At 37.0% G+C, this 57312-nt stretch overlaps 2 protein-coding genes across 3 annotated transcripts; one reads left to right on the top strand and one right to left on the bottom strand.

Annotated features, from left to right (window-relative positions):
- Positions 1–11231: 11231 nt before the first annotated feature.
- On the bottom strand, positions 11232–37480 carry LOC126974721 (nitrilase and fragile histidine triad fusion protein NitFhit). 2 transcript variants are annotated; one of them, XM_050822321.1, is made up of 11 exons: positions 37329–37480; positions 36957–37130; positions 35855–36013; positions 30993–31188; positions 29835–29967; positions 26778–26987; positions 22522–22719; positions 17939–18053; positions 16417–16494; positions 15369–15454; positions 11232–11490 (listed from the first exon to the last, which is right to left on the bottom strand). In XM_050822321.1, the coding sequence occupies exons 1-11, from the start codon at positions 37332–37334 to the stop codon at positions 11382–11384; spliced, it is 1464 nt and encodes a 487-aa protein (XP_050678278.1). In that variant the 5' UTR covers positions 37335–37480; the 3' UTR covers positions 11232–11381. The 2 variants fall into 2 exon arrangements, with proteins under 2 accessions (XP_050678278.1, XP_050678279.1); XM_050822322.1 differs by lacking the exon at positions 37329–37480 and having other exon boundaries at positions 35855–35997; positions 36957–37106.
- Positions 37481–39956: 2476 nt separating this feature from the next.
- LOC126974744 (protein SGT1 homolog) lies at positions 39957–49514 on the top strand. Its single transcript, XM_050822356.1, has 7 exons — positions 39957–40150; positions 40337–40453; positions 42272–42473; positions 43887–43972; positions 44906–45010; positions 46679–46789; positions 48608–49514. Exons 1-6 carry the CDS (start codon positions 40121–40123, stop codon positions 46784–46786), a joined length of 648 nt encoding a protein of 215 aa, XP_050678313.1. The 5' UTR covers positions 39957–40120; the 3' UTR covers positions 46787–46789; positions 48608–49514.
- Positions 49515–57312: the final 7798 nt, after the last annotated feature.

The raw sequence follows: 57312 nt of genomic DNA, 5'->3' as shown, positions 1-57312 counted from the left end.
TTCGGAAGTTGGGGTCTCCAAAATAGCCGTTTTGTAGGCGTCCACACTTCTTCAGGTGATGAAAATCTCTGACCACGCAATTAATTCTTTATTTTAGGGAAAGTATAGAAATTATTAGAGCTTAGGTCGGGGCTGTACGGCGGATGGTCTAATAATTCTATGTTTTCTTGCTCTAGAAACTCTTTTGTTCTGTGCGCGGTGTGAGAACTCGCATTGTCGTGATGGAGGATGATGCGGCGGTTGCAGTTCTCTTTACGGAGTTCAGAAACGACCTGTGGCAAACAAATGCTAGCATACCATTCTGCATTAACCGTTTTTCAAGAGGAATATGGCCGGTTTTGGAGACAAACGTGGCCACCATTTTTTTTGGAACACTCCGTGAACGAACAATTTTTGTTGGCTTTAACTCATTTTCGAACACCCAAACTCGTGACTGGTTTTTTTTGTTTCGGGTTCATACGCGTATATCCAGGATCCTGATACGATGTTGTATACAGCATTTGAGGCTCATGCGTGGAATCTTTCGAGAGTTCTGACGCACCATGTAACGCGAGCCGCTTTTTGCTCTTCACAGAGCAAATGCGGTATCCATCGGGAAAACAACTTTTTTACACCTAATTGTTCATGCAAGATTATTTGTATTTGACTCATGCCAATGTCTAAAGTTGCCTGAATTTCGCGGTATGTCACATGTCGATCTTCCTCAATCAGCTTACGCACAACATCAACGTTTTCTTTGGTGACTGCAGTTTTTGGACGACCTTGACGGGGTTCATCACTGAGCTTGACACGTCCACGTTGAAATTCAGCAAACCAGCGATAAATTGTCGTTTTGGATGGGGCTTCATCACCAAATGCAGAAATCATCCGGTCAACACACTGTTTTTGTGTTAAACCACTTGGAAAGTCATAATAAATCATCGCTCTAGAATTTTCTCGAGTCAATACCATTTTCTCAACGACTAAACAAGTTTAAAAAGACCTTGTGACAAGACCGAGAATCTTTTTTTAAATAAATAAATGGTATTCGATTTTTAAAACCAAGGAGTTTTCAATTAAAAATATTTTAATATGACAGGAACAGTGGAAATATTCCATTCCCGACACTTTTAGTGCAGCCTATGTATAATTCCGATCGGTTCAATAATATTCGCAGCATAATCGAACAAAAAACCAGGTCTCCATTTTTAAGTATAGATATTATATAGCTTCATAACGATAAAATATCATAGAGTTAGGCCTTATTATGAGGGAGTCCATTGCTATTTAGAAAGAAAGAAAATTGATTGTCAAGATATAGTAAAATACATCTAAATAGAAAAGACTTAAAAGTTAAAACTTAGAAAGTTAAACGTAAACAAAATTGAGGGATAGTATTTCCCAACTCAGCATATTTGCTGATATGGAAACCAGCGCTGGTCTTCCCTTTGGCCATTTGGTGACGTCGCGCGTCGCCTTAAAGATAATATAAATTTAGATTGCTATAAATGAGTATTTGATGCTATTTCCGCAAAATTTCACAAAATCATTTTGACCCGTGTTTCGCCTTTAAAAGAAACATGCTTATGAAATTTCAATAACGATATTTAGTTACCCGCTAAAATGATATTAGATTTCATTGAGAGTTGTCGGTTTAATCAAATTCCATCAATCGCCGTTTAAATTAAATCTCATATTAATTATCAAGGCTCTTTGGATATTCTAGTAAAATTATTTGTGCGTATATTTTCAATTTACTCTGACAATCCTACTGTTAAGTGTGTTTGGAATCCCGCTAACGCAGCGAAAATAGCTCGCAATATCAATGCTGTGATTGGAGAAGAAACGGCTAATAAACGCACCATACGTTTTCGGTGATTCGCTTCCGCTGAGTAATGTATATACATAATAAGTACATTAGCAAATTATCTAGAAACCATGATAATCACAATGTTAACTCTAGGAAGAAACATAAACTTATTATGCCTACTACTCGGTTATGTCTTGTGATGGGCGATGTATATTATGCTTTTATAACATGATTCCAGTACAAATGTGTGCAAAAAAAGTTGTGAAGATGTTTTATTTAAAATACAATAGTTTAGTGTAAAAAAGATTTATCGATGGAATGTAATATTTTGGCGTTGTTGCAGGTTTTGGAAGAGTTTCCGCAATTCCATATACCTCTTAATTTTTACGATTGTTTTATTTCGCCGTTCCAATTAATACTAAATCACTACTTACGATGCGGCTACGTCCCTTCTACACCTTCTTATTTACATTTCTATGGTTCAAACAATAGAAACCTTATATTGTCAGCTATCAGTTATCTTGACTTCTTACGGCCATTCCCAATATACTATCTACAGATAGAGATAAATTACTACCTATTACTGTCAATAATCTGAAGCTGTCCCAATATACCCGATAAGTCATTCTTATCGCCTTATGTTGGGACGCGTGAATTGCAATTTCCATACAAACCTCTATCGCTGGTAAGCTATACGTCGTCCCATTGACAGACAGCGTGTGCGGAAAAGGTTAGTTACAGTCGATAAGTTTATTGGCACAGAAAAGTCAACGATGGTTAGGATTTTTATCTCAAGTAGGAGATAGACTGAATATTGGGAACGATCGTTCTAAAGTAGCTTTATAGAAATCCATTTAAGAGCGGCAGAATACTTTAACTTCAACATTTAATGTAACTTTGTAAGCACAGGCCGAGTCCCAAGCGGTCCTTCGCTGACATAATAAGTCTATTGAAGGTTCTATATTCGTCCTGCCAAAAAGGTTAAACCTTTTTAAGAAAGCTTTACTTTCTGACAAGCTTATTTAGTTACTCTATTTAGATTTCACAGCTGAGTTATAACAATGTTGATGTGTGATAAACGAAGAAACAAGTGATCTACTCGTATGTGTGAAAGAAATCATTCACATAATATTGTTAGAACGCCAGAGTTCAAATTCAAATTCAAATATTTTTATACAAAATAGGATGTGACATCACTTATTGAAAGACAAAAACTACCACCCATTCCAAAAAGAATGCCTCAGACCTGAGAAGAATGGGCGCAACAAACTCAACGGGCTTTTTTCTTAAAAATATATGTCTACAAAATATTAGTGTACAATTTAACTAATTGTTTAATAATAGCCTTTGGGCGGTCGCTCTATTCCCAATCAGTGGTATCATTAAGAAAGTCATTTATGTTATAGTAACCTTTACCACACTTTTTAACAATTCTTTGAATATCGTAATACTTTTGAACATATTCTGGGGAAGTCCTCATATACTGGACCTGATGTATATTTTAAGAAGATATTATTCATATAATGTAGCACGTCATAATTCTAGAACCTTCCCCATTTAATAAACCACAAATATGACGCAGTGCATATTTTAAGAAGGTATTACTCAGACTAAGTTGGGTATTATACTTTAATACTTTCTTCGCATTCTGTATGATAACTAAAGACATTGGTTTTTTGTCTCAAACTTTTTCGTCTGTGTGTTGAATGTCGCGTGACGGTCGGACGGCGCCTATAATTCGCAGCAGCTGACTGTGTAGTGTAGACTATTACTCATTTGTGCCAGTGCTCCACGCTATTTGGTTTGTTTATTGATCATAATATATTGTATATAATTTCGATACATATGCTTATATTAGTAATTATGTGGAAAGAAGTTTCACTTTCATCGTGGTCACATAAAACCAAACAATAGCTTTGTTTTTTTTTTAGAGAGGAAGAAATAATAGTCCTTATATTGGCGCTTGTTTTCAAGGGACCGTTAGTGATTGATATTGTTAAATCTAAAAATCTTTAGATCATTGAGAGAAAAAAGAATTTCAAATTAGTAGTACTAACGAAGGGGGGATGTAAGTAACGAAAGGTGGAGCAGCATAGCAATAACATGTACCCGTTAGATGCCAAAAGAAGAAGAGCTAAACCAGGTACTAGAATCTAGATGGAGAGACGAGCCAGTAAATTACGAGGGAGTGATGTGGTCAGTGGTACAGCAAACAATAAGGACGAATGAAAGAAGAAGAGGGAGGCCTTTACTCAGCAGTGGGATGATATATAAGATATTGTAAATTAATTAGTAATAGTTTTATATTGTAATAGTTGTTTTATATAATATAATAATTATTGTAATAAATAAATGCGTTCTAACGAAAAAAGCCCGTTGACAACCTTATTCCTATTTTAATCTCAGATGTCAGTTAAGACAACTGGCTCACTCAGATAAGGGTACAATTGAATAAAGGAATATTTTGTTGAAGAGCCATTTCACAAAATTCCACTCCGAAAATTTAGCTAAATAGTTTCACGCAACTGTCACTACTGCCTGTGTATAGAGTGACTATGAACTAAACGTTCTTGATCCTTTTACCGAGTTTTTTTTATGGAGGAGAAAATTTCATACAATAGGGCACGGACTAGTAAAAAAAGAAGGACTCCGCGCCGTGATATTAGCAAGTGAAGCACCTTTATGCTAGTGTGTGTGCGGTTACGGGATATACCAGACACACAATTTTTTCTCCCTTAAATAATCATATATCCACAAATACTTTTATAGTATTGTTTTTACACTTTTACACAACGCACGACGGCATTTTTAAAATATTTTATTGCGACGCAAACTGATCTATCACAGACGATGGCAGATCTCATAATGGCGGTCTATTGGCTTGTATTAGTGTAAGTGTATGAGTGGAGCTATGTATTTACACGTTTACCGGCTTGTTTTGGTGCGTCACTGTTATGTAAGGTGACACGGAGTCCTTCTTATTTTACTCGTCCGTGAAATAGGGCCGTTATGTTACCCGACTGAGAGGGTTAGGGGAACCTGTTGTACCAGGGCCAGTATTTTAGATATCTTTTTTTTACTTGTCGAACTCTACTGAAAGCATTTTTGCATTTATTGAAAGGTTAACTATTTGACTATTCACCACCAAAATATCAAAAATGTATATTTCATTAACTCAGTGATCGAGCACGTGTCGCTAGCTGAGAACGATGTCTATTAGACTGAACACTACACACTACTCACAGGATATCACTCGGGGTAACCACGGTTTACAAATGTGGTGCTAGCGACCACGCCCGAGTAATACTCAACAGCCTCTGTCCGCTTGTCAACCCAAGCGGGTCTTGTGTTGTCAGCTAACGGAGCACGTACAACTACCCTCATGATTCCTAATAAAATCAGTAAGTACCGTACAAACATTGTTTAACTTATACGAATATGATTAATTACACGGTAATTTAACATTACATATTTGAAATTTTATTCAAAATAGGATTTATAATCACTTATTGAACGTCAAAAACTACCACCCATTCAAAATAGTATGCCAGACCTGAGAATAACGAGCGCAAGAAACTATGTAACAAATATAGGTAATATTACTTTATTACTAATTATATTACAGTAAAGTACAGTAAATTTATAATTAAACTAGCTGATCCAGCAAACGTGTATTTATTATATAAAGTAAAAAAAAGAATTTAACTGTTCTTACATAACCTAACCTAACCAATTTTAATTAATTGTAGTTGATAGAGCTTTGGTCCGCGATTATAGTGCTACCACTCTTATTAAAACGTAATACATGGTTTTCAAGAAAAAACGAAAACAAATTCTACTCTCCCCCTCCCTAATTTTAAAGGGGGGGGGGACCAACAATTCGGTTCTGGCACTCACCGGCCGCTGCCGCGGCACGCTACGCTTGGCTCGTGCGTTGTTTTAACGGTTGTAACATAACCTAACCTAGCCAATTTTAATAAATTGTAGTTGATAGAGCTTTGGAGATTGATGAAGCCGTCTAATCTGTCACAGACTATTTCTTACATTTCATTTCACTGTTTTTCATAAAATGTATGGCTGTATGGGCTTGAACCCTTTGCCTGTCCTAATATTTTACGAAGAAACCATAATCATTTCATGACAGTTTTTAGGCAATTTTTAGCCTCCCGCCGCGATGTCATCGCTCATGTAGTGTTTATGTGTATGATTTACCTGTTTTAGGTTAGGATTTGTTTTCGTTATTTTCTTGAAAACGGTGCATTACCTTGTAATAACAGTGATATCATTATAATCGTGGACTAAAGCTCTATCGACTACAATATTTTTACCTCCAAATTCGTACTAGGGGATACTAAGTCCAACCCGAGTTTGGTAACAGACACTGCGACACGAGAATTTTGTATATTAGATAACCTGAGGGCGTTCGCTCCATTCCCAGTCATATCCATATGATACCACACATTAGGAAATTCATTTATGTTATAGTAATCTTACAATCTTACACACGTTATCAATTCTTTTCAATTTAGTAACACGTTTGTATCGTATCATCATTTTCTGGGATCATATTGTATATACATCGGCCAATAAAAGACTTACTAACTCGACTTGACTCGCGTAGAAAACTTACACCAGCCCATTTCGCGTTCACAAAGGCATTTTTATTCAATTCACTTCGACTTTAACCTTGAGACTCAACTAAGTTATACCCGGAATACATTCCATTACTTCCGACCCTTCGTTGAGAAGTTCGCGTCATAAAAATCGAATAGTAGATTCGTGTGAGTTGTGGCGACTATATTATCGCTATGAAATGAATCAAAATCTATTTTCTATATCTAACATAGAAATGCTGCCAGTATTTTTGGTACACTTCCCCGTAACTATAGTTTCCATTTAATGTAATCATAGTATTGTGAATATAGTTATAAGATTTAATAAAAAAACTGAAATTTAAATTAAGCCAATATTTTCTCTCAAAACTCAATTAATGTTTTAATTCATATAAAAAAAAAATTTCACCCTCCTCGTCGTTCTTGTGATGTTATATTGTTTGTTAATAAAATAATCACTCTGTATAAAAAGCAACAATACTATTAGTGTTAATATTGAGGGTATTAAAATTTAATTAAAATTTAAATTATTTAGTTTGTAATGTTGTTCATGTAATAATAATTTTGAAGTCCCATATTATAAGTATACTCCGGAGCCAGTTCTGCAAAACAGCCGTGCCAAGCTCTACTGGGACCGATCTATCATCACGGACAGAGCTATCATTGCTAATAAGCCTGATATTGTGTTGGTAGATCGGTTAGAGCGTCGGGCATTTATTGTTGATATCACCATCCCGTGTGATGATAACCTTGTGAAAGCTGAAATAGACAAATTTGTCGAAGTACCTAGACTTAGCACACGAGGTTACTGACATGTGGGATGTTGATTCAACAGTAATTGTCCCAATAGTTGTTTCCGTTAACGGTCGTATAGCAAAGAGCCTCGACCATCATCTCAAGAGGCTCTCACTTAATAACTGGATAAACGGTCAGTTACAGAAAGCAGCTGTTTTGGGAACGGCACGCATCGTGCGGAAGTTCCTCAGTCTGTCGCCCTAACCACCGGCGGAATTGTCGTAAACCAACGCCAGAGGTACTCTATTTTTTATATTTATATTTGTAATATTGTTTTTTATAAATATGTTATTTATATAAATGTAGAAAACAAATAATTTTATAAAATGAAATTGTAATAAAGAGAATAATAATAATATTGACACACTTTTACACAAATTATCTTGCCCCAAACTAGGCATAGCCTGTGCTATGGGTACAAGACAACTTCCTAGTTTATGATTTTGTTTTGCTTTGTTTTTTTCTACATAATTAATTATTACACTTCAAATTTAAATACAAGTACAAGAATTTTGATATTTATAATATGTAATTTGTTAATAAGAAATAAAATAAAAATTAATTCAAATTACGAATAAATTCATGTGTATTTTTATGATATACATATTATAATAACATCCTAGACACAGGGAAACTTAGTTAGGAGTTAGAGCTCAGCCATGTACTAGTAGATTGTTGTCGTAATGTAGACTCACGGACGAGTAAAAAAATAAGGACTCCGTCTCACCTTACATAACACAACAACCCGGTAAACATGTAAATACGCACACACTTAGGTACACTAATACAAACCGATCGGCCGCCATTATGACATTTGACATCGTCTGTGACAGATCAGTTTGCGTCGCAACAAAATATTTTAAAAATGCCGTCGTGCGATGTGAAAAAGTGTAAAAACAATAATATAAAAGATTTGTGGATATATGATTATGTAAGTTCTCAATTTATATGATGAACATGTCACCGGTTACTGTCCCTTGAATAAGCATAATATATTTATCATAGGTGTAATAGATAGCCCTTTGTGCAGAGGATGCATGGGTTCAGAAAAAACGCCAGAACACGTGGTTACGCAGTGAAGGATTGGCTACAAATCCTCCAATCTCCAGCATCGCTCCTGGATGCCTGCAGTAATCATTTTAAAAGACTGCTAGACTTCTGAAGAAGAAGAGAATAAGACGAACGGACACGCACAATGGCCCAATCAGGAGGCTCAGTGTGTAAATATAACTCAGCTAAAGTAAGTTAATATGATGAATATGTTTATTTTCGAGTCATGGATGTTTATATAATATTATAGTAGTGTATGCTTAAGTACCTACCTAAGTTTATTGTATTAAATATATTGTTGTCTTGCACCCATTGTGCAGGGTGTGCCTAGTTCGGGGCAAGATAATTCGTGTAAAAATGTGTCAATATTATTGTAACGAGTCAAGTGAAGTGAGCAGCGGATGTCTGAGAGTTGACGCTACTGTAGCGGTGTGAAGTATGAGGCGAGTAGAAGAGGGGCTATGTGAGGAGAGGCGAGGGGGCGAGGATAGGAGAGGGTTGGCGAAGGGTATATAATTCCTTGCTCGAGATTAAATTAATTATTCTGCAGTTTGACAGTGTTGTTTTATTATTCCGAGAGTGTATATTTGAAAGTTATAATTGTAAAATCTGTACATAATACAGTGGCTGGTGTTGGATTTTTGTTTTAATTTTCCCTGACTGCTTTACATGATTATTGTCATATTATATTATTTCCAATTTAATTTAAAAAAATCCTCATAGAATTATTGGGGTTAAGCAGGTTGGGCTTGGTTGGGTTTTTGGATCATAAGCTACCTATTCGGACGTTTAGCTGAGCGGCAAAAGCAAAAATGTATAGTTCATAGTTTTTTAATATTCTAATATCACTCATGTACAGATATAGACCATGTTAGACATTAAGAAAACTATATATCACAACCTCAAAACATACATAAATGAACTTAAATTCGCTGCAAATCCGGTCAGGTATATTTCCGGGGAGATTGCCAGAGCTATTACATCCTTTCATTGAACGAAACATTAAGTTTATGGCAGTTTCCAGCTTATACTAAAAGGCTTTAGAGACCAACTTATGTCTAAGTCGTTGTCGTGATATATTTTGAGCGAAAACATCTTTAAGAGCGCGGGGCACTAACCTTATTTTGTGAGTTATGATTTTTTTTATGACAGTAAGGGACGAGACGAGCTGGACGTTCAGCTGATGGTAATTGATACTGCCCATTACAATGCAGTGCCGCTCAGGAGTCTTGAAAAACCCAATAATTCTGAGCGGCACTACAATTGCGCTCGTCACCTTTAGACATATGATGTTAAGTCTCATTTGCCCAGTAATTATTCTAGCTACGGCGCCCTCAGACCGAAACACAATAATGCTTACACATTACTGCGGTAGCACCAGTGGGAGGCCCCTTTGCACAGGATGATACTGCCCATTACAATGCAGTGCCGCTCAGGAGTCATGAAAAACCCAATAATTCTGAGCGCCACTACAATTGCGCTCGTCACCTTTAGACATATGATGTTAAGTCTCATTTTCCCAGTAATTATACTAGCTACGGCGCCCTCAGACCGAAACACAATAATGCTTACACATTACTGCGGTAGCACCAGTGGGAGGCCCATTTGCACAGGATGCCGGCAAGATTATGGGTACCACAACGGCGCCTATTTCTGCCGTGAAGCAGTAATGTGTAAATATATATCAGCTGAAAATCCTGCTCGTCTCGTCCCTTATTTTCATAAAAAAAATACTCATAGTCAAGCCGGCATCCTGTGCAAAGGGGCCTCCCAAGCTATTTCGCTCGCGTATACACACTCGTTCATTTAAAAATATTGAGTATAATTATCGACATCTCCGTTATTTCTTTAGCAAACCCACGCATTTTGAAGTGTAAACTTATTTTAGCGCACCACACACACATTTTTTCGTGGGTAAGTAGGTTAGGCTGATCCGTCACATTGATGGGAAAGGCTCGATCGGGTTAGCTCGAAAGATACAGTCAGCTGCTCTACGCTGTTATGTCGGTGTGTTTAATATATTTAAATTATTCGTATTAATTGTCATTATTAATTTATTAGTTATTGTTTTTTTTAATAATTGTGCTAGTTACATTAAGCCTAGCGAACCTCTCTAACGGCCGTTCCCAATATTCAGTCTATCTCTTAACTTGAGATAAAAATCGTAACTATCGTTGACTTTTCTGTCCCAATAAACTTATTGACGGTAAATCACCTTATCCGTACACGCTATTTGTCAATGGGACGATGTATAGCTTACTAGCAAGGTTGTATGGAAATTTCTATTCACGCGTCCCAATATAAGGTGATAAGAATGACTTATCGGGTCTATTGGGACAGCTTCAGATTATGGCCCGCTAATTACTGACAGTATAAGTAATTTATCTCTATCTGTAGATAGTATATTGGGAACGGCCGTAAGAAAAAAGCGATTCACTCGATTGTATGAAACGTGATACCCACGTCATTGATAGATTGACAGATGACGGCTATACGGCCGTTTTCAATAACGTATCTGTAGTTACGGATAGATTGCTATAAGATATCCTTACCTACCCCGTTATGTCCAATATAGTTTGTTATTAGTTATAGTCCAATGTTTTGTGTCGATTCGGGTTATTGTAATGTAAGTAAGCGTAAAAGGATAAATTTAACTATCTCTAAACTAAGGATAGATAGGTTATTTCAAACGGCCGATAATCTCGGTTAAAACCGAAGATAGCCGAAATCCATTACGTTTTCAGCAATTTTTCCTTTTCAAACTTAGCCGGATTATATCGCCGCCCAATTATAATTCCTATTTCAAACGTATGTAAAATCTCACAGCACGTTTCATACTAAAATAAATCTCCATTTCTATATAGGCCTCTTGTTACATAGTATTTACATCCTCTTTGGTTACACCTGTCCAGTGTAATTAAAATCAAAATAAATAGGAAAAAAGCACACTTAAAGAACAATAACATAAATGAAAAATAAATCAATTCATTTCGCTTTAAGACGATTTATTTATTTATTGTTAATATACCATACTAACAAGCTTAAAAATTATAACCTAAAAATCCAACAAAACAGGTTAACCTTATCAAAATATATACAATAGTTAAATTTGAAGTATTCTTATTTTTCTATTCTCATCTCTCCTCTTCCTCCATCTTCTTCAACTCTTCTCTTAACATCTTGGCTTCTCGTTGCATTTCTTCTAATGTTCTAGCCGGTTTCCCTGGATGTTTTGCGGTGAACCTAAAGCACAAAATAAATTAATTGAACTGATCAAATTGTGTTAAACTTAAATATAATACTAGCTGATACCCCGCGACGTCTTTCGCGTACATATTTTTACATCATGGGTTACATTATTGGACATTTTGTAGGGATTCATAATTTTTTTGAAAATGTATTGTACCCTATAGTACTCGGGGATAATGTAGCTTCCCAACAGTGAAAGAATTATTCAAATCGGTTCAGTAGTTGCGGAGCGTATTCAATACAAACAAACAAAGAAACAATCAAATCTTTCCTCTTTATTATATTAGTATAGAAGTAAAGATTAACTAGCTGACCCGGCAAACGTTGTTTTGCCATAAATTGTATTGATCTTTTGCTTGTTAGTTGATAAGAGATGGCGCTAGTTGTATTCATTAGTAACAATCACACTTCTTTTATATTTTGTATAATTCACACTATAGTTTTATAAATAATAGCCTATATGTTATTCTGTTGTTTAAGCTATATTATTGTAAAGTTTCTTCAAAATATATTCAGTAGATTTTGCGTTAAAGAAGTTCAAACATACATCCAGACATACAAACTTTCACATTTTTAATATTAGTAGGATGTATGACATAGAAGGCCGAAAGAACTCCTAATTCCTTTAGAGGAAGAGATTGTTAAAAGAGTATGACAGCCTTATATCATTTATACGTCTAGATAGACTATGACAGCTGCGAAAACGTCGAAAAAATAAAGTTTAGAACTAACCTCTATTTTGAGCAATTCACGCACACTAACACAAAGGCTCATACAAATTGCGAGTGTTAGACGTAGCTTGTCACGCATACTAAATTAATATTCCTGGCCTGTTTTTATCGGTTGTCTAACAGCAAGAGACTCTAGAGTCTAGAGCTATAAATTATCTAAGAGACAAAGCCATCGTGGTAAAATATTTGAAAAAAATTGTACGGATAGTGTGCTAGAGATAGGAACTCACATACTGATTTACGGCCGTTCCCAATATTCAGTCTATCCCTAACTTGAGATAAAAATCGTAACTATCGTTGACTTTTCTGTCCCTAATAAACTTATCGACGGTAACTCACCTTATCCGTACACGCTGTCTGTCAATGGGACGACGTATAGCTTACCAGCGATAGAAGTTTGTATGGAAATTGCAATTCACGTGTCCCAATATAAGGCGATAAGAATGACTTATCGAGTATATTGGGACATCTTCAGATTATTGACAGCTTATTACTGCCAGTAGAAGGTAGTAATTTATCTCTATCTGTAGATAGTGTATTGGGAACGGCCGTTATCTTACTTACATTTCAATAAAAGTTTCAACACACTGTCCGATAGACAAAGCTAACTCTGGTAACGTCATTTGTTTATCTGTCAACATCGGTCGGTTACGCGGCGCGTGGCCATTTAGCCTTTCGAAAATAAGTATATATCTAATAAATATTTAATACCTAGGTAATAGAATATTTTAGCAGAGGTGGTATATGGAAATATTAAAAATTAAAATAATAATATTGTGAGTCAAGCAGTGACCTTGATACCGATAACAAACCGTTAAAGAAGGAATATAAACCACGTGTGAATTATAATATGACTAAACTAAATGGCTACGAATTAGAATAGGATTCGGATTTAGACTGAATATGACTCTGTGAACGGCCGGATCACTTGACGTTGCGTAGAGACATCGCTTCATTGTGTGTCCTCTACCGCATTTATCATGGGGAGTGTTCCGAAGAGCTGTGTCACCTGATTCCTGCCGCCGAATTCCACCTTCGCACGACACGCCACAAGTTAGGATAATAATATCCTAACCACACATCCAGATGGACCAGACGGTGTGTTTATCCCCACCATCTGGATGTGTGATGTCCTCCACAGTTCGGTTTTCAAGGAGCTTTCTTCCACGTACCACAAAGCTGTGCAATGAGCTTCCTTATGCGGTGTTTCCGCGACGATACGACATGGGTACATTCAAAAAAAGCGCATACTCCTTCCTTAAAGGCCGGCAACGCTCCTGTGATTCCTCTGGTGTTGCAAGAGATTGTGGGCGGCGGTGATCACTTAACACCAGGTGACCCGTACGCTCGTTTGTCCTCCTATTCCATAAAAAAAAATCACTGTTTCACGGCAGAAATAGGCCCCGTTGCGTTACCCATAATCTATTGGCATCCTGTGCAAAGGAGCTGGCATGGATTTAAATTCGAAACGCATTTATATTATATTTTAGAAATTTCGATTATTTCCCGCCAGTTCACATATTTTATTCGAAATTATTATTAAATCATTAAGGAGCTGTCAAGATCCCTTCCATAAAATATGGCGAGTTAAGCGATGGCTTCTCATGCGTTCTTCTCGCGAACGGGCGCGTGGTAACTGATCCAACTTGACATCCCCAATTCTGCTTTTATTGGTAAATAAATGTTTATATTTGCAATTTTCTTTTTAATTATTTAATGATAATTTGTTATGTTTTAAAGTGATAGTGAGGGTTATCTGGGATTAACTACACAAATAAAACAGAAAACAATATTTGCAAATATTGGGGTAGAGCAGGTTGTCAACTGCAAAGTAGATCCTGTAGAATATAGCCACAACCTGAGAGTTGAACAAAGCATACAAGATTCTACTACCGATACGTCACTCGAACGATTGGCTTAGTTGGAAAGAGCGGGTTCGAGTCCCGCATCGTTCATAAAATCTTGTTTTCATTTTCATTTGTGTATTTTATGATACTAAGCATGGTTTTAATAATTTTTTTATAACTTGTGTGGGTTACTTGAGTTTTTATGATTCATTTACTTTTTGTTTTAACTTACTTAACTCGAAGCGTTATAGTATTTCTGTTGCATTAGGCTAGGGCTACTATGGATGCGAATTCTGACGAAAATTTGTTCTGACGAGTTCTGACGGATTCGTCAGAAGAAACAAACGCCTGGTATCCAATGACAGTGTTACCACTGGCAACGACGAATGCGTCAGAACATGCACGACGTCGTCAGAACCACTCGAGCGTACAAACGAGTTTGATTTTTTTGCACGACCTGAGTCTGCGAATTTCGAGTGATTTGGTTTCCACCATGGATAACGATAAATTCATCAGTCTCGTGCACGAAAACAGGTGTTAATGGGATATGAGAGACAAAAATTATCACAAGAGAGATATTTATTACAAAAGCAAAAGTGGGAGAAAGTTGCTACAGAACTCAACACTAGCAGTAAGTACAATTTTTTATTTTGATGTGGAGTTTACATTAATTACGTACATGAGCATTTAGAATTAATGTTTACATTTTATCTATCAAAAACATGACTTGTAGAGCTATAGATTATTACAGTAGGTTGTATTGAAACGGAATTTCACCTGCTGGACTAACAAAATAATTTTTCAAGGTTTCTCTAGTCTCATTCGCGCTTCTTCCGTAGTGATTATATCTCCGTGAAACTGTCACATTGTGTAGGGACTCAAAGTCCACCTCGGGAATATCAACGGAAGTAAGACCTTCTTTATCGATGTCAAATCAAATTCGTCCATCTTCGCTGGACGGCAGAAACGAACTGACTATCAGAATAACAGAAAACGCGCACAGTGTAAACGCCTTGTTCTGACGAGGATTTCGGACGTACTCGTCAGAACAAATTTTCGTCAGAACTCGCATCCATAGTAACCCTAGCCTTACCCTGCAGGGCTTGCAAAGATAATAATATTCATATTGTATACTAATGATAAGGCTGTGTAAATTTATTTAAAAAAGTAGCAATGAATTTCTTGCCACTTCATCTTACTCAAGCTCAACCTTTTCGATGTTGGTAAATGTAAAATATATATATCGATGATCATAAGTTTGAGGATTTTTCAATTTAATTTGATTTTTACTTACTGGTCGTGTTTTGCAAGTTCCAAATAAATATGATCGTTTTCTATGAAGTCCCCTTTTTTCCTCGGCATTATATGACAGTGTAAATGCTAAAAAAAAGTATTTAGAAAAGTATTTTAAATTTAATAATTTGCCGGATATTGAGCAGTCTCGTTGAATCTTAGAAGTTAAAAATAGGCGAAAGCACAGACCGAATCCAGCACACTTATTAGCTATAGGTTTCTTTACAATAAGGGAGATGACTATCAGGACGTTCAGCTAATGGTAATTAATACGCCCTGCCTATAACACAATGCAGTGCCGCTCAGGATTCTTGTAAAACCGAAAAATTGCGAGCGGCAGTACAATTGCGCTCGTCACCTTGAGACATATATGTAAAATCTCATTTGCCTACTAATTTCACTAGCCCTTCAGACCGAAACACAATAATGCTTACACATTACTGCTTCACGGCAGAAATCTGTGGCAAAAGAACCTCCCACTGGTAACTGGTGATTTCGATATTCTTTGTTTTCGGTGAAATCTAGTTTCCTAAAATCCATGTTACACAGTTACACAAAATAAATTATGGTGTATGGATAATGCGTTTCTGCCTTTAGCTCAGAACATTGACCTCTACTATATATCACTGGACTGGTGGCTGTCAAAGTGCTTTTGTGCCTGTTTGATATTCGCCATTTTGGCGCTGTTGGCCATGTAGCGAGAGTCTGCGGTACTAATACTAGTGATGGCGACCTCAGCTAAATAAACATCGATAGATGGTGGGAAACTAATTACAAAAATAAATTGTGTAATTTATTACGTTGATTCCTGAAGTATAAATAACACGGAAAACGAACGAAATAATTCAAATACAAAAATACTTCAGAGTATTGTACGTTCCTTCGCAGCCATTTGTATTATACGTCAAAATTAATTCTCTGGACGCACGCGAGTGGCGCTTCAATTAGGCACAAAAAAATTGCTGTCAAACATATGGAACAGTCCGTCCAGTGGTATTTATACAGTTCAGTGGCTCAGAATCTCTTTATCGTAGAATCGTGTATCTCACCTTGACCGTCTGACCTGCGTCGGGTCCGTCCTGTATAGTCACGGTGCAAGAATCAGTTTCCTGTACTCTCTCCATCAACTGAAAGAAACAAGAACACAATATTTAATAGTCGTACTTGCGTTAAACATTTAAAAATGTAGTGCCTATTATATTACTTAAATAAGTTCACTTGCTAAAAATTTTCTGCCGTTTTCTTCAGGCTGTAATTTATTTATGATTATTTATGGCTGAAGTGGCAGTGGGCAGGGCACATAGTTCGACGGACAGATGGCCGTTGGGGCAGTAAAGTCCTCCAATGCCGACCACGTACCGGAAGACGCAGTGTTGGTAGGCCCCCCACAAGATGGATCGACGATCTGGTCGAAATCGCCGGAATACGTTGGATGAGGGCAGCGCAGGACCGATCGTCGTGGAAATCTTTGGGGGAGGCCTTTGTCCAGCAGTGGACGTCTTCCGGCTGATGATGATGATTATTATTTATGATTAAAATAAAATGTAACATTACACATTAAATTTAAAGCGTAACAAAGATATCATACTAAAGAAAGAAAACAATCAAAATTATAAAACTAGGTATCTTATTTTAAAGAGCTTACAGGCATCATACTCTCAAATCTTTTCTTACATTCTTTATAACTATTTATTTTCGAATCCTGTATAACTTCTGGGAGATCATTAATTAGTAGAACAAAAAGTAAAGGTCCCAAATTCGATCCCTGACTAATTCCAGAAATGTTTCTATAACAATTAAATACAAACTCACCATATTTAACAAACTGTTCTCTTCGAGAAAGGTAACTTGCTAAAAGCTTTAATAGTTTCGGCGAGAAACCCATGATCATCAATTTATCAATCATGATGTCGTTGTCAACCCGATCGAATGCCTACTGGAATTCTAAGTAGATGACGTCCACTTGGTTGCCTTGTTCTAATTCCCATGATACAAAATCCACTACACTACATGACCCTACTGATCGTCGTGGGAGGAACCAATCAGGAGGAGGTAAGTAATGTTATGTGAACTTGCTAATTGTCGCCGTGTGTAATATTATATGTTAATTTGTCGGATTAGTTGCGTTTCTTAGCAAGATTTGTCAAATTATTCAAATTATCGTAACCAGTATCACCAGAATATGCAATTCGGGAGGCTGCCTACCGAAGTTTTTAATATTTCAAGTAACGATAAAATTACTGGCTGGGTGTTCAATAGAAGTTTGGTTATAGAATTAAAAAAAAACAATATAAGCGAATCAACTTGAAATCTAGTATATATTTTAATACAGTATATTTATTTTGGCTCGTAATGCGGTAGGCATTGCCTATATAGCATATATTTGTTATTTTAAGTGACATCCCTCACTTCTGGGATAAAATATACAAATTTTATTTGAACCATTATTTATGGACAATGCGGGACGCGTCATAACCTGAGAGTTTAACAAGACAATTTTGGTGCAAATTAAATATGTAAAGAGAATTCTAACAATACCGAGATGTCGGTCATAATGCACGTTCACTTTACCTTTTGCACCAATCGTATCGTCCTGTAGAAATCATTTGCTTCTTCGTCACTTAAGTCTTTATTCCTCTCAACCAATCGTAGCGGCGCAATCAACACGTGTCCGGGTATGACACATCTGTTCAAATATAACTGTTAAAATTAGGTATAGAAATAGATCTCAGCCTAAGAACGGCTATTGGTGTGTATATATATATATAGTTATATCAATCCGTCAATTGTTGATCATGCGTGGTATATCGCGAGCACTTTGTTGATCCGAAAACCTATGTTGATCCGGGTGGTTTTTGTTGATCCAATATAATATTTTTCATACAAATGTGGTTCCGGCCGGATCAACGATTTACTCCGTTGAAGTTTAGGAAACGCAACCGAAATGTTGATCCAATATACAAATCCACTCCGATAGTTGTTGATCCGATTCAAATGGGCCAATCAGAAGGCAGCAAGTCCTCCTAATGGACATACCTAAAGTATTGCAATACCACCTAATCATTAACTTTTCTTTATTTATGAAGTTTTTTGTTTATAGGTATGATATACAGGTTGTCCCAAAGTTATGGGACATGAAGGGAAAGTACCTTAAATATCGAAGTTAGGCTATTTTACTGAAAGAAGACTTTATGTTATTTTTAAAAGTTAGTACTTCTGCATTCAAAGATTTTCCAAAAATTACTTGCCTCGTCTAGGAATCGAACCGACTGAAATGTAAAAAAAACACCCCTACTTTTATAATGCCAATCGAAAGAAAAGCCAAAAACTAATAACTCTTCTTGAGCATTTAATTAATTAATTTAAAAATAATACCCACTTAATTGACTTCTTTCTTTTAAAATACTATGTTACTTAAGAAGAGTTATTAGTTTTTGGCCATTCTTTCGACTGGCATCATAAGAGTGTGTTTTTTTTACATTTAAGTCGGTTCGAGAGTTCGTTGCCAGACGAGGCAAGTAATTTTTAGAAAATATTTGAATGCAGAAGTACTTACTTTTAAAAATAACATAAAACCTATCTTCAATATTTAAGGTACTTTCCCTTCATGTCCCATAACTTTGGGACACCTGTATATATGGTAAGGAAATTTGTTGACGACACGAGCTTGTCGCTTACCCCATGTTAAGCTTCGTGCCCAGCTGCATGCATGCCAGCAGCTCAATATCATACAGAGTATGTGATATTGTATCGCACTCAGTACCCTGAGATATAAGATCTAGAGCCTTGAAGCTCCGTTATATGACTCGCTTTAGCTACGTCACCTGATCGTTTCGGTCCAACTTAATATGAGCTATTGTTACCATGCACAATAATTCATAATTTATAAAACATCTATCTTTTCTCAATCTGCTCGCATATTTAATTTCTAATTTATGGATTTTTTGCATAACGGTATTAATGTCACTGTCCAGCGGCATGACTTTTTCTTTGGTTAAGTGATTTCGTTTTCTACTTTTCTCTACGTTTAACAAAATCTCCCACTCCCAATTGATTTCAATTAAATATTTAAAGTCATCTAGTTTTTTTTATATGCTTCCTTATAAGCTGTGGATTCATTGTGCATAATAGACTGTGTGTATAGTATTTCAACACATCCCAAGACAGCGGGACGCATACGTGCGGGTATGCTTATAATTTTGACCATGCCTGTTTGTTCATTAAAGCCACACATTTCTTTTATGGCACTTACAAATGTTACAAATTTTTCAGAATCAAGCGCGTCAGTGATATTTTCAATAGTTGTGTCTTTTTTCCGCAATAAAATTAAAACCGCGCGGGCGTCGACGGGTTCAAGGTCAAATGCCCTCGGATCAACGTTAGTGGGTAAGATTGCGCATGAGCATGAATATAAAACGGATGCACATTTGACTCGTCGGTATAATTTTTGCGACAGTTACGGATCAACAAAAACATTTTGTTAATGTATTTTTTGATGGCAAGTATGTTGCAAAGCGACCGATGCAGATCCCCAAACAACTCTTCGATTTCAAATTCGGATCAAAGTATATCAGTTATATTTATAAACAACCAATTATACACTGCAAAAAGGTGGATCAACATTTCTTTTAATATCTTACTGGATCAACCTTTACATAGAACGGTTAATTATATATATATATATATATATATGAGATATCTGACCAGACCGCTTAAATGTTATAGCTTGAGGCGGCGACATATATATATAGTCGCTTATAAAATGCTCACAGAATGCCTTTATTTATTTACGGTGTTTGAGGATGCAGCTACTGTACTCAATAACTTTTGTTTTGAATTAATTTACATTTACTTTTTTAACTTACTCGTGTAAGGCATTGACTATTTGACGTTTGAGTATGTTTGTTGCATCGCTTTACATATTATATTGTAATTGAAATGATTTGTAAAACGACGAAAATGTAAATTATGACTTAAAAGAGTGGCAACCCTTTACGAAGTAGCAGTAGATTCAATATGAAAAAATTTTTTTTTTTGATTTTCATGTATAATTAGTAAAGTGATTTGACCGTAAGAAATAATAAGTTTAGGCTATGCGTCTAAATTTTTAAACACAGACAAACTCGCCGACATTTTATTTTACTGGCGATTGACGATTCCATCTATCACGTTGCAATGGTTGTCTCTGTGGTTAGAGATGCCTATCTAACGATATTTGTATATATTTCATTGAATCAAGCAAAGTCAATGCGAAATTCCAAACGCAACATATTGTCGTCTGGCATTCACCAACCGCGAAACCGCGTCTTACGAGGAACTTTCTGCATCGCACAGCCACACTTTTTTTTAATGATAATACGGGACGAGATGAGCAGGACGTTCAGTTGATGGTAATTGATACGTCCTGCCCATTATAATGCAGTGCCGCTCAGGATTCTCGAAAAACCCAAAAATTCTGATCGGCACTACAATTGCGATCGTCACCTTGAGACAAGATGTTAAGTCTCATTTGCCCAGTAATTTCACTAGCTACGGCGCCCTTCAGACCGAAACACAGTAATGCTTACACATTACTGCTTCACGGCAGAAATAATGTGAAATATTCCACATTGTGGAATCAGTTAGCAGCTGCAGTTTTCCTAAACCGACACAACTTAGAGATCTTTAAACTTCGAGGAAACTCCCAGCTTAAAGCCCGGCAACGCAACTCTTGGCCTCTGGTTTTGCGGATGTCCATGGGCGGTTGCGTCACCACTACCTAGCACGTGGGTTTCTTGCCCGTTTGCAGCCTATTATATTTTTTACTAACGCGAATGCTTAGGATTAAAACGCTTGTAATTGTAACTGTGTTTTTACAATAGATTTTGCGTAAAATTTATATTTTTAATATTGTCGCGTAGCAACGCTTCGACGTATATGACGAGAGTTGTCAAACGTCATCTCGTACAGCAACGTACATGACATTGTCAAACTTCAACACAATGATAATTTCAACACCTCCGTCAGCAATACTTGTAGCTTTAGCGTGAAAGTGTTTACTTTATACACTGTAGACCCGGGTTCGATACACCTACCAGTGCATGGGATTTTTTGGGTTTTGTAAAGTTAATGGAAATTTCAGGATCAAATCGAACAGAAAAAAAGCCTATAAGCGGAGTATTATTTCCAATCCCTGACCCACTCTGGTGTCAATATTATTGTAGCTACCCCGACCTTTAGTAACTTTTTCAGAGCACGTGCAGTTTTTAGAATACCCTCACTCCCAGCTATGTCAAATCTTGGCGCGATTCGTACACAAACTGGGATGATGTTATTGTCTCGGCATCTTTGTAGGAAATTTAGAGATTATGCAAGCGAGATATCATTGTTTTGATGTATTCCAAATTTATTTTTTGGTTGGAATTATGTATCCAGCCCATACCGTTGCAAATTGTATATTTTTGAAGTTATACGTATATTACGTATACGAATATAGTTTAAAATGCGCGCGCATCACTGTAACACAAAAGTAACAGGGTGAAGTTGGTTCCTGAAATTTTGTGAGGTTTGCAACATTCGTTATTATTTTTTTGGTTTCTTCGTCCATTATTAGAATAGGCAATGGGTTCAAGCCCGTACAGCCGTATTCGTTATTTAATAATTAATTGTCAAAGCCATCGTTGCAAATAATTTTAAGTATAACTTCTTGCGTGCATACGTACAAACACACTTTTTTTATTAACACGAGTGTTACACATTTAAATAAAATACTTTTAAACAATTTGTTATTTTTTAAAAGTGATAACCCTCACTTCTGGGATTAATAACACAAATAAAATTTGAAAACAAAAATTATGAACGACGCGGGACATTTATCGTCACACGAATTTTTGGCTCAGTGGAAGAGCGTTCGCTAGGAACGCAAGAGGTCACGGGATCTTGTCCCGTATCGTTCATAAGAAGTGTTTACAAATTTAATTTGTATAAAATACTTTTTAAAGGATTCACTGTGTTTTTTACATTAGTTTTTGCATACAAGTTATATTTTTATCATTATTTCAGCTAACCAGACGTTTTGTGACCTTTGCAGAGCACGTTTTCAGGGGGCCTCTGCTATGTGAGTGTGTGTTATGAATACGCAATGCTTATACAGTAGAATGAAGAAAACCATTTACCTTAAATTAACAAAAGCATAAGTCAAGTCAGACTTATAGAAGACACACGATTCAGGGACTCGGACATGACCGAACACATACGTCGGTCCGACATCTGAGGGTAGTGCAGTTTGATTCTCGCTCGAGGTGGAAACCTCCGAATGTTCTGGCAACAGGTTTTTGCGAAGACTCAGAGCATATAGCGAGTAGACATCCGGCCTGAAATATCAATAAAACTCTATTATGTATTTTATGTATTAAAACGAGCAGTATGTGAACCTTTCGACAAAATTTTATCGTGTCCCACCTTAATTAATTTTCTTAAATTAAATAAAATAATTCGTAATTTTCCTACTCTTAGAAACACAACAAAATTTTCAAGACGTGACGTCACCTCTCCCCACTTGCAGCCGACAGACCGCTATATAAGCGGTAGCAGAACAGTTGGTGACACTTATCTTCACAAACGTACCTTTCGTTTCAGACACGAAGGTGTCCTCTCCTCCCCTCGCCTGCTCACGGCTGGGGTACCACAGGGCTCAGTGCTCTCACCACTTCTATACATATCGTATACCAACGATATTCCCATCCCTAGAAATGGAGTCCAACTCTCTCTTTTCGCTGACGATACCGCTCTCTACGTCCAGTCCCAACAGATATCTTCAGTCCTCTCCAGGCTCCAACGCTCAGTTAATGAGCTAGGTGACTGGTTTAGGAAATGGCGTATTGAGGTCAACCCGGATAAAAGCTCCGCAGTCCGTTTTGATTTTAAGCGCAGACGCTTCTGCCGGGATCGACCCATTCATCTATTAGGCTCCCCTATCCCCTTCAGGTCCACAACCAAGTACTTGGGTGTGACCCTCGACTCCCAACTCACCTTCAGGCCTCACGTCAAGAAGGTGACCGGAACCGCCCGCTTCTATCTGTACCGCCTAAACAGTATGTTAGGTAGGCACAGTAAAATGTCTTTTAGGAACAAGCGAACACTCTTCAAGGTTTGCATTCGACCGGTTATGACTTACGCCGCTCCAGTTTTCGCTCATGCGAAACCCAATATTATAGACAAACTACAAACAGTTCAATCCATTTTCTGCCGTAAGGCTGTCAATGCCCACTGGTGTGTTAGAAACGCAGACCTTCACCGGGACTTAGAGCTCCCCACCATCCAACAACACCTTAAGTGCTTGTCTGAAACTTTCTTTAAGTCCTCAGACAATCACCCAAATCCCCTGATTAAGGAGGCAGCGGATTATACCGCCTCCCCTCCTTCACGTTATCAAGTCAGGAGGCCCAGACACGCCCTCTCCGATCCCCCTAACAAACTCTCGTCTGACCTGGAACGCCTCTTGGCATCCGGGGACAATCACCTCTATTTATCATTTAGATTCACCTCTATTTTGTGATCATCCTTCTGATGTGACTAGTCCCAATTAGATAGCACCCTCTGTGCAATATCCCAGCGGAAACTCCATAGGGAGTGCCGCTTGCGCCTCTCTCTCCCCATGAGAAGGTCGCCTTCGATGTAGGCTTAGAGGGCACCTGCCCAAAGCCAACTGCAGGTGGTGTTTAGTGGGTAGGCACCTAGGTTTTCACGTGAGTCCCACATAACCAACGCAGACTTAGGCTGCGTTGGTATGCATGAGCATTCACCACCTCCCTCCCGTCGTTATCCCGGAGGGTAGCACATTCCCTTGCTTGGGCGCAAAAAAAAAAAAAAGTTGGTGACAATTACTTCGTTTGTCGTCGGACTGTGAACATCTCACCGAAACTCTGTCCGCTTTCGTATTGATTGTTTGTACTGAGTAATTATTTAAATTGAACACAATTTGAAAAAAAAAATTGATGTCAAAATGTGTTCATTAGTGTCATTTAATAAAGTAAAGAGAACTGCAACCGCCGCATCATCCTCCATCACGACAATGCGAGTTCTCACACCGCGCACAGAACAAAAGAGTTTTTCGAGCAAGAAAACATAGAATTATTAGACCATCCGCCGTAGAGCCCCGACCTAAGCCCGAATGATTTCTATACTTTCCCTAAAATAAGGAATAAATTGCGTGGTCAGAGATTTTCATCACCTGAAGAAGCTGTGGACGCCTACAAAACGGCCATTTTGGAGACCCCAACTTCCGAATGGAATGGTTGCTTCAATGATTGGTTCCATCGTATGTCAACAGACAGTGACAGGTGGACAGGGCGAAGACGTCTCCCTAGCGTGGACACATTTTCGCTGCAACCGTTGACTAGTTAGGACGTTAGTCTGTCCGATTTCTATTCGAATATTAGTCTTTGTGTTGTTTGAAATTTATTCTTAGAAGCTTAAACAAAATGATCTATTTCATTTAAAAGTTAATTATTTCGATGTTAGCTTGTTTGTGAATTTTTAGTAAGTGATATTAAAATTTGTCACTTGTTATAAAAAAACCATTTTTGATCTTATTTCCTAATTCTACAGTCATAATAAACAAGTTGGTCAGAATTCGCTTGTAAATCCATTTCCTAAATAACTGTTATCATTTAATTAGACACTGACAGTCTACTAATTGTCATACAATCTTTTTCGTGCAAATATTATCCTATTTTTATGATTTTAAAATAATTATCAGCAAAGTGAAAAAAAAAATGATTCATGACCCATGAATCATTTTTGTCGATAGCATTTAATATAACAGTGTGATTTACAATTCCATATGGACCGTTTACTGGCGAGTTTTATAATTTTATAAAATATTTTTATATTTATAGAGCTAATGAGCATTACAATAATTTAAATCATTTGAATTTTACCAAAATTCATAATTTAATTTCGCCCTATTAAATACACAGGTGCGATGAGAGGAATAACCTTACATCACTAGCGGAATTCTATCAAATTTTCAGTACAGTATATTTTTTATGGAAGACAGGGCAAACGAGCATAGCTAATGTTAAGTGATCATCGACGCCCAGATTGCAACAGCAAAGTTTATAGTGAAAAAATAAATCATTGTTTATTTACTAATACTTATATCCTAGTGATTCTTGTTTTGCACACCGTACTCTAACAAGGAGTTCTTAGCCGCATATAAGAACTCATTGTTCTATGGTTGGCCGTCAAGCTAAAGAATTTGATAATATTTTAAATTCAAATATCGACGCGGATGAGAAGACAATCGAATAGTAACAGAATAGAAATGATGAGAAGTGAAAACGGTCAGCCTTTAGTCTTATATTTAATATTTATAATTAATATGTTTAATAGAATGTAAATGTGAATATAGAAATACCAGAGATATATCATTGTTTGATTCTATAACGATCTCGCGCGTGAGGGAGCGCGCTACAGTACCAAGGCAACGATGTGACGTCATTGACGTCAAGTCCAGGGGGCCTAGTCCTAAAATCGATATTCGATAAATCGTGGCATTAGTCGTGTCGAATCCTACTTTTAGTTACATCGTAATCAATGTCGAATCGATGATTGAACGAACGAAACATTATTCGATATTATCGGTCCTAACCCTACTCTTAGTTGAAAATGTCAGAGACGAATATTCGAATTTCACAAATAATCAAACGTCACTTTTACGATAATCTCAACGACACCTTCTAGGCTGTCGATGCTATTATCGTTTCAAGTTGTATAGATATATTTGCCATACAATATACATACTTAATAAATATTATTGAAATAATTATATGTGATTTACTATTCAAGAGGATTTTTTTACTACTAAGTCATTTAAGTCATTTTGTTGATCGTTTATACGTAGAAATAATGCAAATGACCGCCTGAGAAATAGGAAGTCGACGAGAAGGGTTGAGTTACTTTTTTTTATATTTTATTATCCGCAAGTTTTGTATTATTTATTCAATATTAAATGGTCATATCATATTCATTACATATTTTTTTTAACATTTACATTATGTGTAAATAATACCAAATTGGTGCTGCAGAGTCTGGCATGGTCCTTAGCGCCTAAAATATGTTTTGACTTTTGACACTTAATAGCGACATAGCACAGATAATGTTTAGGTTTGAACATATTTCATTCACACTAATTTCGTAAAAATATCAAAATATTAGTCTATGGTAACGATAAACGATTAGGAATTCGAACATTTGTTAGAGTAGGGTAGTTGCGATATATTCGGAGTATTATCGTATCGTTCCGAATGTATCGTTGTCGATTTTGCGAGTAGACCTCCTGAGATAATATAACCGGGTAGTAATCATGTTAATTTCATAAAATGAATATGAATGAAAAGTAGCAATCATTTCCATGCCAAGTACCAACCTCCTGTGCTGAAACACCGGCATATTCTTTCTAACGTCTTCAGCATCTCCGATATCCACCACCCGGAAGCCAGGCTCCTCGCCGCAGTCAGCTAGGACTTCGCCCCAGGGGTTCACACACAGCGCGTGCCCGTACGAGCGACGTTTGGCATTATGCTGTCCAGTTTGGGCGGCGGCTATTACGTAACATTGGTTCTCAATTGCACGAGCCCTGGAGTACAAAACAAAATGGAGAAGGCAGGCGATTAAGAGGATATTATGTGGAATAATAGTATATTACGCACCCAGGGAGAAAAATAGTTCATTCTCATCCGTGACAATCGCGGGTGGCAATGTCCTACTTATCTTACGTGGTGCGTATACATTTTTTTCCCCACCTGGATGAAAAGCTCGCTTTTAGTCCCTGGTACGAGGGACAAAAGTCGTCTTGACGGGAGAGAATCGGCCACTTTTGTCCCTCGTACCAGGGTCTAAAAGGCAGCTTTTCATCGAGGTGGGAAAAAAAAAATATTAATCGCTAACAATTTCATGTATCGAAAAAAAGTTGGCATTTTATACTGTTAATAGAAGTGAAAACTTAGAAATTTCAGTATTAAAATTTGAAATTTGCTAATGTTTAAATACAATTAAATTATTAATTTCATTTTATTTTTCAAACTTATTTCCAATAATATATTAATAAACCAAAAATCTATTTCAACAATGCACAGTATATACAAATCCATTCAATTTCACTTACTTATAAGATAAACAAAGCACTAATGTTGCACAATATGTCAGCTGTATAGCTACAGTTATACTGCTGTAAGGATTTCGAACACAAGAACTCATGAGATCCAAAAAGTGTCTAACTATACATATTTTTTGTATTTTTTTAGTTATTTATTTATTGCGTGTGTCATTTCTGTCATTGGGTAGAAAATGCTGCTTCCCGCCATAGAGAGGGAAAAACTCGTACGAATTACTTCCCACCTAAGGGCCGGAATGAACTTCGAAAATAGAACTGCTGTCAGCTGTGAAGAGTTTTATGTAAAAAAAACTAATTAAAAAAAAATTGCAGCCATGTGTCTTTCTTTGCAGCCAGTGTGAACTTAGGGCAAACTTCTTTGAGCCATAAGCCGCAACAATTACGCGGTGAGTTCCATATTTAAAATTTAAAAATTCGACGTAAATTGTCCTAATTTGACAATTCATTTTAAATAGGTACTGCTAGTATTATATATATATCTATACTATACTAATTATATAATATTATAAAGCTGCAGTGTTTTTTTGTTTGTTTGTTTGTTTGAACGCGCTAATCTCTGGTACTACTGGTCCGATTTGAATGATTCTTTCAGTGTTGGGTAGTTCATTTATCGAGGAAGGCTATAGGCTATGTTTTTTTTTTCAAAATTAGGGATCCGTAATAAAATTGCTATTTTGTAACACAAGGTGTAAAATCGATCACCTATTTTTGCGTGCGCTGCAAAAACTATTGACAATAGAACAAAACGATGTACAGGCTATAATAGAGGCAATATTTTATTACTTATAAAACTATCGCGTGAATTATACTTTATATGGCAAAACAACGTTTGCCGGGTCAGCTATTATAATATAATATTATATATATTATCAATAAATAGTTTATATAAACAACTAGTTTTATTTTCCTCATATTCGAAATGAAAAGTAGTGTTTAAAAAGGGTAAAAGAATCAATTCCTACTCGGACTATAGCCTCGGGAATTGATTATTTCGACCCTCGGTTAACAATCTACTATTCCTCGACCAAAAACTAACCAACGCGGCTAAAGAAGTTTTCACTTCAAAAATTAACAGAATTCGTTATTTATTCACAAGCTAAAGTGTGAAAATTTTTACTCTGCCCCTTTTTTTGCGTATTCCCTTCATTATTTCCTTCAAATCATATTTTTTGTGTTTTGAATATGCAATCAGCCGCCAGACTATAATAAGATGCGTTCAAGGATTTTTTTTAAGTGCAGTAGGCTAGAGCCTCACATCCACTCAAAGTATGTGGTTTCTTTTTTCAAAATCAGATGAATTATAAAAGTAAAACATGATCATTACTGTAGTGTATACATATCTATTTAAATTATTTATTGTTCATTAATAAATGTATTTATGTAATAGTATTATTGCGATGCGTATTATTAGTACGATGTAGTGGCTTGACATCTAAGTAGTCTGAATTAAATATGGGTTAACAATAATTGCCACTGTTATTAAGTGCTATATAAAGTATACAAGGCACAACGGGAACGCAAGTTTCAAAAAAGAGGATGTAAATACTACGTCATAAGAGTACGCCTCTTAGTAAAAATTGAAATTTAGTTTAGTATGAAACGTGCAGTCATTTGACATAAGTTTGAAATAGTAGTAATTACTCAGGCGATTGGCGACGAAGTATAATCCGGCTAAGTTTGATAGCGAACAGTTGCTTAAATCTCCGCTTTTACCAGATTATAGCCGTCATCTGTCAATCTATCAATGACTGCACGTTTCATACAATCGAGTGAATCGCTTTTTGATTAGAGAGTTTCGATAGGCTGGTTCCAATTGGACATCGATCAATGGCCGAGGTCCCCGAGTGAACAGTTGTTGCACCTGTGCCAAACACGAGACATGACATTTCAATCTTATAATCTAATTACTAATAATAAGTATTATTTAGTACCACTGACCTCTACTACATACCACTGGACTGGCGGTGCTTTTGTGCCTGTTTGATATTCGCCATTTTGGCGCTGTTGGCCATGTAGCGAGAGTTTGTGGTGGTGTGATGGTGGGAAACTATTTACAAAAAAATGTGTACTTTATTACGTTGATTCTTGAAGTATAAATAACACTAAAAACGAACGACATTAATTCAAAATTTAAAAATACTTCAGAGTACTGTAGGTACGTTCCTTCGCAGCCATTTGTATTATACGTCAAAATTAGTTCTCTGGACGCTCGCGAGTGGCGCTTCAAATAGGCACAAATTTTTCAAACATATGGAACAGCCTGTCCAGTGGTATTTAATCAGATCAGCGTTTAGTGCACATTACAATTACCTTAGTAATATATGCCAATGTGCCATCCCAGTAGTGTATGTGAAAGCAGAGGGATATGTGAGTATGTCGACTTTGAACAAACCCAGCGCGGTACTCAACTCCGGGAATCGCATATCGTAGCATATCGCTAAGCCTGGAATAATATAAGTGTCAGAATTTAAAATAATAAGAACTAAAATATTTGTATGGATGTTTTCTTCTGTCAAAGTTTTTATTTGCATAAACATGTTAGATTGATGTTACATAAATATTATCAAGTACATGTTTGCCACATTTATGACGTGCAAATTTTATAAAATACATTTCTAAATCATTAGTTAGAATAATATAAATTTAACAAGAGATTAGTAGCAGTATTATATAGTATATAGTCAAGTTTTTAATTGAAAATATTCGTCTAATGAATATAAGCAGTTTTTACTAAGGTATATTTTCAATTTAGATGAGAAATTCCTATGTGACGATACCTCTCTTATTATTTATGGGATGTGATTATAGATTTTTATGTACATACACAAACAGTTTCTCTGAGTTCTACAGCAAGGTACTTGTAGTTTGGTGGGGTCCCTGGATGGGAAAAGAGAAGGGTTTTCATGTTTACTGAATTCGCTTAATTTTTTTCGAACAAACATATATTCTGGTAAAGGACTAACGTGTTTGTTTGCATTATTAGTTCTAATACCACAATTTATTTTATGGAAAAGGAGGACAAACGAGTGTACGGGTGACCTGTTGGTAAGTGATCACCGCAGCCCATTCTCTGTAACACCAGAGGAATCACAGGACCGTTGCCGGCCTTTAAGATACAGTACGATAGAAAAGGAAAACGAGTCTATCGTTACTGTAAGCGATTTTGACTGTCAAGTCGTAAAAAGTCAGCCACGCTTGGCAATAGCTCGTTAGAATTTTGAATACTATACAGGGTGTAATCGATAAGTGTGACCATGCGATTACCCGTACGCCGTACGCAGGGTACATGAATGAAATGGGTGTGTGGGCGGGGAAAAATTAAAATGGCCTCAGGCAGAGGTCCAAGCTTTTATAATTGGACACGTGGATAGTCTTATCACTACTTGATACCAATATACGCCTCAAGATATAGTACAGGATTTTTTAACAACCTGTATAAGTTATTAAACGTATCAATGACTATATTACCAATTTTCCCCACAGGCGATACAACCGGCGTAACAACGTGACTCCCAGGCGTACAGAAGTCGCTCTCTTTCAGTCGCACATTCTTCTCTGGTATCTCCACGTCAAATAAATGCAGTTTTCTATATGTCTGTACTATTTCACCTTTGTTGTCTATTATTATATGCGTATTGAACATTTTCGATGCATTGTTTTCATCCTTAAATATTTGAAAATAGTTATCGAATATCGGTAGTGAAACGTCGAACGTGCGAGTGGTATTGCCGCTGTTACGTTCTCTCTCAAACTTGCGTGACAAAACATAACATCAGGTAACACAGTCAAAATACTGCACAGTATAATTTTGAGAGATAGCTCTCTATATATCTAGTAATTAGGATTACTCAAGTATCCTAGTTATAAAACACACAAAATGTACATAATATATTAACAAACACCGACTCCATATTATGAGAAACACAAGATAACATCACCTTAATTTACGACTTATCTGTAGTCCTAAAGAAACCAATTCATAGCCAGAAGTGTTTTGAATTCTAAGCATTGACAAAGAAAACCATACTTATTATCACAAGAGTAAGGAAGCTTATGAGAAGCATAGACAATAACTATTTTACTCCTATATTATATCCAATTTACTTCTGTGCAAACACATTGGCCAATTTACTAACAAATGAAATGCCCTGCACTTTTCCCGGGGCGTAAAAAGAATAGGGGAGTCCCAAGCCCATGGGTGTCGTAAGAGGCGACTAAGGGCTTTTTAGAAGTGGGAGAGTCACGCTGCCGTCTTTTGACGTCAGCACAATCGGGCCAGACTCGTCCGGGTTAATTACCACACTCGCACAGAATACCGGCGTGAAGTAGCGGCCTAGTGCCGATATGTTTCGCATAGGTTAGTGTCGAGGACCGGTGGCCATCCCCCCCCCCCCCCACACCACCCCTCCACTCGAATATGACAGCGGTACTCAAAAAGATTTTACCCCAGGAGGGTACCGGCTCTACCAGAGTTGGAGAATCCCTCCCCGGGCACTCTAGCTCGGGCTGCCCTTCGTATTCTGGGGAGGGCACAGAACCGCGCATTACCAAGGACAAACGAGGCAGTATCACCACGGCACCCCGCTCCACACTCAACGTGGACTTTTGCAATATCAGGGGAATTCACTCCAATTTAAACGCCGTCCACCACCACCTTGAGACGGCGCAGCCGGCCTTGTGTTTCCTTACTGAGACGCAGATATCTCGAACTAGCGATACGTCATATTTAACGTACCCCGGGTACAAAATTGAGCACAATTTTTGCCTCATGCCGGGGTATGTGTGTACGTTAGGGAGGATATCTGCTGTCGCCGTCTCGGCAATTTTGAGGGTAGGGACCTGTCCACTCTCTGGCTCCGCATAGATTTAGAGGACCGCGTCCGCGTCTATGCGTGTGTCTACAGGTCCCATAGTGGTAACGCAGAAACCGATCATCTCATGGGCTGCGTTCAAGCGGCAATTGACGACGTACTTGCACAAATCCCCTCCGCTGAAATCGCAGTCTTGGGTGATTTCAACGGGCACAATGCCGATCACGGCACGGCTTGGATCACGTACCACAGACTACGCAGGGCGATCTGTGCATAATTTTGCATTGGCGTATGGTCTGTCCCAATTGGTTGAGTCGCCGACGCGGCTCCCGGATGGCGATAGCCACATGCCGTCCTTATTAGATCTTCTGCTGACTACACATCCCGATGGTTACCAGGTCTCTGTCGACGCCCCTCTCGGAACGTCCGACCATTGCCTGGTCAGGAGTGTAGTGCCTATCCGACGCCAACGTCGCAGACCACCAGCGACCCGCCGCGTTTGGCACTACAAGTCAGCAGATTGGGATAGGATGCGTTCCTTTTTTGCATCCTACCCTTGGGGCAGGGTTTGTTTCCCTTCGGATGATCCTAGTGCCTGCGCCGTTGCAGTAGCCGATGTGATACTACAGGGTATGGATATTTTTATACCAAACTCTGTAGTACCCATCGGTGACAGATCACAGCCCTGGTTCGATGCGTCTGTTAAAGCAGCATCTGACTGCAAAAAACAGGCGTATCGAACTTGAGTTGCGGCGCTGGGCACAAAGGATCCGAACTGCACAGTTCTTAAGAGGAAATACAACCGTGCCTCCAGATTTTTTAAGCGGCAAATCGCCCGTGCAAAGTCAAAACACGTCGTCAAAATCGGCGAGCAGCTTTCCAGTTACCCGACCGGAACACGCAAGTTCTGGTCGTTGTCCAAAGCTGCTCTTGGTAACTTCAGCCAGCCGTCCATGCCGCCGTTGCACATGAGGAATGACACCCTGGCCCATACGGCAATAGAGAAAGCCGATCTCCTGTGCACTCTTTTCGCCTCCAACTCGACTCTTGACGACAACGGAAAAACACCGCCGACCATCCCGTGGTGTCAGAGCTCTATGCCTGAAGTACTGTTCAGACAGAAAACTGTTAGGCGAGCTCTGTTTTCATTGGACGTCAGAAAGTCGAGCGGGCCGGATGGCATTTCTCCAATCGTGCTTAGAACGTGTGCCCCTGAGTTGACGCCGGTGCTAACGCGTTTATTCCGGTACTCTTATTCTAAAGGCGTAGTCCCTGACTCATGGAAGTCAGCCCTTGTCCATCCGATCCAAAAAAAAAGGAGACAGTTCGGATCCGGCAAACTACAGGCCTATTGCTATTACCTCCCTGCTCTCCAAAATCATGGAGAGCATAATTAGCCGTCAGCTCATGGTATATCTAGAGGGTCACCAGTTGATCAACGACCGACAATACGGGTTTCGCCATGGTCGGTCGGCAGGTGATCTTCTGGTATACCTAACACATAGATGGGCAGCGGCTATTGAAAGCAAGGGGGAAGGCCTGGCAGTTAGCCTGGATATAGCGAAGGCCTTTGATCGTGTATGGCACAAGGCGCTCCTCTCCAAACTTCCATCATTTGGGCTTCCCGAGAGCTTGTGCAAGTGAACCTCCAGCTTCCTCACTGGGCGCAGCATACAGGTCGTTGTCGACGGATATTGCTCGAACCCGAAGCCCGTAAATGCTGGAGTGCCCCAAGGCTGTGTGCTGTCTCCCACGCTGTTTCTTCTGCAAATCAATGATATGTTGGACACCTCCAACATTCATTGCTATGCAGACGATAGCACTGGTGATGCCGTATACACTGGCCATGCAGGTCTCTCTTGGGAAATCGTCGACCAGTGCCGGGAGAAACTTGTGTCTTCTATCGAGTCCTCTCTTGAGAAGGTCGCGGAATGGGGTAAATTGAACCTTGTCCAATTTAACCCCCAGAAGACTCAAGTTTGCGCGTTTACCACTAAAAAAACCCCATTTGTCGTATCACCGCTCTTCGAGAACACTTCTCTTAAAGCCGCGCCTAGTATCGAAATACTGGGTCTCGAAATCTCGAGCGATTGCCAATCTCGTGGTCATCTGGAAGGCAAAGCCAAATTGGCTTCAAAGAAACTGGGCGTCATTGATAGAGCACGGCATTCAAGCCGGCCCACATACTAGCGCTCTACAAAGCGCAGGTATCCGGCGCCGGCCACACATGGAGTATTGCTGTCATCTCTGGTCTGGCGCACCCCAGTATCAGCTCGATCCATTTGACCGCGTGCAACGCAGAGCAGCTCGAATTGTCGGGGACCCAATGCTCTGTGAACGGCTGGATCACTTGGCGTTGCGTAGAGACGTCGCTTCATTGTGTGTCTTCTACCGCATTTATCACGGGGAGTGTTCCGAAGAGCTGTTTAACCTGATTCCTGCCGCCGAATTCCACCTTCGCACGACACGCCACAAGTTATCATCCTCACCATCTGGATGTGTGGCGGTCCTCCACAGTGCGGTTTTCAAGGAGCTTTCTTCCAAGTACTACAAAGCTGTGGAATGAGCTTCCTTGTGCGGTGTTTCAGGGACGATACGACATGGGTATCTTCAAAAAAAGCGCGTACACCTTCCTTAAAGTCCGGCAACGCTCCTGTGATTCCTCCGGTGTTGCAAGAGATTGTGGGCGGCGGTGATCACTTAACAACAGGTGACCCGTACGCTCGTTTGTCCTCCTATTCCATAAAAAAAAAATAATGAACTCTTAAGGTTGTTTTACAAAATTGACTCCTGCTTGAAGGACCATCCAATTCCTTTGCGTAATACTAATTGTCAGTATTACTTTGCTCAAAAATAATATCTTGATGTCTTTTTACTTAAAATATATGCATTGGTTGTCATAAAAACTTGCTATAAGATACACATGCCATATGACACACAAGCACAGTATATTTAAAGTGAAATAGTACTAATTTGGAAAATGAAATGCTTTAATTGGATTTTGTGTCTGTGGCAATAAATTTTTATGTATGTTAATGGTCTGAAAGAAGATGTTGTGACAAAAATTGAGAAATGTAATCTGAGATGGTTTGGAGATGTGGAGAGAATGAATGAAGAATGATTGATGAAGAAAGTGTATAAGGCCAGTGTGAATGAAAGTGTTGCAAGTGGTAGACCTAGGCGGACATTTCGAGATCAAATCAGGTATGTCTTAAAAAAAGGCCAGGTCAAGAGTATCCTAAACCGAAGAGCATGTATGAAAGGAATAATGAAAGTGGACGAAGCGAAACAAGTATGTAAGGATCGTAGCAAGCGGAAAGAAGTCGTCTCTGCCTACCCCTACGGGAAAGAGGCGTGATTATATGTATGTATGTATAAATTTTTTATGGAACAAATAGATATAACCGTAGCTTGTGCAGCCAATAGGGGGACACCACTTTCCATCATTACATACCCCATTCATACTTTTTGTACTGTTTGTATTTATTACACATGTATACATTTACTTTGAAATTATACCTTTTCATGAACTCCACCCATTGACAGCCAGACATTATGCTTTATAGCCAGATCTCTATACTTCCTGACTGTGTTACCAGTTAGTATAGGTTCCGCCGAGTTTATTGTGTCTTTTCTGTTATCACAGAGAAAATCACATGCTTCTGGAAAGAAAATCATCTGGAATAATTTGACATTTGTTAGATCTTGTTCAAAACTTTTAAGCATTGCTTGATGATAAGTGATCATCTCTTCACATGGTCTCTTGCAGACCAGAGGAATAACAAGAGTGCATGGTGCAAATAAGTGGTGCTTTTTTTAAAGTAACCTATATCATTGGTTTTGTTAAATTGTTTTAAGCTAGCAAAGAAATGCTGTAAACAATGTGAAAATAATCTATACATTAATCTTTATAATAAGATGCTTAACATGTCTTTGTCTTTTGGATTTAACATCCATCAGGAACCATTAATAATTATCTTTACCAGTGGGAGGCTCCTTTGACTATGCCTGCTGTATTATGGGGACCAAAACGGCACATTTTTGAAGTTTATTCATGTACACAATTTGAAGCATTATTGTGTGTCAGCCTGAAAGGCGTCGTACTGGGCAAATGAGACTTAACATGTTATGTCTCAAGGTGACGAGCGTATAGCATAGCGTATACGTACGCAGCATAATGGGCAGGGCGTATCAATTACCATCAGCTGAATGTCCTGCCCAACTTGTCCCATATTATCATAAAAAAAAATATATATGCTTTTTAAAAATTACAATTTTCTAATGATTTTTACAGTAGATTGAGACATGGGTGATAAATATAGAATGCAGGCTAGATGGGTGATAAATATTGTATGTTTTTTGTATTTTAAGTTTGAAGGGAACTTCTCTCGAGTGTAAAGTCTAGGGAAAAATAACTACTTCCACTAAAAAAGTTGCTGGGCTAGTACCTAAATAAAAATAAATTCAGTGAAACATAACATCATATGTGAAGAGTTGCTTCCTGAATCTGTTCAGCATTACATACAAGTGAATGTCATGCATGACACTTAACAGAATAAATATATTTTTTAAACAATAATAATTTTCTCCATTGTTACTTAAATTAAATTGTCCCATTTACCTGTACATTCTCCTTAGTAGCTTCACTGACGAAATTGCTTACTACTTCTAAGTTCTGCATCTTATCTGCTACAGAGGTCATTTGACAAACAGCAATTCGTTTAGTATTCATACTGTTTATAAACCGCTTGCCTCTTGGTCGTAATAATCTTCTTATCAACGATGTCGTCCAAATCTGTTAGGTTCAAAAAATAAATAATCTGAAAGTCCTGAATTGAACAGGATAAGCTGAAGTATGTATCTATGTAGCTGTACACAGCCTATCTCGTAATCTTATCAGTGAATAAGATATTTATTGTTGTTCCTACTTTAAAACTGTTTATATTATGATAATATCAAAATCTATTAACGTTAAGATTATTAAATTACTTGCCCGCATATTATATGTAAGCCGATTATAATGATTGAAGTTTAAAATTTTCTACGAATTGTTTTTAAATGCATGACAACAAAAAAAATTGCATTAATAATAATACATTGTATTGAAACTTGATGTTAATTTTGCCGAACAGCTGTAGCTGAAGCTTCAGCTTTGAGTCTTGAGTGTGATGTCAACATTTCAACTGTCAAGTGTCAACTGTCAACTGTGTAAAGCCGCCAGATTAGACGAAAGGTTAACTTTGACATTCTAAAACTAGTTTTCTGTGAACTGTGAAGTTAATTAAATTGAAGATCACGGCCCTCAAGGTACTCAATAAATAGCATATTATTTTATACTTTCAACTCCCTACTTACAAGCTATGCCTCGCTTGCGTATAGCATTTACAAATACATACAATGCATATTGAAATATGCCTAAATGTTTACATAATTGACCTGAATTACGAGATATATTATTATTTATTTTCACACAAATAAGATGACAGCTGTAAGAAAAACTAGTCAAATTGGGAGCACTTCACTGTAGCTTTCTAAGTACCAAACAAATGAATGGACGGTGCGGGACTCGAACCCGTGCGTCTCCGGATATGGCGCTCTTACTGACTAAAATAAACGTCCGAGTGATGCAGGATTAGTATTTCATCTCTCGAGAAGTGGTAAGTGGTCATGTAGATGCCTACATGATTTCCATTACAGCTGATAACCTGTTCAACCCCAATAATTGCATACACCCTTACAAATCTAAACAATTTGATAATTTTTATTGGGGGTGTTCCTCATTTCGGAGCTTAAATGTAAAAATGTAATTAGTAAGTACAAAATTTGAAGGATGATGCGGGACTTGAAATAGCGCCTCTGGGATATGCTAAAGTGCTCTTGCCAACCGAGCCAACCGCCCGAATGACGCATGAATCATAAATCTTGGTAGGTCTATTGTTGAACTCTCGATTTGTGGTGGCATGTACAGGATCTACTTTACAGTTGATAGCCTGCTCAACCCCAATACTTAAATGCATACGATGACTTGAGATATCACTCCTTAAAATCTATGCAATTAGATATTTTTAAGTGATCACCCTCACATCTGTAATTAAATATTTAATTTTAAAAGGTACCAAAATTTTTAATTGTAGATGGCGCTATAACTCGCACCAGCCTACGGGTTTTGGTTTTGAACAGAGGTGCCCCGCCGGAATTTATTTAATTAAACACAGGGAATGAAGAAGAACAGGCCTTAAAACTTTGGAGTTTATGTATTTTATTTATTGTACAAGAGATGCAGATATATGTGAAAACCACTGTCAGCTGAGCAATATAGAGTCCAAAGGACTTCTTGCAAAAGTGGACTATAATATGTAAGGGCTAGGAAACTGACCTAAGGAAGCTGCACTGCTGGCGACACTTAGTTCGGTGATTGTTTGTAGTCTAATTGGTCCTCCTATTACACTAACATTTACACTACTTATACACATACAAACATACATACATACAATCATAAACACATACACACACACTCACATACATTACACTAAACATCACCACACTCGCCGGCGAGTGTGTTCTTCTCATCTTTTCATCTTCATTTTCATTTTCATTCTCTCTCCTTCCCACAAGCACACAGCCGGTCTGAGGTTCGAGTCTCCTTAGGAGACGCCCCGCGACTGTGGTTGCGTAGTCTTTGCGGCCTCCACGGCCCACGTCCTACTTCGCTGTGAAAGCCAGGGCTGCTAACAGCACAGAGGAGGTTTTAGTCAGTATGGGGCGTCCGCTTACGCGGACACTCGAGTCCGACATATTACGCCCCGTTCCGGGGCGTAAATACGTAACAGTATTTCCTCCTCTCAAAAAAAAAAAAAATGGTCCTCCTATTCAAAATTCATTTCGAGGTGCCTTATTGAAGGCATTGGCGAAGGCTACCAAAATGGCGCGGTGTGCAGCGAAGTGGGGATAGAGAAACGGCATAGGAATGGATAGACCAAAAGCGGCGTTAACAATTTGTATGATAAAAAATCGTCCTTATAAAAGAAAAGTAAACTCAGACATCAATAATATTATTTATGCTTGTAGTGCAAAATGTTAATTTTCTATGAAATCAATGGATTATCTATATAATAATAGATTCGATAAGATATAAAGTAGCAAGCTCCTTTGATTCCTCTGGTGTTACAAGAGAATGTGGGCGGCGATGATCTCTTAACCTCAGGTGACCCGTACGCTTTATTGTCATCCTCTTGCATATAAAATGTATAGACCATTCAGAAATACGTTTTAAATACAGAAAAATGCTAACTTCACCGATACTATTACCATCTTGGAGCTACGTCTACTTAGTGTCATTTCCCAAGTGTGCGGTCGTATTGGTCAAAAAAGCTACATTTGCACCTATCGCATCAGCGAACAGTAAATCGATTTGAAAAAATTCGTCAATTTTTTAATAGACAAAAATATAGAAAAAACTGCGCATTTATTTGGAGCTCCCCACTAATTTTATAATTAAAAGCAAAGCATTAATTAAATGAGTGACATTTTGATAATTTTGCTGCTGCTCCTGCTCTAAAAATACCTGACATAAGAGTCTCGGTCTCAGAATTCAGATTTGACACATTTCAAGTTTCACCTGTCAGACGATCTGCGAAGTGCGAACATTTTTACATTACAAAATCTAGAAAAGTCGCTCGATTATCCTGGTCCTGTATTCTATTTTCATATTTAAAGTATAAACGTACATAAAACAAGCATTGGTATTATATCTGGTAGTTAAGTTTTTTCAATTTGGCATTAATTATGAACGATTCTAAGGAGAATCCTGCGGAAGTAAGTTATTTCTGTAGGTTTTTATATCATAATAAATCTGTATTTTTTATAAAAATAATTAAAATGTAACACTGCCCTACAATCTCTATCTCATTGTTATATTTATAAACCTAGATTTGTGTCTGTCAAATAAGTATAACAGTATTTATTGACGTATTAATATTAATATTTTCTTATATTTTACAGCCAGTAAAGCCTAAAATAAAACATGACTGGTACCAAACGGATGCGTTTGTAGTTGTCACAATACTGATCAAGAATGCAGTGAAGGAAAAGGTGAAAGTCCACTATGGAGAACACAGTGTGAGTAGAAAAAGCAGAATGTTAAGAAACTATAAGAAGAATGCTAGTCAAAGCAAACCTTCATAATATTCTTTAGTTTTATTTGGATATTTAAACAGCTACTACATCTACAAGACGGCTACAATTTCTTTACCTATTGTGAAAAAGGAGGACAAATGAGTGTACTGGTCACTTGATGTTAAGTGATCACCACCATCCACATTCTCTTGCAACACCGGAGGAATCACAGGAGCTATGCCATCTATAGCTATAGAGCCTTTAAGGAAGTTGTACATGATTTTTTGAAGGTACCCATGTCATATTGTCTGGCTTAAAATTCTGATTATTACCTATATCATGACAGCAATGACATTGTATGTATTGTAATTTTATTTAAGAGTGCAAAAAGTTATATTGGGATAGTTTCTTGTGCCATATCTTCTCTCCCAGAGCATTTAAAGTTGGCACAGAGGTGGCAGTACTTAAGTGAAAGAAATCTATAGAAAATAAATTGTTTATAGTAAACCCAGTGAAATTTTTTTTAATAGAGACAAAGTTCTAAGTATTCTGTGTATTCACCATACTGATTTAAATCTATCCTGTGGCAGGCAACTATAAATACTATAAACTGGTATGGGTTTATGGGGATGTTATGATGTTATTTACAAAATGACTTTAAAGTGTAAGTTACTGCAGGCCATATCACATCATACAAGCCCTGTGATGCTGCTTAAAATGAATTGTCTTATGTCTGTTTAAGTTTACCAGCACCCTTTCAAATCCAACCACAACAATACACAAATGTCACTGTTATTTTACTACAGAAGGAGGTAGGTTAGGTGGCAGCTACTATTACTGTTACTAATAAATTATAAGGGGTGTAAAACAACTATAAGTGGGGGGTTGCAATTGTACCATGATTCTGATAGAGATTCCAAAATAAAATAAGACGTGTGGCACTCGGGGACTGCCGCGGTAAAGCTATTGCATAGCATTTTTTTATCAATATATGAAATTATAATTATTTATTTATTTTATTTATGCAGTATTTTTTTTTATTAATTTTAATTTAAAAAAAAATGCAAACGGGAAGTGAGTAAAATTTAACTTAAATAAAAATGCTTGTCATAATAAAATGTGATAAAAAAAAATAAAGAAATTAATAAAAATCGAGACGTACCCCAGGCTCGAACCTGGGACCTTCTGCACAAAAAGCATACGTGATAACCGCTATTCCACGGCAACTGTAATGACCATGCCGAAATTTCTATATACATCTAGTAAGTAAGTGTTAGGTTATTTTCGGTACGGAATTTCTGGATTCTGTCTCCACTCCCAAGACCCGCGACAGAAGCTATGCAATAGCTTAAAAAAATGTGGTGCATTTTTTTTTTACAATAAAAATGCAATGTAATCCATTTTTCAATCATAACTATTAAATTATCTTTATTAATAGTCGCTAATAATATAAAAAACAATAAAGCAGAAATGTGTTTTGCCCCAACACCATTAGAAACATACCCTTATTACGTAGGTACAGTACATTGCATTACAATGCTCTCTTAAAAATGTTTACGAATAATATAATATAAAGGCCGGCAACACTCTTGTGATTCCTTTGGTGTTGCAAGAGAATGTGGGCGGCGGTGATCACTTAACAGGAGGTGACCCGTACACTCATTTGTCCTTGTATTCAATAAATAAAAAAATATATTGAATTTTGTATCTGCAACTAAAAAACTTGTTAAAATGGTATGATTCAGTTATAGGGAGCCTACAAAACCCTTCTGTATTCTGAGGTTGTCTAGTTGTCAGGATGTAACCCTGTGTATGTTTCAGCTTTCTTTATCCAGTCCAATACCAAACTCCGAAGCAGAATACAGTCTTGAGTTAGAACTGGCTCATGAAATTATACCTTCTATGTGTTCCTATGTTGTCAGTCCATCAAAGATAGAAGTTAAATTAAGAAAGAAAGAGGGCTTGCGATGGACTGTGCTGGAGGGAGAAAGAACGGAAGAGAAGATTAAAGCTATTCCACAGGGTAAGTTATAGTTAAATTTTTGTTGCGTATTTTAATTTTGAGGTAAGAGGAAAAATGAGGGGGAGGCTTCTTTGCACAGGATGCCAGCTAGATTATGAGTACCACAAGGATGCCTGTTTCTGCCATGAAGCAGTAATGTGTAAGCATTATTGTGTTTCTGTTTGAAGGGTGCCATAGTGATAACATTTTATGTGTCAAAAGTAACTAGCACAATGGTAGTCCCACTTAGAAATATTGAGATTTTTCAAGAATCCTGAGCAGCAGGATGTATCAATTACCATCAGCTGAACATGTTGCTTGTCTCATCCCTTAATTTTCATTTAGACCATAGTTTCTCAACCTTATATTGCTCACCGCCCACTTTGAGAAAATGTTTTTTTCTAGAGTATTTTTTTCGTGTATTTTTTTTGCCGTTTTAGACTATATTTTTTAATCTATCCACGCCCATCTGCGCCATCTCAATGGCCTCTAATTTTCTCTGGGTCTTCTACTGACCCCCCGAAAGTCTCAAACCCCCACAAGGGGGCGTTATCGCCCACGTTGAGAACCTATGATTTAGACTATTGCCAGCCTATAATATAGTTGCTTAATAATTCTTAAGGTACACAATACACATTATATTGTCCTGTAAACGCAGCAAAAGGAACTTTATTTCATGTCTAGTCATTCGCGCAATTTATAACCTAGTTCCTGGAGAATCATTAAGAGAAATTTTATTAATTAAATTCTAGAAGAAGCATTTATCACGGGGAGTGTTCCGAAGAGCTGTTTTACCTAATTCCTGCCGCCGAATTCCACCTTCGCACGACACGCCACAAGTTAGGATATCATCCTCACCATCTGGATGTGTGGCGGTCCTCCACAGTGCGGTTTACAAGGAGCTTTCTTCCACGTACTACAAAGCTGTGGAATGAACTTCCTTGTGCGGTGTTTCCGGGACGATACGACATGGGTACCTTCAAAAAAAGCGCGTACACCTTCCTTAAAGGCCGGCAACGCTCCTGTGATTCCTCTGGTGTTGCAAGAGAGTATGGGCGGTGGTGATCACTTAACAACAGGTGACCCGTACGCTCGTTTGTCCTCCTATTCCATAAAAAAAAAAAAGAAAATCATAATCTTATACATAAGGAATAAACATAGAGTTCTTATGTCTAATACTTGGTCAAGTTAGTAAGTTTTTTATTGCAATAATACAATATGCTCTCAGAAAATGTATAAAACAAATGTGTTACTAAATTAAAAAGAATTGTTAATAAAGATTTGTCTGGTAAAAAAAACAATGTTTGCTGGGTCCACACTTGTGTACTATAGTTGAATATGTTTCTATAGTATGTCTGTATGTTATGAGCCAATTTGGTGGCATTTGCGGAAAACAGTCTTAAATTATACTGATAAACAATATTATAATTTCAGCTGTTATAGATGCATCAGGCACGCAACAACCACCCAAATTGTTTAAGAAAGACTGGGACAAGATTGAAAAAGATATTAAAAAGATGGTGAGTAACTTATTTTTATGGAATTCAACTACAAATGATGTTTATTCAACATGGTGAATTAATGGTAACTGATCACCATCATTCATGCTAGTGCCTTGCTTTATTAGAGGAATAACATTAAAGAAATCACATCATAACATTTAAATTAAGTAAATCTTCAAATATACAGTGTTAAGCTACAACAACAACATTATATGAAGGCACAGGGTGGATTAACAGAGCATCTTGACGATTTACATCACATCAAAGTGTGAATACCCGCATGTTGATTTCTGTGTTTCAGAAAAGACATGAGTTGCAGGAAACTTCTTGCCTCTTAAAACTATCAACGCCCGGCTGCAGTGTCCCCAAACTAATAAGACTTAACCTACAAGCATATTGACTTCTGTGTCTAGTCTTTCTTCTCCTCGTGAATAGATACGACCAATCTTGCGCCGCTTCTTCTCTCAGAGCGCCATTTGTTTCCGAAGCGGTAGTAGTATCTAGTATATTAGAAATGACATCAAAAAGAATTCTAAAGGAATCAGTTTTGAGAAAATAAATGCCTTTTATGCCTTTTAATATAAAATATAGTTGTGGCCCAGGTAAATTATATTAGGATATCATCCCGACCATCTAGATGACTGGCGTTGGTTTCAACTAAGCTGTGGAATGAGCTTGTTGTGCTGTGTTTCAGGTCAATATTATGACAATTGACATGGGTACCAAACAAGTTTAAAAAAGCGAATACATCTTTCGAAATGGCCGGCAAAGCCATATGTGATTCCTCTGGTGTTGCAAGAGAATGTGGGCGGCGGTGATCACTTAATACCAGGTGACCCGTACGCTTGTTTCTAACCTTGTAATCTTGTTGTTGTACCCCATCTTCCATAAAAAATATTTGCGTTAATCTATATCATAAAATGTAACTTTTACTTCTTTTTAAATTTCCAGGAAGAAGAGGAAAAGCCGGTTGGTGATGCAGCCCTTAATGCTCTGTTCCAGAAGATATATGGCGAGGGGTCTGATGAAGTTAGAAGAGCTATGAATAAGAGTTTTGTAAGTTATTTTTATATAAATGTATAGACAGCTCAGGGAGGTCTATTGATGTCTATGTTCTGTCATTAGAAGTGTTAAAAAATGAGGAAAACTTCTAGCCCCTAGAAGAATTTGAATCCACTTTTTTTATTTTTCAAAATATATTTGGCAAAGTGAGGTTGCTCGATAATTTGGATTCAAGGAGAGTAACGCCCGCGTTCTATCTATAATATCGTAATCATAAATCGTTGATCCATGATTGTTATTTGAATTCATTTTTGAATTTTAGCATTTCAAAAAAAAAACTGATTCCAAAAAGGTTATATCAATGTTTAGGAGCCACCCACTGATAAATGCACTAAATCGCCTCTTACGAAACTCTTGGGTCTGGTACTTCCCTATTCTTTTAATGCCCCGGGGAAGCACATGGCAAATGTGTTATTTAATATTGGCATGTTCGCATGCAGATCGCAGTTGCAATATTCTGACATAAACCACAAGAAAGGTAATTTAACAGACTATAAAAGTAAGAATATTTAATTTTAAAACTTTATCTGTGTAAAATACGACAAGCCGTCAAAATGCGGTTAGTCGTAAAAATTATCTGTAGCAGTCGATTAAAAAATTCTTCTTTGTATTATCTATGATGTTTTAGTAACTATTCTATGACTAATTAGTAACTTTGAAGTAAGTATTAGTTATAAAAAATTACTACATTCATTAGTAATAATCGAAATGTAATCTGTAGGTAAATCTAAAAAAATCATAAAAAATGCGTGACAGCCCTATTTTAAACGAAATTTGTTTAAATTACGCAGTATCTATTGTTTATGTAATCTAACAAAGCGTTAGCTTGTTTAATAACAAAAGTATTGACGTTCGTTTTTATAAACAAGCCGAAACACTTTAAAAGCAATAAATTTTATTGTAACACGAGCCCGTTGAAATCGGCGTCGGTAACGCGCGGAGGCTTAAGGCGGCCATGTGCGCCACGCGCTTTGTGGCAGCTTAGCCAGTGACGGGATAATATTATAAGCTAGGTTCAGATGATAGATAATACAAAAGATAACGATAAGTCCATTGACCTTATGGTTATTGGTATATGTAGGACCAATGCATGTGCATATTTTTCCACTTAATTTTTATCTTTCTCTATACCTTTGTCTGTATTTGACGGAGTTTTTAGCTTCCGTAAAGGATATTAGAAAAGGTATAAAACGTAACATTTTTCGAAATTCAGAATTGTTTAAAATATTTGGGCCTAAAAATGATACCACAGTTGCTCTCTCTGCTATTCTGTGAAGGGTTGGTATGTTAATATTAGCAGTAATTTATCCATACAAACTTTCAATACTTTCCCATTGATTTTTAACCCTAATAAATATTTCTTTCTATTGAACCAATCATTATCATCATGATCCATGTCTCTTATGTTTTGCTTTTTTATATCTTTGTTTTGTAAGTACTACTTCTATCTATAGGTACTTAGAATAGGTCTTAAAATTCTTAATCTTATAGCCCGCAAGCAGAAGAATAGTATACAAATCTAACAATGACCTGTACTAAAACCGCTTTACAAACCATTGCCATGAATAAACACACCAAGGCTTATGAGAAGAGCGTTTGAGGCGTAATCCACAGTATCGTCCATAAAATCTGAAATTAAAATGTATATCTGAAAACTTGCAGGTGGAATCTGGCGGTACTGTGCTGAGCACAAACTGGGATCAGGTCGCCAAGGAAAAAGTGGATGTCAAACCACCAGACGGTTTGGAGTTCAAGAAGTGGGAAAGTTAATATGCATGCATAAGTTATAAGGCTTTGATATATGGTTTCATACTAACTCGAACAGCAAAACTCAAGTGTTTGTTCAGTGTCCGTCCGGGGCGGTACTGCCTCAACACATATTTCTGTTTACTAAATACAAGTACACTTTACTGTTGTTTTCTGCAGGCTTACCCAAGTTTAATATATCTATATATATACTAAATATCATCCCACCATCTGGATGTGTCGCTGTCCTCCACAGTGCGGTTTTCAAGGAGCTTTCTTCCACTTACTACAAAGCTGTGGAATGAACATCCTTGTGCGGTGTTTCCGGGACGATACGACATGGGTACCTTCAAAAAAAGCGCGTACACCTTCCTTAAAGGCCGGCAACGCTCCTGTGATTCCTCTGGTGTTGTAAGAGATTGTGGGCGGCGGTGATCACTTAACAACAGGTACGTTTGTCGTACGCTCGTTTGTCCTCCTATTCCATAAAAAAAAATCTATAATAGTCAGCACTCTAGATACCTAAAATAATTTATGTTATGTGACATCAGCACATGCTCAGATATATTAACAGCACTAGTTTTAAATTCAAATGGATTGAGCTGATACTGGGATGCGCCAGACCAGAGATGACAGCAATACTCCATGTGGGGCCGGACCTGCGCTTTGTAGAGCGCTAGAATGTTGGCCGGCTTGAAGTATTGCCGTGCTCTATTTATGACGCCCCAGCTTCTTCGAAGCCAATTTGACTTTACCCTCCATGTGGCCACGGAATTGGCAATCGCTTGAGATTTCACGCTTGCTTGAACGCAGCCCATGAGATGATCCGTTTCTGCGTTACCACTATGGGACCTGTAAGACACACGCATAGATGCGGACGCGGTCCTTTAAATCTACACGGAGCCAGAGAGTAGACAGGTCCCTACCCTCAAAATTGCCGAGACGGCGACAGCAGATATTCTCCTTAACGTACACACATACCCCGGCATGAGGCAAAAAATTATGCTCAATTTTGTACCCGGGGTACGTTAAATATGACGTATCGCTAGGTCGAGATATCAGCGTCACATCAGAAGAATCGCAGGAGCGTTGTCGGCCTTTAAGGGATGAGGCAAAAAATTATGCTCAATTTTGTAGCCGGGATACGTTACTTATAATTTATCGCTAGTTTGAAATATCGGCGTCTCCGTAAGGAAACACAAGGCCGGCTGCGCCGTCTCAAGGTGATGGTAGACGGCGTGTAAATTGGAGTGAATTCCCCTGATGTTACAAAAGTCCACATTAAGCATGGGGCAGGGTGCCGTGGTGTTTAAGTGAAATCTCTTTAAGCACTGCTTTTATATTCTGGTGGAAAGGAGGGAGGGGGCGTGTGGCCTCCGGTCCTCGACACTAACCTATGCGAAACATAGCGGCCTAGTGCTAGTTAGTGTACGTACTTCACGCCGGTATTCTGTGCGAGTGTGGTAATTAACCCGGACGAGCCTGGCCCGATTGTGCTGACGTCATAAGACGGCAGCGTGACTCTCCCACTTCTAAAAGGTTAAGTTTTTTAATGGTTAACGCGTCAACTTCACTCTTTTGGGTTTTAAATTGACCATGGTTAATTTTATCCAATTCCGGTAGAAGGTACAAGTATCCGCCGGTACTGATCTACAATATAAATTGTGGAAGTAGTACAGTAATCTGCATAACAATGGTATAGTGGAAGTATCCAACATGCATTATTGAGCACACGCCTTTGGGACGACCAACGGAATGGTCACACCACACAGACAGAATTTTTTAAATATTTGAATCTCCCTGATTTCTTTCGCACTTAAAAATTATTTGTTCTCTCACACACAGTAAAACTGGGGCAATATGCAGAACCGTCGACTTTCACCACGGGGCACCGGATTCGAACCTTGCGAGCTGTGTTTTTCGTTTTAGAGTTAAGTACGTTTATTCGACGTTTTATAGGGTTGGCTCTTGGCAACGCTCTTGTAATTTCTCTGTCTACTCTGATGGGGCGTGGTGATCACGAACCAATCTTAAAAAAATATCATCTTAATAGGCATATGTCTAAAGCAAAAAATTACATGATAAAAAACTGAAAAATATCGATATATTTAAGCGGAATATACTAAGCGGTAATATCTGTTGGGATAAGAGCGCTGGAAGCGTTATCTCTAAGGTGCAGGTTCGAATTCCGAATCCTACTAATATTATAAATGTGAAAGTTTGTATGTCTGGATGTATGTTTGAACTTCTTTAACGCAAAATCTACTGAATAGATTTTGATGAAACTTTACAATAATATAGCTTACACACCAGATTAACATATAGGCTATTATTTATAAAACTATAGTGTGAATTATACAAAATATAAAAGAAGTGTGATTGTTACTAATGAATACAACTAGCGCCATCTCTTATCAACTAGCAAGCAAAAGATCAATACAATTTATATGGCAAAACAACGTTTGCCGGGTCAGCTAGTATTTCATAAACTTTATCACCATTAAAAGTCGTACGTTTTTATAATCTCAGAGGTGAAACACTTAAAAAGTTTTAATAATTGCTCATACGACGAGCACATTATACTTTAGTTATTTTGCTGTTATGTTTTGTATGAAACCTTATATCAAAATTTTCATAGAGCAACGTATGTTAAGGATTTGTATTCTGTTCAGAGAATCAATTTGGTTTCTTCACATATATTTCTCGTATTGAAGAATGAAGACTGTTAAATAAATATATGTTTTTAAAATTATGTCGTATTTCAATGTTTCTGTTCATATTCCCCTTTTCGTTAACGAAGAGATCTCGGAAGCTTTCGATATTCCTGTAACATCTTCTTTTCCTAGTTGGAACTTTTGAGATGCAATGAGATTTTATTAAAACAGTCATGCTACAATAAAACATAAGTACCTAATAAAAAAAAAGAAAATTTATTGAATTAGGCGTTACTTTGCGGAAATCCATAATTATACAAATGATTTAAGTCTTCTTTAGTGTTAATTCCGCCAATATTTGTCTTTATATTTTGGCGAGATAGCACGTCCTGAGGATGCCTCGTGTAGAGGCGAAACACGTGTCGAATTGTTTTAAAGACTAATATTGGCGGAATTAACACTAAAGAAGACTTAAATAATTTGTATAAAAAAAAAGAAGTAAAACCTTCATCAATCTGAGGTATACGAAAAGTAACACGTATAAATTATAATATATTAGACAAATAATTTAAAATGTATTAAATGAAGATGATTTGGAATGTTATTAATAGAAGACAGAGGCGTTTAATCTAATTATAAGCAATACTAAAATCCAGTCTGAGTCTAAATGCTCCTGATTTACTGCTGGTCAGCATTTAAACGCGTTTAGGTTATAACTGCGTCTAGATTTAGCGAAATGCGAATTGAATCTGGAAACTCGTTTAGAGGCGTAAACGTTGTTTAAAGTATTCTACTGCAATGGTGAAAATTACTTACCCTTTACCAGTGGCAGGCTCCTTTGTACCGGATGCCGGCTAGATTATAGGTACCACAACGGCGTTTATTTCTGCCGTGAAGCAGTAATGTGTAAGCACTACTGTGTTTGTATGCATTACTGTGTTTCGGTCTGAAGGGCGCCGTAGCTAGTGAAATTACTGGGCAAATGAGACTAGATGTCTCAAGGTGACGAGCGCAGTTGTAGTGCCACTCAGGATTTTTTAATAATCATGAGCGGCACTGCATTGTAATGGGCAGGTCGTATCAATTACCATCAGCTGAACGTCCTGCTCGTCTCGTCCCTTATTTTCATAAAAAAACACCCTTAGTCACTGTTGGTGCCGCCGCCTATGTAGGTTATAACAAAATTAATAATGAAACAAAATTTATTCGACAATTTGATTTAATATAATATATAATTTATCTATGTCACATTCAAAATATATTCACAAATACTCTTATCATTTCAAAGGCGAATAGCATTTCCTAAAAACAAAATACGGCTAAACAAAACAGGCTGCTTGTCACAAATGATAGAAACATTACTAAAGTAACAAATAATATATTAAAAGATCCAAATATATCCTTATATAGGTAATCTATACGTCTAGATAGACTGTGACAGCTGTGAACACGTCAAAAAAAATATAAACCTAGCCTGTTTTCATGCGTTGCCCAACAGCAAGAGGCTCTATCTAGACGTTTAGATTATCTAAGTTAATTTCTTACAAAATATTTCGTTTATAAAGGTTTCACAGATATATTCAGACGGTTCAAAAAACCATCGCACCGTAGATACAGTAAACAGATTTGAATGATAATTCACTATGTTAAAAAAACCCTGTACGATAATTCACACGGATATTAATGCGGAGACACCACTAAAAAATCCAAACGCCTTATATTAAATGCTACGAAAAAAACAAAATTCCTATACAAAAATCTTGAGAACCTCTGGCTTATTTATTCAGACAATAAACTAAGGTCATCGCCCTGACCTCGGTCCAATGGCGTAAAGCTAGCATACGCTAATATATAATAATAGCTATAAGAAATATAAGAATGGGGCCGAACGAATAATTATTAATACAAAACTTCCGTTTTTGCTGCCGCCCGCCCGCACGCCCTTCGCAGGGTATATGAATGAAGTGGGTGTGTGGGCGGGGAAAAATTAAAATGGTCGCAGGCAGAGGTGTCCAAACTTTTATAATTGGGTACGTTAATATTTTTTTTATGTGCTTATTTCCTGAAAACCAATATTTATTTGTTCTCACTACTTGATACCAATATACGCCTCAAGACATAGTACAGGATTTTTTTAACATCCTGTATAACTGACGGTAACATGGCACATCTCTACACTACAAAAAATTACAAATATACAAAAAAAAATTAAGAAAAATGCTTCTATCAGGGGTTAACATAATACTGTTCCACATTAGTCATAATTACAATTATGCTATATATAATTATTAATAATTCAAAATATATATAACGTACGTACTAAATGTTAAAGAACATTAAGAACGTCTGTTTCAAGATTGGCAGCGACATGACACGTGATCAATTTTGATTTGTCTATGTGTACGTTAGCTAGTCGTTTTATATTCAAAATGCTATGGAGCTTATGTCAAGACCTGCTGACTGTTTATGACCTGTCAATCAAAATCGGTTATAGAAACAATCAAATCGCTAATATCTTCAATTTAACCGGTTAAAGGTTTTTTTTGTAGCAACAAAGAGGTTTTATGCCGCTGAAAATCAATTTATAATTTTGGAATAAATAAATGTGTCCCTAATTATAACGAAAAAACATTTATAAGTATCACATTATTTAGAATTCACATTAAATAATTTGAAAATATATGCATATTATCACTAAAAATATAATTTTGAAGAAGCTATAAGAATATATGACTGTAATGTCACCTTAACTTCGGCGCGGGCAAAAAAAAAATGAGCGCAATATTCCACAATTTTTATATGTTTGTATCGCATTTGTGGATATGAGGTAAATAATTGTAATAATGTCAAGTTTTAGTACAGAAGATGAACAATTGATAGATTTAGCCTCGTCAGATATACTAAATGTAGCACAAAATGCCAACGAAAGCCTAATAATACCTGTACAATCTAGAGAAAAGAATTGCTTACGATAGTTTAAAAATGTTTATCTACACCCATGCTTTAAATCCTCTATTAAAGATTCTGAAACAGTTAGGTTATTGCCAAGATTAAAACACCCATAGTCCATCCAAACGGATGATGTAATGTTGTACTGAATTTCATAATAACACTCCTTCGTTTTTTTTCGATCCCTTCATGCGCAAAGAGTTTCAACAGACAGCCACATTCTTATTGCTCGATGCGTGGTATCTGTATGAATTTCAAAAAAAGAACATTTTCCTTTACGCGCGTTCCACACTACCAGATCGTCGGGCGCCGTAAAAAAAAATAGGTTATTCGAATCCCCGCCATTTTTCTTCGATATTTTCATTGTTTTTTTTTTACAAAAAATGTGCGATTCAAGTTTTGAGAGCACATCGCCAGATATTTTAAACGCTGCAATAATACTTAGTCTATTTGAATATAATCAGTAATGGATGATATTAGGTTACTACTAGGACTGGCTGTTTTAATGTAAGCAGTAAGCTAACAGTCAGAATCTTTTATGAGGATTCATATTATGGGTGTAGATAAAGTCTTTTATGCAACTGTTCATAATTAGGTATGAAAACACTCATGCGATACTATTATCATAAACCCACATTTATGTTTTAATACCCCTTATTACACAACAGTTGCATAAATAACTATTATGCGCTTTCAGTAAGTATCGCGGAGCAACAATTCCCATGTAATTATTATCTAGACTAGTATAAACTAAACCTTAACAGATAACAATAGGACTGAAGGGTTATTTACAGGAAAGTAAAGCATATAAATTAACTTGTGGCATATTCTTGTGCTTTGTTTATGTAAATCAGGTACGCTAATCACAATAATTATAGTAAAATATATATACGTTTGGTAAAAAATCATGTGAGATCTAACTGACCTATACTTTAAAGATCATTTTACTATGACCGCTCTATGAATCTCTTTTCGAAAGTTCAATTCTTAGATCATTTAAACGTCTAGATAGACTATGACAGATGTGAAAACGTCGAAAAATATGAAGGTTGAAAGTTAATCTCTAAATAAATCACTTTTAAAGGATTAAAACACGTGTAATTGTAACTGTGTTTTAAATTAGATTTTTGGGTATTGTGGTTGGTATTGTTACATTTTGTTTGTTTTTCCAGATGAAATGAGTCAAAGATAGTGCAGCCCCCCCCCCCCCCCCCCCCCCTCCAAAACACAGTTACAATTACACGTGTTTTAATCCTTTAAAAGTGTTTTATTTCAATTTGTAACACTAGCGTTAATCAAAGTTCACCTCTATTTTGAGCAATGTATGCACCAACACAAAGTGACATACAAATCGCGAGTGTAAGACGTACCTTGTCACGCACACTAAAGTAATAAACATTGCCTGTTTTCATCGGTTGTCTAGCACCAAGAGACTATCTAGACGAATAAATTATCTAAGGTACAATATTAAAGTGGAGATTGTATTATACATCAGATCTAAAGAAAATGTTTTACACAAATCAACAAAATACAATATCAACTTTGCGTTTAATACACTAAACGTCATAAATATTTACCCCCTTATTCATAATAGTCTACTAACTTAAAGCATTGCTAATTCTTACTCTGTCTTCTTCTATTGACCTAAGACAGAATGAGAAAAAAACACTCCTTAGCGGCTGTTTTAAGTTAGCGGACCATTATGAATAAGGGGTTTATACTATAGGTACTATGATTTAAGAATAGTATTAATTATACATACCATAATAATAGCTATCTAAAATGATCAAAAGACGTGGTACCTAATTTAAAAACACCATTTAAAATAGATAGATAAATATTGGTATAACATTTATATAATTATTTTTACACAATATTTGTGTTCTCTCCGATTTAAAAGTTGTACTTAGTGTTAAAGTTATATTTTGTACTAATGTAATCCAAGTTTCACTGTGGATCTGCTGAATGTGTAGATTACGATTTAGGGCGTGTTTAGCAGTTAGTGATATTTATACTCTCGCTGCCAGAGACACGACGTGGGGAGTCAGGTTGAGATTTATACATCGTACTTAGTCTTTGATCAAACTAATCTACTGTTAAGTCGAAGTAAACATCCTTAAGTCCACCATAACGAGGACTTAGGAGAAACTCTACTACTACGCCTGCGCCATTTGTTTCCGAAGCGGTACCTAGTAGTATCTATCTAGTACAGGGGTGCTCGCGATCTGTGCTTGCTGTGTGAGTGCTTTTTGAGTCGATCACGAGAAAAAAATCCGGTATAATAAACTAAAATCGGTAATTACGTACCATCTTATGAAAAGTATGCTCAGGACATGCAGTGTCACGCTTCAACATCCAAAGTCACTCTTTAGTTCAGCTTAGAACTTTAGAACGCGTTTGTTTTGTAAGAACCAATAAACTCGCAATTTTGAATAATAATTATGAGTTTTTTCATTGACGTTTAAGAGCAGACCTACACTTACCTTGACTTAAAAAATGGATATTTTGCGCAAAACTAATATCTATGTCATCGTGATACTCTACCTAGACGACAATCCTTCATCACACATACTTGAAGCCTCTCAGAGTCGATCGATCGTAGTCTAAAAATTTTGAGGTAGATCGCCAGCAGTTCAAGCTTGAGCACCCCTGATCTAGTATAGTATATTAGAAATGACATCAAAAGGAATTCTAAAGTAATAAATTTTGAGAAAATAAACCTAACTTTTATGCCTAAAGGCATAAACAGTAAATGTTTCATGAAAAGCGCTCTTAACATTTCTATTGAGCTGTCTTAGCTTAAAGCTCTAACACATGGTCGGATTTGGTACGGCCCGACCATCGTGCATCGAACGGTCCGGTGGGCACCTCGCACCAATTGGTCCGGCGTCGTACTCTGTAGGGTCCGGACGGTAATAATAATAATTTTTGTATGATTGACAATACGACATAGGTTCGGCCGTACCAAATTCGACCATGTGTGCAATTCTTCAAGCTCGGCATAATCTCAGCTGTCAAATGACTGTAAATACAAAATCAAAGATTGCGCTAAGTTTGAACTCAACTAAGTTTTACGTAAATCTTAGTACGCTCTATAAATCTCAGCTTTAGAACACGTGAGCATTTTAGGGGTTGGTCATAAAATTGTTATCAGTTTCGAATAATGGTTTTCGAAACTTTGCAATAATATCTATTATTATGAAAACTAAGTTCCAAATAATAATATACTTACCAATTATATAATATATTTCTATATAGTGTTAACTAGGAACCCAGTTTAGGGAATTTTATTTTAATTGGATATTATTCTTCGTACTAAATAATAGTGTATTTCCTTATGTAATGGCTTCATAATTTAATTATTGAATATAAATTTAATATTCATAATATTTCATATTATAAAATCAGATTTAAATGTAAAAACATCGAAAATTATTTATAACCGTAAGACAATATTTAATATGTACCTACCCTCTGCAAAATAAATAGGTTGATTTTGAACTTTTAAAATAGAATTTTAATTTTTTCTGTTATTCTTAAAACTATTTGATCGTTACAAGTTGTTAGTACAAAATAGTACGAGTGGGTTGCTTTTAATAATTTATTTTATTCGGAATTTAATCTGCATAAAATAAATTAAAAACAGCATTATACACGTTGTCCGAATATATAGAGATACCTCTCAATAGTTAAGGTCCTTTTTCCTCATATGGACCTGCCATAGATAACGACTACGTCTGTGTTCCGTATGTCATCTCTGGCAACACACACTGGTTAAAAACTTTCGTCTTCAGACACTGTGGTCTTTGGGACACAAAGATTTTACGGAACTTCACGAATAAATAAATAATATTGACACACTTTTACACAAATTATCTTGCCCTAAACTAGGCATAGCCTGTACTGTGGGTACAAGACGACGATATATTTATAATACAATAAAAATGAATTGCTGTTCGTTAGTCTCGCTAAAACTCGAGAACGGCTGGACCGATTTGGCTAATTTTGGTCTTGAATTATTTGTGGAAGTCCAGAGAAAGTTTAAAAGGTGAATAAATATGAAAATGCTGCTAAATTAAATAAAAACAACAAATTTGTTTTTCCTTTTTCCATAATTTCTATGAGAGAATTTATTGACGCACGGTTTGACAATTCTGCTTCGAAACAATTTCATTACGACAGCAGGGTGCATATTTTACGAAGTAATTTTTGATGTTATGATACATTATTGACAAATTCATATAGGAAAATTGTTTTATTTATTATATACAGAACAACGTCTGTCGGGTCAGCTTGTATTTAATACAATATACTTACTTAAACATACATAAATACATTTAAACATCCATGACTCGGAAGCAAACATCTATATTCATCATATAAATGATTGCACCTACCGGGATTCGAACCCGGGGCATCCAGCTTAATAGTCAGGGTCACTAACCATTCGGCTATATGGGTCGTCATGCTTCGTAAGTAGATACTGGGCAGTTTTTATACATTGCCCCTAGACAACAAGATAATGTGGAGAAACTGGTTGCAATGGGAAAGATGGAGGAGCATAAGTTAATTTTAAAGTAACGGTGTTATTCTTATTCCTTCACACTATGTTAATAAAATTAATTGCATTTGTGATTTGTAGCATAATAATTTGCTTGAACAATAAGTATATAACACACACATTAATAGAAATGTTTTAATTATTGTGTAACCATTATTTGTTTCACCTGTTGCCGTGAAGGATTCAAAGTACTCTCAACGTCAGATTAAAAAATTATTTTTTCCGCAATAGTTAAGTAATTTTAGACGGGACGAGCAGGACGTTCAGCTGATAGTAATTGATACGCCCTGCCCATTACAATACAGTCCCGCTCAGGATTCTTCAAAAACCAAAAAATTCTGAGCGGCACTACAATTTTGCTTGCCCCTTGAGACGTAAGATGTTAA

The sequence above is a fragment of the Leptidea sinapis genome, chromosome 33 (assembly GCF_905404315.1).
Source record: "Leptidea sinapis chromosome 33, ilLepSina1.1, whole genome shotgun sequence".
In the NCBI taxonomy this organism is placed as follows: Eukaryota; Metazoa; Arthropoda; class Insecta; order Lepidoptera; family Pieridae; genus Leptidea; species Leptidea sinapis.
Note: the sequence above shows the minus strand (reverse complement) of the source record. Positions and strands in the feature narration are given on the sequence as shown.

Bases quoted from the DNA above. Each gene is read 5' to 3' on its own strand.
- LOC126974721 (XM_050822321.1), bottom strand. The intron at 26,988-29,834 runs GTAATTGTAATG...TTTGTACTCCAG, and splicing joins CATTGGCATATATTACTAAG to GGCTCGTGCAATTGAGAACC. The intron at 18,054-22,521 runs GTAAATGGTTTT...ATATTTGAACAG, and splicing joins TATGCTTTTGTTAATTTAAG to ATGTGTCATACCCGGACACG.
- LOC126974744 (XM_050822356.1), top strand. From the start codon at position 40,121: ATGAACGATTCTAAGGAGAATCCTGCGGAA. The intron at 40,454-42,271 runs GTGAGTAGAAAA...TGTATGTTTCAG, and splicing joins TCCACTATGGAGAACACAGT to CTTTCTTTATCCAGTCCAAT. The intron at 43,973-44,905 runs GTGAGTAACTTA...TTAAATTTCCAG, and splicing joins AAAAAGATATTAAAAAGATG to GAAGAAGAGGAAAAGCCGGT.